The sequence below is a fragment of the Peromyscus californicus genome, unplaced genomic scaffold, assembly GCF_007827085.1.
Source record: "Peromyscus californicus insignis strain IS unplaced genomic scaffold, ASM782708v3 Scaffold_4__1_contigs__length_199733344, whole genome shotgun sequence".
Lineage (NCBI taxonomy): Eukaryota > Metazoa > Chordata > Mammalia > Rodentia > Cricetidae > Peromyscus > Peromyscus californicus.
Window position 1 is genome coordinate 2,791,379 of NW_026294562.1, and position 53,907 is coordinate 2,845,285.

Here is a 53,907-nt window from a genome sequence, read left to right on the forward strand (position 1 = left end):
ATAGAAGAGCAGACAGTGGGTATCTGCAAGACAGCAGAAGTAGACTCATACCCTTGAGTTCTAGCAGAATCACAGATTTGTGTTAAAAAGTATGTGTAACTGGTATTTATATCCTGAATCATTTATCAAGAGACCTAAAAACTGCTCCCAAGAAAAGGTTCAAGATCTCTCAAATGTCTTCTTGCAATATCAAAAATAAATACATGGCATTTCAAAAAGATTTAAAATCTCTTAAGCATTACTGCTGCTACATTATCCCAGCATAGGAGTGTGCTGCCCCTCACCCACAACTGAGTCAGGCAATGAAATGAACAGGCAAGTTGGCTATATCACCAGCATGTGGAGAGGATATGTCTCAGGCCTCACCTGCTCAAACCTGAGAGTGGCAGCTGGGGAACGCCAGGCCAAGACCAGAGGACTTTCCTCAGCCCATGAAACAATGGTAAAATGCATGGTACAAGGCAATTTCCTGACCTCTTCCCATACAGATGGCCTGAGCGCCGGGTGCCCCTCCCATAACTGAATCAGGAAGTGACTTCCTGGTGCCTTAGTAAAGATGGCAGTGAGGTCATATGACCTGTCCCACTTTGACCTTGGCAAAGATGGTGTCTGCCTGACCACATGACAGCCCTTATCAAATATGGCGACTAACCATGTGGTCATGTGAGTAGTTTTTTTTTCCCAAATAAACTGAAAAGTTAAGGAATTTAAAAGTTATTTAAAAGTCAGTCTGAAAGAAATATAGATGGCCATATCAATCATACATTTCCATTCACACATAAGAAATAGACTTTGTGAAAGAAAGATGGAGAAAAGTTTTTTGGGAAACTTCTATGGTTAATGCATTGGAGCTCAGAGGTGGTGCTACAGAAGGGAATGGGAAACAGAGTAGCAGTGCAGGGGACCCCCCCTCAGGCTGCAGCATGGTGTGAGCCACCTTGGTGGGGACAGGGGGCTACGCTCTGCCTGGCTTGACCCAACAGCATGAGTGGTGGTAGCAGCAGCAGCAGAAATACAGTCAAGTGAACAGACATTTCTGCGGCCAGTCCATGGGCTGCTGGAGTGGGAAGGGGCTTGTTTCCGGGCATAGCAATGGCGCCAAGATAGGAGAGGGTAGGTGAATTTTCCACAATGAGGTATTAAGGTCAAGCAGACTGACCTCTAGCATCCCAGAGGGTCAGCGAGGACCAATGATAACGGCGTAAGATAGCCAATGGACCATTGCAAATATGGGCCATGGAATTGAGTGGGCACAAGCTGTCTCCATATGCTGTCACAATGGGACAAGACCTGGGGGGCTTAAAGCCCAAAAGATTCATGGTGCCAGCACCACAACTGAGAGAGACAAGCAAATCCTCAGTTGTGGGAAAATGGCCAAAAGGGAGGCTTACCGAAGGGGGAGAAGCTTACTGATTAAGATGGTGTTGGATGAAGTGAGTATTGAAGGTTCCAGGGCTTCTAGCATGTCTCAGACTGCCAGTAGGCAGGAGGAATGCACCAGGAGGACCTTTGCCGAGTCACTAGCACCAATGTTATGATATATGCATGCGGGGGACCCTGGCTGGCCAGGGTATCCCATGTGTGCAAGGAAACATGTTGGCATGCTGGGCAGCTGCAGTGGTGGGTGGCAGGTGAGACACACCATGCAGGCATGGCGATGGTGGTGGACATTCATTCACAACCCAGGCGCTGCATCTGCTCTGAAAGAGTTTATTGTAATATAGAGATAAAGAGACAGAAAGACAGAAAGAAGAGAGAGGAAGAAACGAGAAGAGAGAAAAAGCAAAGGTGTGCACACCTCATGGTAGGGAAGAAAGAGAGCAGAAGAGAGAGAGGAAGGGGAGAAGTTTTTCCTTAAAATGAGGTTTTTACATCAGGATGCAGGGCAGTGCCAAGGGGCGGGATTTCAAGGGACATGTCAGAATATTAACAGTGGCTTTATTCATAATAGCCAGAAACTGGAAACAACCTAGATGTTTCTCAACTGAAGAATGAACAAAGAAAATGTGGTACATTTATACAAAGAAGAATTACTCAGCTGTTAAAAAAAAATGACATCATGAAATTTGTAGGCAAATGGATGGAACTAGAAAAATTCATCCTGAGTGAGGTAACCTGCACTCAAAAGGACAAATATGGTATGTACTCACTTATAAGTGGACATTAGCTGTTAAGTAAATAATAATCATGCTATAATCCATAGACCTAGAGAAGCTAAGTGACAAGGAGGGCCCAAGGGTTACCCTAGAAAGGGGAAATAAAATAGATTGTTGGGGTGGACTGGGGCCAGGTGGAGATGGGTACAGGAAGGCTCGGGCGGGGGTGGAGGGAGACAGTACTGGGAGAGGTGACTGGAATTGGTGGCATATGGGGGTGATGTTGAAATCTAGAACAGTGTAAACTTCCTGGAATCAATGAGGGTGACCCTAGTAAAGACTCCTAGTAATGGAGGATACATAGCTTGAACTGGCCATCTTCTGTAACCAGGTAAAGTTTCCAGTGGTGGAACTGGGACTCCCACCCAGCCACAAAATCTTTGTCCTACAATCTGTCCTGCCTACAACATGTGATGGGGCATGGTGGCTCAGAGCAAGTGGGAGTGGCCAACCAATGACTGGTCTAATTTGAGGCCTGTGTCTTTAGAACATGCCCATCCTGACACTGCCAGATGGCCAGGAAGCTGGATGGCCCAGAGACTCAGGATAGAACCAAACATGACTGGCAAAGAAAAAAATCAATGAAATGATTCCTAATGATACTCTTCTATACTCGTAGATTGGTGCCTAGCCCAGTTGTCATCAAAGAGGCTTCCTCTGGCAGTTGATGGGAGCAGACACACAGATCCACAGCCAAACCTTAGGTGGGACTTGGGGAACCCTGTGGAAGTGGGGGAGGAAGGCTAGGGCTAGAGTGGTCATGGACACCAGGAGAACATGGCCCACTGAGACAGAAGTGGCGAGTCATGGAGCCCACATGGGTCTGTTTAGCTTGGTGTTTTTGTTTGTTTTTGTGGGACTCCTAACAGTAGGAATGAGAGTGTTTCTGACTGACTCTTTGGCCTGCTCTTGGGACCCTTTTCCTCCTTCTGGGTTACCTCATCCAGTCTTGACATGAGGGTCTATGCCTAGTCTTGTTGCAGCTTGTTAGGCTGTGTTTGGTTGATGTCCCTGGGAGGCCTACTATTTTCTGAAGTGAAACAAAGGAACAGTGGATCTGGGGGGGGGATGGAAGGAGTCAGGGAGGGGAGGATGTGGTGGGGATGTAATATATAAGAGAAAATAAATAAAAATTAAAGAAATCTGGGGCTGGAGAGATGGCTCAGTGGTTAAGAGTATTTGTTACTCCTCCACACCCCACACATATACATATAAACTTTTAAAAATCTAAAAATAAATAAGTAAATAAATAATAAAGCTGAAAATGGTGGTACTCTTGTAATCCCAGCATTAGAGAGCCAGTGACAGGCAGATCCCTGGGGCCTGCTTGACCAGGCAGCCCAACCTTAGGAAAATTCCAGCTCAATGAGAGAGCTTATTCAGAGGGCACCTGAGAAACAACACCATCTGTGAAGGCTGCATGAACATGCACACACACACACAGACACACAGACACACAGACACACACACACACTTAAAAAAGGAAAATAAACACATGTGTTAACTATAACAAAACACATATGTACTCTTGTAGTTGGAAGTTTTTCCTGTCTCCTGGCTGGCCGGGGGTTGGGATAAATCTCTCCCACTCACATCCCCCAGGTAAACACATAGAGGCTTATATTAATTATAATTGCTCGGCCATTAGCTCAGACGTATTACTGACTAGCTCTTACACTTAAATTAACCCATACTTCTTATCTATGTTTACCCACGTGGCTTGGTACCTTTTCTCAGTTCTGCCTTGTCATCTTGCTTCCTCTGTGTCTGGCTGGCAACTCCCAAGTCAGCCTTCCTCGTCCCAGAATTCTTCTTGTCTGCTTGTCCTTCCTATACTTCTTGCCTGGCTACTGGCCAATCTTCATTTTATTTATCAACCAATCAGAGCAACACATATTCACAGCATACAGAATGACATCCCACAGCATACTCCCATGACAATTATTAAAATTTACCTCCCACAAAACTAAAAGCTAGATAATCTCATCAACTAGTTCAATACTATTTTACCTGTTTTCCTAGATGGCTAGTTTAATTTTAATGAATTGAAATTTACTCAGGAAAAGATGGCTTTGGGGTAACATGAGGACAATCAGGCTCTCTCTTTGCACATGAGAGGCAGTACTTGGCATCACAGGTAAGGACTAGCTGCCTTTCCAGACTCATGGAGTACAAATGTGCCTGTTCTCTTTGTGCAATAAATCATTAAATGTATTTTAGCCAAAGTACTTATTTCCTCTGAAGTAATTCATCTTCACATTTTTCTCTACAGGACATGGTACAGAAAAGACCACCCAACCTCACATCCAAAGAGAGTGACGAGAGGAAGAGCAGCTGCCTGGAGATGGAGATCTGGAAGCGCAGGTGGGTCTCTGCCTCTGTCATGCACACTAGGTAGCTGAGAGTCTTCTGAGACAAAACTGTCCTCCTGGGATTTGATTCTCTTTCTGTAAAGTGGAGACACTGAACATTGTGGTGTGAGGTCTTTGTGGCTCTAAAGCGATCTTTACTTTGAATTTAAGGATTGCTTTCATCGATACTTGAGTAAGTTCTCCTGAGGAAAAACAGAGGCTGATCTGACTTCCTGCCTTATGCCTGAAGTACAGTGGTTTCTTGTCAGCTGCACTGAGTCCATGGTGGTCACACCCAGAGAGGAGTACCTCTCTTGCAGCAGGATGTCCTCAACTGACTTTCTGAATGGACACTAAAGTGATGGGAGAACTGGTGTTTCTTGTTGAGTACAGGGAATTATGTCCAGTAAAGCCTGTTGTCTTGGCAGCTGGAAAGAAAGAATGTTCCTCCAAACCATATGGAGAGCCAGGCACTGCTACACATGTACCTCCAGCTCCATCACTGGGGTTACATCCAGGGTTGGAGACAGAGACAGATGGATCTCTGATGGCCAGCCTAGCTGCAGGTTCAGGGAAAGGCTCAGGCGCAGGGAATAAGGTCAAGAGTAATAATGGACAGGACGCTCCTTGTACACATACTTTAGCACACACATGCACATACACCACACACCCCGTGATCTTACAGATCTGTTATTTGAAACAGTGGAACTGATGACACTGTTCTTCCCATTGCAGGAATGAATAATGAAAACAAGAGTTCAGCATCTTCACTCCACATTCAGGGATGGAGCACCTTTCTAGTGCTTGGAGACTCCTAAGGAAGGACCAGTTTGGGGCTACAGCTGCAGCTCTGCAGTTAAGAGCACTTGCTGATCTTACAGAGGGCTTGGGTTCAGCTCCCAGCACCCACATGGTGGTTCACAACAAGTCTTGACTCCAGTCTGTGACTCCAGTTCCAGGGGCTCTGACTCCCTCTTACGGCCTTTGGGCACCAGGCATGCACATGGCACAGACATGCATTCAGGTAAAACACTCATGCACGTTGGAAGGAAGGAAGGAAGAAAGGAAGAAAGGAAGGAAAGGAAGGAAAGGAAGGAAGGAAGGAAGAAAGGAAGGAAGGAAGGAAGGGAAGGAGAAAGGGAGGGAGGGAGGGAGGGAGACTTAAGGAAGAATAAAGGACTCTGTTTAAGAATGAATCTCCTGAGAGGCAGAATGTTCCCAAATTAGAAATCACTAACTGATTCCTTCAATAAAATACTTTAGAACATTATTACAGAGAAACTCTGTTTACCATCAGGCTGGGAGGCGAGGGTTAGCTGTTGACTCACCCTTTTAGGAGACAAGTCTCTGCTGTGGATGATTGATTGATAAATAAAACACCAATTGGCCAGTAGCCAGGCAGGAAGTATAGGTGGGACTAGCAGAGAGGAGAATTGAGAGAACAGGAAGGCGGAGAGGAGGAGACGCCAGCCTGCTGTGCAGGGAGCATCATGTGAAGGCAGCAGGTAAAGCAACAGAACATGTGGCAATATATAGATTAACAGAGTAATAGCTAGACAATGGTAGGCCTGAGCTAATGGCCGAGCAGTTTAAATAATATAAGCATCTGTATGTTTATTTTATAAGTGGGCTATGGGACTGCCAGGGCTTGGTGGGACCCAGAGAGAAAAACTCTAGCTACAAAAGGCGCCCAATGGGTTGGCAAGAGTTTCCACCTAAAACCTGAGAAAAAAGATTCTAAAACAGAGCTAAAAACAGCTTCCTAGTTGTCTCTCTCAAGTTAGTGGCAGCCTGCAGGTTTGAGTCACTATGGCGGGTTCCTGGTGTGTGTGTTTGACCTGCAGTATGGCAGAAGTGAGGCATCTGCAAGTGGCACATTACACTGCTGTGTGGTGGATTTAGTCTTTGCTTCGTTAAAAAAAAAAAAGAGGTTTCTGGGGTACACACTGCTTTGATAGAAGCATAGAACCACTGTTTCTAAGAGTTGATGGCTCCCAGAGCTGGCGGTAAATGTACCACTGCCATGTTGGGAAGCTGAAGTGGGCGGAGCCACCAGCCACAGCGGCCATTTCTGTCTTACAAATGCTGCAGTTTAAAACAATACACTCACAATAAGACAGATTCAGATGGAACAAGACTTTAAATGCTTTACAATGTGTGTAAAAATGTACGTAGGCTTGGAAAGGAAAAAAAAGAAATATATACAATTATATAAAGAAATAGATAGTTTCTAAAAATAAAGTCTTTAAAGAGACAGTAAAGGTAGTATAAAAAATAAGCCACATAAAGATGGATATTACACAGAGAATCTGGATTGTGTTGTCTTTGAGATTCCTTTTTTTTTTTATTTTGCAATACAATTCAGTTCTACATATCAGCCATGGATTCCCTTGTTCTCTCCCCTCCCGTCCCCCTCACTTTCCCCCTAGCCTGCCCCCCATTCCCATCTCCTCCAGGGCAAAACCTTCCCCACAGACTGAGATAGACCTGGTAGACTCAGTCCAGGTAGGTCCAGTCTCCTCCTCCCAGGCCGAGCCAAGCAATCCTGCAAAGGCCCCAGGTTTCAAACAGCCGACTCATGCAATGAGCACAGGACCTGGTCCCACTGCCTGGATGCCTCCCAAACAGATCAGGCCAATCAACTGTCTCACCCACTCAGAGGGCCTGATCCAGTTGGGGGCCCCTCAGCCATTGGTTCATAGTTCATGTGTTTCCATTCATTTGGCTATTTGTCCCTGTGCTTTATCCAACCTTGGTCTCAACAATTCTCGCTCATATAAACCCTCCTCATTCTCACTAATTGGACTCCCAGAGATCCACCCGGGGCCTAGTCATGGATCTCTGAATCCAGATCCCTCAGTAGTTGGATGAGGTTTCTAGCACGACAATTAGGGTGTTTGGTCATCCCATCACCAGAGTAGGTCAGTTCGGGCTGTCTCTCAACCATTGCCAGCAGTCTGTTGTGGGGGTATCTTTGTGGATTTCTGTGGGCCTCTCTAGCACTTTGCTTCTTCCTATTCTCATGTGGTCTTCATTTACCATGGTCTCCTATTCCTTGTTCTCCCTCTCTGTTGTTGATCCAGCTGAGATCTCCCACTCCCCCAAGCTCTCTTGAGATTCTTAACTGCAAAAAAACATTTGATTCTAAAAGCTATTGAGTTAAACAAATATGTATATTTTAAAGGTACCTTGACTTCAAAATTTGGATGTAAGGATATGTTGCTTTGGAAAGGAGGCTCTGCTTTTGTTTCCACAGAAATCCAGAGGCTATAGATTTGTTCCAGATTAAGATACATCAGATTTGACCAGCCAAGACTCCCTGAAAGGTCTCCGATAACACCATGGCCCAGATGATCCAACATCCAGAATGGTTTCAAGGCAACTGGCTCAGAAGATATACCCTCACAAACTACTCCATAATCCTAAAATTTTCTTTGTGTCCCCATAAGATACAGCGCCCCTCTCCAGCAGGAAGTAGTAAGAGAAGCTATGCCCAAATTCCCAAATATACCAAGATGGCTTTAGAGATGGAATTGGCTCACTCCTTCTCTAAACCCAAACATATTGCTAAAAAAAAAAGGTTAAGAAATTCTTTTGTCCCATATCAGAAGAACCCTCTGGTGTGGGACAGAGAAAAACCAATATTTTTATTTAAATCAGGTTGATTATAAATGTGATCTCGCCGGGCGGTGGTGGCGCACACCTTTAATCCCAGCACTCGGGAGGCAGAGCCAGGTGGATCTCTGTGAGTTCGAGGCCAGCCTGGGCTACCAAGTGAGTTCCAGGAAAGGCGCAAAGCTACACAGAGAAACCCTGTCTCGAAAAACCAAAAAAAAAAAAAAAATGTGATCTCTTTCTAAAGAAGAAAAGGGGATATGATATAGATATGATAGGATAAAAGGATAGATTATTGACACTACTTTTAAAGAGCAACTTGTTTAAAATGTTTTGCATTGCTATGGATTTTAGTTTATTGATACAAGTTTAAACTTAATTTTGTTATACTGCATATATATTTCTATTCTCATTTGAGATATTATGTTTATGTAACTCATTTAAATTGTAATGGATAATTGGGAAATACAGATTAATAATTAGTCTTCTATGATAGTCAAACTTATAGTCATGTTGTTTTCTAGGTATATACAGATATAATTCAATTAGGTAGGTAATCTTCAAACACTTCAAAGACTTACAGAATATGACATTTAAAATGTTTTAAAAATTTAGACTTTCTAGACAATGAGACATGTCTGCTCCTGGCAGCATTAATTTACTTCAGAGAGGAGGATGGGCATCGAAGACACTCCATATGGAGTTTATCTTCACCTTGGCAAAAATAGCCATTTGGGAAGAAACTGCTCTTGCCTGGACTGCTTGATCAACTGGACATGCAGGACCCATAGGAAGGTGACCACTGAACTTTGCTTGAGAAAATGGTCCTTTAGGTTCCTGCTTCACAGAAAAGACTGCTAGACATTCTTCAGGACACAGAGAGAAATGACTGAGAGACTCTAGGCCTGTGGGCCTAGATACAGATGCCCCAACTTTACAAAGGAAGATTAGATGACTGTCCAGGCTGCCAGCTGTCTCTGTCTACCCTGCAAGACTCCCAAAAGTTGCTTGCATCCTTCTCCCATTTCTCAGGTAATATTATATCCTTCTGGGGTCTTTGATGTGGTTGAAGACTAGATAGTTATAATTTCCTCAGTTATCATAAAAGATAAGTTAGATATAAAACCTTAGACTCACAAATATAGGATAGACAGGATATCTTCTTTAATATTGTAACTGTAATTCTTGCTTGATAATTGTTTTGTTATATGTAATTTTACTATGTTAAAGTTAAAACCTTCCTTTTTCAAAAAAAAAAAAGTGGGGGGAGTGCTGTGGATATCACTCTGTATAAATAAAACACTGATCGGCCAGTAGCCAGGCAGGAAGTATAGGTGGGACTAGCAGAGAGGAGAATTGAGAGAACAGGAAGGTGGAGAGGAGGAGACACCAGCCTGCCATGCAGGGAGCATCATGTGAAGGCCGCAGGTAAAGCCATGGAACATATGGCGACATATAGATTAATTGAGTATAAGAGTAATAGCTAGACAATGGTAGGCCTGAGCTAATGGCCAAGCAGTTTAAACAATATAAGCGTCTGTATGTTTATTTTATAAGTGGCCTATGGGACTGCCGGGGCTTGGTGGTACCAGGAGAGACAAACTCTAGCTACAAGTCTCCTAGAATTTGTATGACGTATACATAAAGAAATCCAAACCAGATGGAAGGTAAAATTTATGAACCAAGTAGGATGGTAATAAATCCAATGTCATTGGCAAGGAGCAGGAGAGGCTTCATGGCTGTTTGGGGTGATGTAAGGAAGATTTATACATCTGGTCAGAAGCTAAACTCCATGACCTTCAAGATTGTCTCCAGCAAATGCACTGTGGCTTTATTAAGTCCATCAAACCCCATATAAGGATCATTAAAGGCAGGGTTGTTGGGTTTTCTGTTCTACCCACATTTCAGGGAGGTGTTGCCCTGTCCTTCTGAGATGTCTATTTTGTACTGATTCTAGCATCAGTTCTCAGAACATTCTTACTTAATTTACTTACACTCACCTGAGAACCCAATCATTTATAATAAGCCAATTGAGCATATTTAAAATTATTTCCAAAAGGCAGAATGAAACATTTTTTCAATGTAATCATGATTGACTTTTATAAAGAAAAGCATAATTACTGCATATAAGGCAAACTAGAAAGAAATGAACTAATATAATAAACTTACATGTATCTATGATTTTCATTCATTCTTCATACTACTTTAGCTTTGAGATTAATCATTCAGAATCTTATTTCACAGTCACTCAACTTTTATTGACTTCAATATTGACAGACTTGGTACAAGTTATAAAACCTATGTGGCATGATACATAATTAAAACACTTTGTCTCATAACTTATATTCATGCCTGTACATCAGAGGATGCCTGCTTGCCTCTAAGAAGAGTATAAATCCCCATTAACTAGTTTGCTGTGGTCCAGCCTATCAGGGCCATTTGCCACTTTTCCTCACAGAGTAAAGTGCCAGCAGCCTCTGGGCACAGTGTAAAACACTGTCAACTGAGCCTGCTCTATCCTGTGACTTCTCTTCAAGGTAAACTCACATTCAACTAGTCTATTGAGTTAAAAAAAAATTTAATTTGCAAAGACTGTTCAAATAGATAGAAATAAAGGAAAACCAAGCAATACAAACATCTTTCCTTGAAACTACCCACTGGCACTTTGAGTCTCCAGATTTCTCCAGAAGTATTCACCAGTGGCTATGTTCATCCATCTATGTGAGCTTCTGAAGGAATAGTAATTTTATTTCTAAATTATGGTGGTAAGGGAGCCTCTCTCTATTATGGCCATATACTCATGTGTAAATTCAGGTGAATAGTAACAGGTATGGTGTGGCCATTTATCAGTGACTGATCAACACACTTTTTCAGGCTGCCCAAAAGCAATAAGGCCTAACTAGCTGATTCAAACTTACGAGAAGCTGCTATGGGAACTAGAACATAAATATAACAATGTGTAAAGAAAAAAATCACTGCTGAAAAAATAGGATAGTCTGCAGCCTGCTGATTATGGTTATTCCCTTAACCAGATCAACAACATATCAATTCCCTGGTGATCACTGCATCCAACTAAAGACAGGTAGCTGAATGCTAATTATAACCCATTAACAGGAAAACATGATGTATCTATGTTCACAATGACAATATCCTGAGGTCACTGGGTAATTTTCACCCCTCTGGTGGATTCCTACTCTTTGGAGTCCCTGTTTATAAACATGACAACATAGATTATTCTCTTAAGTACAGTCTTTCATAACCATACGGGAGTAGAGCATCACACAGAAGCCTAGGTCAGGATCAAGGTTGTTCATGCAAATGGCCACAGGCTTGGAACAAGTTAGAAAGCCTATGTGGCATGATATATAATTAAAATTCTTTGTTTATAACTTATATTCATCCTTGCACACCAGATGTCTCATCACCTCTAAGAAGAATGTAAACCCACATTAATTAATTTACTGTGGTCCAGCCTATCACTAGTTTCTTTATCTTTACCTCACACAGCCAATGCCATCAGTCCCCAGAAGCTATCTATTCTCATAAATAGAGCAGATTAGATGTTAGTCTAGTCAAGAAGAGAAAAACAACCTAAGCTGTATGTCCTAAAGGATGATATAAACATGTAAGAAGATGCCAGGTAGATATGTTTGAAATTTCAAAATATAAAAACAAAATTAAGAAAAAAATTGTGTTTTTCTTACATTTTGTTGCTGTGATAAACTCTCTCTCTCTGACACACACACACACACACACACACACACACACACACACACAGGGAGAGAGAAAGAGAGAGAGCAAGAGCACACTGCGGTGATGGACTTCCTTCAGCAAGGCTCCACCTCCTGAGTGTTCCCTTGCCTCCCCAGACAGCATCACCAAGTGGGACCAAGTGCTCAAGTACCTGAGCCTTTGGAGGCATTTTTCTTTCAAACCACCACATTTCATTACTGAAGTTTTCTTTCATAATTTGTTGCTACATGGCTTGTAACTGTAAGTTACTGTAAGATACTAAGATATCATTATCAGGCCATAAAAAACGAAACTGTAAGTTCCTCAGCTAAGAGCAATAATCTCTTTCACTCAGTTTCATATGCCAAACTTGACGTCTAAGCACTGGTACTCTGCCTTGAGTTGACTCTCCTTATACAACAGTGAATACCGAGGATGATGTGAACAGAGATGGCATGCCAACACCATTGGCAATTATTCTTTCGGTTCCTGAGAGTTTGCAGTTTAAAAACTCCAATTTGTAGCTCTCCATTTTATCAATATTAAACTAGAAAGGCAAGTGTAGGCAATATTGGTTTACTTTCTACATTGTGTGTGTGTGTGTGTGTGTGTGTGTGTGTGTGTGTGTGTGGTATTCTGTTTCTGACTCCGCTTTGAGGGTGTGGTTCATGCTGTGACTCAAATTTTGAGAGAATGGTTGTAGTATATTGTAGATGTAACCAACTGTCTTATTAATAAAACAAATCCAGAGCCAAGTATTGAGGTGAAGCTGGAAGATCAAAGAGACAGAACAAGCCACAGCTAACCTCACCTGGCCAACTTCTCAGCTGATCTTTTTTCCTCAGATTGGAAGCCTCTGTGTCCTCATATCCGAATGGCTCTCAGCTGAACTGTGCTGCTAGAAGCCTGAATGCTTAACCAGCCAAATGCTTCTAGTTTCTGGTCCTCACGTCTTATATACCTTTCTGCTTTCTACCACCACTTCCTGGGATTAAAGGCTCGCTTTCTGGGATTAAAGGTGTGTGTCACCATGCCTGGCCATTTCCAATGTGGCCTTGAACTCACAGAGATCCAGAGGGATTTCTACCTCTGGAGTGCTGGGATTAAAGGTGTGAGTGCCACCACTTTCTAGCCTCTGTATCTAGTGGCTGTTCTGTCTCTGATCCCAGATAAGTTTATTAGGGTGCACAATATTTTGGGGAACACAATACCACCACAGTATATTCCAAATTAGTTTCTCAAAGACAATTTTACTAAGTTTGAGCAAATCAAATCAAACATGTGTAGCTGTTTAAGAATGTTTTCAAAGCCATCAGCTCTGATATCACCATGTGGCTTTTTCTCCTGAATGACAAACAAACATGTTCAGAAATAGCTCTGAGCACTCCACCATGGTTCCCACGGACTCACAGGCTACCACTCATTTAGGTCATTAAAAGAAGCTCTGGAGCCGGGCGGTGGTGGCGCACGCCTTTAATCCCAGCACTCGGGAGGCAGAGGCAGGCGGATCTCTGTGAGTTCGAGGCCAGCCTGGTCTACAGAGCGAGATCCAGGAAAGGCGCAAAGCTACACAGAGAAACCCTGTCTCGAAAAAAAAACCAAAAAAAAAAAAAAAAAAAGAAGCTCTGGAGTGTCTGGATTTGAGCCAAGGGTTTTATCTGGTTTGTGGTAGCAAATGCTAAACAACTGTGGTAAATTTTAAAATATTTAAAAATTCTTTGGCACAAATAAATTCTTAGCAAATTATACAAGCAGAAAATATAAATTATTTGCTCTTGAAAGATGTTTCTCCATTGCAGGAGGTAAGTCACCCTGACTTATGTTGACAAATTATGTCACATTTTACAAAATGTTCTTTACTGAGTTCCAATCTGGTGTCTTATCTTAAGACATAAAGTTCTTGTCAATATTACCAATTAAACCTCCACAATCAGGTGTATATACCTATACCCTTGTTGTCATCATCTGTAATAGGAATGCTACAACCAATGTATCTGCATTTATAACTTTCCTGGAAGTACTCAGACAGAACTAGATCAACATAATTTCCAGGGAAGATGACATTTACAAATGCACTTTCAGTGTAAGACAAAACTTTCCTGCTTTCTAATATGCTCTTTGATAAACTTCACATCTGTAAAAGCTTTTGGTGTCTGGGCAATCTTTTAACTAAATATATAACCTCCTTTATAATAGCATCATATGTCTTATTCATATTCAAAAATAATTGCTTGTGGAATGTTAATGCTTTCTTCCAGTTTAAATTCTCATCTTCATCTTCTCTATATACTACTCAGAGGTCTGACCTCTTCAATTATACTTCTTTCAATAGTCATCTTTTATTTGCATATTATTTATGAAGAGATATTCTTCATTTTATCAAAGATGATCAAACTTCATTTTCCTATATTCAGTAGCTCAATGGGCATACAGAGGCAGTCATCTACTCACACTAACAGATACTGAAATCAGCCTCAGTGTTAGACAATAAGGAGTAATGGTGCTTATGACTGACAAGCAGATAGACGTCCATCTGTAGAAGTGGCTCTCAATCTGTGTGTCGAATGACTATTGCAGATCGTGGGAGCTGGCCTCCAGGGTAGTGAAAAAGAAGACCTCAGAGTAGCATGGGTTTAGGAAAAAGTGTTACCTGTCTGAGGGCTAGACTATTTCTATGAGGGGTAAATAATAAGGAAACACACACGCTTTCTGATGATAACTTTGTGTTTTACTTCAACTTGAGAAATCCTCTCTCTTAATATCTCTGAAAATCTGTCTCTACATAGTTACAACTCTTTACATATAGCTACATTTTCCACACACACTTACACAGCCCCCTCTTTTCTTTGAAAAATCTCTCTTGCTCTCTCCCTCCTGCCTAACTATTCATGTCATCGCCTCAGCGCCTTCTGCACACACACACACTCACACTCTAACATACACACCCTCACTCACTGCCTGCTCTTTCCACAGTTCCTTCACACAGCTCTTCCTTCATGGCAGCAGCTCTTTCACTCAGCTCTACACAGATGTCTCTCTTCACACTGCTGCTGCCGCCACACAGCCAAACTCTGGACAATTATGTTACATTTTCAGGGCCCTACCCATTCTCAAAACACAAGATAAGTCATGTAGTTTCTCTGAGGCTTGTAATGTCATACTGACCCATGTACCTAGCTCTAAGTTGGTGAGGGGTCCCAGACAGTAAACACTTGGCTGAACCTTGAGCAGTCAGAACACACACAGAAAGAGAACTACCGCAGGGAGGTGTGTCTCAATGTAAACAGCCTGGCCTTGATTTAACAACCAACAACACCTGGGAGTTAGTCTTTGTGTATTTTCTGCAGGGGCAGTTTAGTCTGTTTTGAATTTGTTCTGAGGTCCAAAACTAGCTGTCTGTGTAAAAGGCTGTCTTTGTGACTGAGAATCCTGTCAGTCTGCGTAATGTAAAATATCCTAGTATTATTTCTATACATCAAGATTATACAGCCTAAACAGAAGTCATCTTCCAGAACATCCACAGCTATAATTGTGCCAAATAAGTGTAAAACAAACCACCGAAGGGCTGTGGAAAGAACCCCACAGCTGTTCTTAGGCATAGCGGTGGCACTGAGAAAGCATGGACAGAAAACCACCAGTTATTTACAGTCAATGACCCCACAGCTTTGCCAAATGGGGCCCCAGCAGGGAATCATGTGTCTGGTGAGCCCACCTGTTAAACACTAGTTGTCACTGCTGTGCATTCCCGCAGCTCCCTCATACTCCCCCTTTTCTGTTTAATAAAAAAAGAAGTGTGTAAATCTCTCTTAGGGCAGCAAGGAATGTGGATAATTAAAAGTCTGAAGATGATTAGATGACTGACAAAAAATTATTGTAATGATAAGAATCAATAATCTATATTGACATCTAATCAATAGTTATAATCAATAATCTACAATAAATACCCTATATTTATAACCAATAATCAGTATTTAAAATCAATAATATATATTGATGGGAAACTGAGGACTAGTTAATATGACATGATGTTATTGAGTGTGTCTAAATATTTTGAATCTGAGTATCATAAAAGAATAGCTTTTTCTAAAACACTGACTTTATCTATTGATCTTGGGTCAATTTTGAGTGACCAATTGTAATGAAATATATTTAAATGAAGACTTTACCTGAACAGCAATGTATTTTTGCTGAACCAAGGCTGTGGCTGAAGCGAACAAGTGTCTTTAAACTTGTAATCAAAGCAATTGATGAACCAATTTGGCTATGAGAGGGCAGTAGCAATCTGTCTTAATACATACCAAGATTTCCATAACAGAACAATTGTTAGAAGCATATATCAAGACTGTGTGACAAAATATACATATTAGAATCATGGGCAGAATTTACACAATCAATAATAGAACATGTTTTAAGGACAGTCCAGCCCCTGGACTAGAGAGTTCAGTATAGGAAGAGGGGTAAGTGGCAAAGGGGCATAGAAATCGTTCATGTTTGCTTCATGCTGACATGGGGGCAAAGCTGGGGATCCTGAAGGCTGGAATGCATTGGAGTCCAGGCTCTGTGAGGTGTGCAGGCAGCCTTGGAGCAGTCTATGCTGAAAGGCCAGGAGAGCTGTGGAGCTCCCTGGAGTGTGAGCTGGAGGGTGGGACACAGGACTGCAGGAGATGGTAGCAGAGAAAATGACAGGAAAGTCCATACCCTTTTTAATGATTAGAAATCTAATAGAACACACACACACACACACACACACACACACACACACACACACACACACACACATACACACACGGCAGAACATGAAATTAAGGAATTTTATGGTGATATTTTATTTGTGCTGAAATGTGATTTTATTTGTATGTTAATAAATAAAGTTGCCTGGGGGTCAGAGCTAATAGCAAGCCATTTAGCAGAAGTCTGGCAGTGGTAGCACACGCCCTTAATCCGATCACATGGCAGGCAGAGTCTGTGTGTTCAAGGACATAGCCAGCTTGGTGACACACGCCTTTAATCCAAGTACCAACCATAGAGACCTGGAGGTCTGTATAGACAGGCAGTGACGAAGAAGTCATGTGGTTGGGTTTAGAACCAATGAGAAGGCAGAACAGAAAGTCAATAAAAAGACAGGCACACAGGAAGTAGGTCTCTTTCTGAGGCAAAGGACGACAGCAACAGCAAGAGGTAAGAAAGTGGTCTTAGCTCTTGGCTGCTGCTCGATCTCTGGGCTTTTAACTATGCATTTGGCTCTGTGTTTCTTATTTAATAAGACTGTTCAGAATTACATCAACAGAATTTTAAAGAGGAAACTTTTTTTCTTAGGTGTCCATTTGGAATTTTTAAGTGCAAGGACCTGGAAGATGAGAAAAGGGAGTACCAATATTCAGAGAGAGAGAAAGAAAGAGGTGCCCCTTCAAGGTGGGTGGGAAAACAAATCGCAGCTTGGTAGTACTGTCTTAGCCTGTGGATGTCGGTGAATTCAGATCTCGTGAAGCTTATAAAAACCTTTTTTTTTTTTTTTTGGTTTTTCGAGACAGTGTTTCTCTGTGTAGCTTTGTGCCTTTCCTGGAACTCACTTGGTAGCCCAGGCTGGCCTCGAACTCATAGAGATCCGCCTGGCTCTGCCTCCCAAGTGCTGGGATTAAAGGCGTGCGCCACCACCGCCCGGCATAAAAACAGTCTTAAAGAAGCAAAAATTCCAGATGGTATTTTGTCAGAGTAAAATTATGAAGCTTTGGAATCTCAATATAACAAGAGAATAGGAAGAGAAAGAAATCTGAAACATGTTTTATTCTTTTATACACCTCAAATCAATTTCTTTTATCACTAAAGTGTTTTCACCCTCAGACCTTCATAACTAACTTTTACTTGTCCCAATAACTTGCATTTCACATATTTTAAGTTACTTTTTTCTTCCCAAAACATTCTTTTTATATTCCCATACCTAAAACCTTTATATCTTAGACCTCACTTTACCCATACTCAAACCCTCATGACTTAAACTTTAAACTTCCACATTTTTATATCTCAAACTACTTCCTCAGACCAAAAATAGCACTTACTCAAACCCTCAGACATACTTAAGCCTTTTATTTTTACATCTTAAACTACTTCCTCAAACCAAAAAAATCATTTATTCAAACTTTCATCCTCATATCTCAAGCATTCATATTCTTATAAAAACTTTACATCCTAAAACACCTTCTTTCTATTTAATTCATCAAGGTATCCTCTAGTTGGAATTTGATGCAATGCAAATTATTTTTAGACCTGGTAACTGGAAATATAATCTAAATGATCCCAAAGTGTAATTCAAACAAAGCCCTGACAGTAAGTAAAAGGCATGGCACACTTTTGTCTACAGCAAGAAACTTAAACATAAAAGAAAGAACCCCACAGTTGTTCTTATTAGGGAGGCATAGCAGTGGCACTGAGAAAGCATGGACAGAAAACCACCAGTCATTTACAGTCAATGACCCCACGGCTTTGCCAAGTGGGGCCCCCAGCAGGGAATCATGTGTCTGGTGGGCCAACCTGTTAAACACTAGTGTCACTGCTGTGCATTCCCGCAGCCCCCTGCAAATGGCCCTGTCTTTTTTAAAAATTTTATTTAATTAACATTTTTTATTTATTTTACATAGTGACCACAGTTTCCCCTCCCTCCTCTCTTCCTGTTCCTTCCCCCTGCCTCCCATCTACCCCTCTCCCCATCCATTCCTCCTCTGTCTCCATTCAGAGAGGAGCAGGCCTCCCATGGACTTGAACAAAGCATGGCACATCAAGTTGAGGCAGGACCAAGCTCCTCCCCCTGCATCAAGGCTGGGCATGGTAATCCAGCATGGGGAACAGGTTCCCAAAAGCCAGCTAAGTGCCAGGGACAGGTTCTGATCTCACTGCTAGGAGCCTTACAAACAGACCAAGCTACACAGCTGTCACACACATGCAGAAGGCCTAGGTCGGTCCCATTCAGGCTCCCTAACTGTTGGTCCAGAGTCCATGAGCTCCAGGAGCTCAGGTTAGCTGACTCTGTGGGTTCCCCCATCATGACCTTTGACCCCCCTGACCCTTTCACAGGAGTCGCCTAAGACTGTTGGAAAACACAGATATTTGCATTACAATTCATCACAGTAGCAAAATTACAGTTATGAAGCAGCAATGAAAATAACTTTATGATTGGGGGTCACCACAACATGAGGAACTGTATTAAAGGGTCGTAGCATTAGGAAGATTGAAAATCACTGGCCTATAGGAAATGCTACTGCTACTCCATATGAGAGGTGGCTATGTCAGATGTAGGTCCAATATTGTCAGAAGTGACTTAAAAAAAAAAGCTGAAAAAAAATACTGGCACAAGTCAATAGGTCACAGAGAACAGCTCACAAAGCTAGAGTATCCAAAAGCAGCATTTTTCTGCCTTAAAATGTTTACTGTTTTCATAGGATTTTACTTTTCTGAAGCCACACCAATAACCTCAAGTAGAATGAGGTCCCCCAACCCTCAACCATCTGCCACAGTGTTTCTAGATCCATAGTGAGAACCGCATGCTTCTCTCATTCCATCGGGTTCCACCTACTGGAAAAGATGCCAGGTGCACAGCCCTACACTCATGGCTGTGGAGGCAGTGTCAGGTGATGGAGCAGGACCCTCAGGCCTGGGCTCCTCAGGCTTCTGTGAAGCAGATGGCAGATACACCTGTGGTGGTTGGAATCACCTGGGAGTGAGGCTTCTGGCGGTGTGCTGGGGTAGTTGATCTATACCAGGCTGAGATACAAGGACCTGCCCACTGTGGGCAGAACCATTCCCTGGGCTGAGACTCTACAGAGTATAGAAAGGAGACAGTGAGCTGAACCAAAGCATTCATCATTCTCTGCTTCATGACTGTGGATGCCATGTGGCCTAATTTTCTGCAGCCATGGCTTCTCTATCATGATGGATTGTACCTGAAACCATGAACCAAAGAAATCCTCCTCAAGTTGCCCTTGTCAAAGTATTTTATCACAGCAGCAGAGATGGTAAAACTAACACACACTTCAAAGGATGACAAGATCTACAACTGTTTCTGATCAGTGTTGCTTCCATGCAGGGAGGGTCTACCTCCAAATGATGTGACACAGAGGAAAGACAGCAGAGCCAAAACCAAAGGAAAAGAGTAATTCGTTATGAGACCATTTTAAATGCGGAATCCAGGCACTTATGAAGCCAGGATTGTCCTCAGTTTGAATTCTGTAAACCCGGATTTTCTTTGGTTTAAGATGGCTCTTTCAGTGTGTATGCAGATACTAGTGTTACCCATCAGGTCTATCTTGTTTGACAGATTATGTGTTTCTAAATAATACTGAATTTTTATTCAGTATTATGCAGTCTTAGCCTCCTCTTTCACCTGGATTTCACCTGCCAGATTTGAACATCTTTTTGGTAAAGGACCATGTACTAAGTGTTTTAGACCTCATGGGCCAGGCAGGTTCTCATGCCACTAATCCCACTCTGCCATTACAGCATGGATTCAGACAGACACACAAAATATAAGCAGAGGAGCATGGCCAACATACTATATTCATGTTCCTGAAATTTGAATTTCATATAGTTTTCACATCATGAAATACTCTTTTTAAATTTTAAAGTTAAAAAGCATTCTTAGCTTGTGAGCCACATTTGGAGGGTGAGCTGTGTTTTACTGACCCCACAGTAGATTATCATAAAAGAAAAATTGTGATAGTCTATATTTTATCACAAATGCTGACTGGTGGCAGTGGTAAGAAGTTAACTAGTTAATTGCTATCAGTTGAAACCATGGAGTATTCCACCTCAGAATTATGTTAAAACCTCAGGGCTGCAGAGACGGCTCCGTGAGTAAAGGGCTGCTGTGCAAACACGAGGACCTGAGTTAGGTTCAGTGAGAGACCCTGCCTGAAAAAGTAAGGTGGAGAGAGACTGAGAAGACACTCGACAGTGACATCTACACACACACACACACACACATGCACACACGCGCGCGCGCGCACACACACACACGCGCACACGCACGCACACGCACGCACACACGCGCGCACACGCACGCACACACACGCGCACACACACGCACACATACACACACACACACACACACACACACACGCACACGCACACACACCCTTGACTTGAAACACCTGCTATCAGACTATCAGGTGGCTATCTATGACTTCCTAGAAAATTTACCCTAGTAAATCCAGAAACAGCAAGTGCTCCTTCTGGATGCCCCTCCTATCCCAAAGTGGCCCCCACTTTATGAGATCCTGCTCCTAATATCTATAGTCAATGTAGGCACAATGTAAACAACATGTTTCCTGCTGCAAATCTGTACTCTGAAAGTGGCCTTGGCTCTCAGGCCCCTCGGGCATATTCCCATTGGTGTCAAGCTGGTAGCTGTAAAACTTCCCACTTTGTCCTTTTCTCCTTCGTATCTGTAGTAACTCAACAATGTAGCATGAATCTTAAAAGTTCTTATTAATAAAATCAAACCTGATGCCAGTTATTGGGGTGAACGCTGGTAGATCAGAGAGACAGAACAAGCCACAGCTATCTCACCTTGCCAATTTCTCAGCTGGTCCTGTTTCCTCAGACTGGAAGCCTCTGTGTCCTCATCCCAATGGCTCTCAGCTGAACTGTGCTGCTCGAAGCCTGAATGCTTAACCAGTCAAATACTTAACCAGGCAAATGCTGCTAGTTTCTGGTCCTCACACCTTATAAACCTTTCTGCTTTCTACCACTACTCCCTGGGATTAAAGGCGTGAGTCACCATGCCTGACTGTTTCCAATGCAGCCTTGAACTCACAGAGATCCAGAGGGATTTCTGCCTCTGGAATGCTAGGATTAAAGGCGTGTGCTAACATTTTCTAGCCTAAGTATCTTGTGGCTTTTCTGTTCTCTGACCCCAGATAAGTTTATTAAGGTACACAATATTTTGGGGAACACAATACCACCACACAACAACACTTTTATTTCAGAGAGCACTTGCTCTCAGAAGATTTCATGTAACAATTCTAAGCCCCATGAGGAAAAGCAGGGTCTTGTTTGTGGTGCCAAGGGACAGTTCGTCACCTGCAGCAACTTGTCACTAACTGCAGGATCAGTTACTGAATGGACAACAAGGAACTCAAGGAACACCAAGACTACGGAAAAATACAAGTTCCGCAAAAAAGACCATCATCAGCCATCACTGTCAAGTCTGGTGGAGCCCGAGACAGGGTGGCACCTGTGTCCAGCTCTTGGTGTCTTTGTTGTACCCAGAACTGTCCTGGGAGTTCCTGCCAGCCCATGTTCCTCTTCTCTTTGTGACTTCTGTCCTCAGTTTCACTGGCAGAAACCTGGAGAACAGAGGCTGCACTCACTCCCCAGGGCAGGCCAGCAGCTCCCCAGCCTGCCACTCACCTTCTCCCCAGCCGCCCACTTAACTGCTTGTTTTTGCTTTATCCATACATAACATGGAGAAGCAACATCACATTAAAAAAGTATCCCATGAAACTGTGGCAGACAGAGAACACAACTCTTAAAATTGTATTTGAAATTGAACATTATGAATGAAGACTTCCTTTGTTAAAATAACCAGGATGTAAGACAAATGTGACCCAGTCTGTTTTACAAAATAGACCACACTTGTTTTAAGTGCAGTCAATATAATGGAATTTTTCATTTTAAAATAAAAATGAATCAGCTCAAAAGATTCTAGAATAATTTCCATATTGTTTTTTTCATAAGTGATAACTTCATATTGAACTAATAAACAAAAACAATACATCATTTTAACTGTGTAAAACAAAAGAACTCAGCCAATTTAAACTGAGAAATGTGAACACTTACACTTTCAGGATATTTTACTTTAGAGAAACACGGATTTTTTTTAACATCTTTTAAAGTTATATTTTATTCAAACAGAATCCTTTTATCTTTCACAAACCTAGAGGATAAACAGGGGCCTCTAGTTAAAGCCAGAATGAAAAGAATAAAACAGCACGTTTTATCAAGACCTAACACAGCAATCTGGAGAACAGTACACTCCATAGAAAGTGTCTCATCCAACAATGAACGTGTGTCTCTTGCCACAAAATCAATATGCTTGCTAATGTGTTGCCTAGCGACTGTTGCTAAGCTATTTTACATTTTATTTTTCTTGAAAAAGAATATCATGTCATATAATCTGTGGGCTCACCTTTTCTTACTTTAACTTCTATATATAAAACTAAAAATCTACAAGACATGGCTTTGTTTTAAATTATTATGCATAGAATTGGTTTGAGTTTAAATTGTTTTAAATGCTTACATTATGCTTCAAACTGTAAAGTCTCTCAGTGTGAAGTTTGGGCTTTCTGTCAGTCAGCCAGCTACTCTATCCATTTTCATATGAATGTCTATATATGAACTATTTCTGTAAAAAATGGATTGTGAAATGATAAGCAAAGGTGACTATCCCTTAGGAAACAGGAGGAAAATATTCCATTGTTTAAGAAATATGAAGAGCTGATCATTCCCAATTATCTCTTGCTGGTTATATAAAACCAAGGATGGTCCTAAAATTAAATGTTCTTTCCTATTCTTGCTGGGGCTTGGAGAACAATAGCCAGAAGTGTGGTGCTTCAATATAAGAACTGGGATGCCTGTCTGCCCTCTGTCCCCTCGATTCATTTCCCCCTCCTCCATCTCTCTCCTCCTTTCTCTCCCTCTCTCCCTCCCTCTCTCCCCTTCCCTCTCTGTCTCTGTCTCTCTCCTCCTGAAGACCAGAGTCTCTGGAGGAGACTCTTCTCTCTCAGGATTCGTTCCTAGGGCTCCAAGTATGAAATCTCATGGAGATGGAGGGACTAATGACTAGTAAATAGTCTAACAGTCAGATACCCTGTGCCATGCCTAGAGTCAGGCAGCCCACTCTTAAAGAGCCATGGCTGCCCGAAGAAGTACTCACACTCCCGATTCTTCCTCACAAAGAGGGTATTTAGCCTCAGCCACTGATCCATCTTGGCTTCACTGTTTTATATATAGCTGCTGTGTACGCAGGCATGCTGGCAAACTGGTACACTTCACCTGCTGTTTATCTGCCCATTCCCAGACTCCACCAGCCATAGAAGGATGGAGGAGAGTCTCCATGGCCTCTACACTCTAGAACTCAGTGTTTTCCATGTTGATTTCATGAATCCACAGGGTGTCTTTGTCACCTCTCAGTTCCTCCAGACCATAAACAACATCTCATTAGCCAGATGGGAGGGTAACCCTGAAGGAAAAGATAAGAGGAGGAATGACCACTTTAACTATGGAAAATTAATGAAGTCACCCTCCAGCTGTTACCATCGACCAACACCTGAAATACTGGATTATGTGTATGAAGGACCACAGATAGGGTCAAAGAAATGTGAGATTAGAAACCAATAAAAACGCTTTCATGTCAGGGACTATTTTGATCAAGTGTGTGTGTAGCAGAACACAACTACTCCATGGCTAAGAAGAAAGACCAAGAACGAAGCAGGTCCCACAGTTCCCCAGTGACCCAGACTTCCCACTGGGCTTCACTTTCCAATGGCCCCATCTCCTCTCAATAATGCCTCCCTGATGATCAAACTTTCCCCACGAAGACCTCTGGGACCAATTAAAAGCCAAGATGCAGCACCAATAAAACTTTCCAGCTTGAATTCAGCCAACATAACATCAATAGTCAGTGGAATCACAACCATGCCTCATAGTCATGAAACATACATGTGTATGTATACATATGCTATCATCATTCAATGTTATAGTAGCAGAAAGCTGTTGCCCACCATTAGCAGAACACAGAAAATGCATGCATCACAAACAGGGAAAGCAAACCTGGATCTAGCTGTTGTCATGTGAAGCTTTATCTACAGTTCAGGGACAGTGTCTACATTGTTTTGGGAAGTGCTACTTTGAGAGGTACCTGTCTTTAGGATGAAGACTTAGTGAGACTTAAACATCCGTGGCTGGATGTGAATATCCATTTGGTCTTGGCTATAAAAGTGTCTTACTTATACATGGGCCTCAGGACAGAGGGACATGGTGGTAGCTCTCCATGACCAAGCAGTAGTTGTGCTAGTCCATGGGCATCAGTCAAACTAGATTCTCTCTTTCATGGTCTCCGCACTGACCAGTGTCAGACCCAAGATGGCTAGGGATGGTTCAGAGAAGTACAGCAGCAAACCGACACAAGTAGGGGCAGCTTGGGATGTTATCCTATTAAATAAATCATTTTCATCGTTAATAATCCAGGTGTGCAGCTGGAGAGACGCTCAGTGATTAAAAGCATTATTGCTCTTGCAGAGGACCCAGGTTTGGTTCCTAGCATCCATATCAGACAGCTCACAACCATCAATAACTCTAGCTTCAGGGGGTCAGGAAAATCCAGTGCCTTCTTCTTGCCTCCACAAACACCTGAACTCACGCATAAGTACACACACATACATATAAATAATAAGTTCATAGAAAAGAATCCAACTTAAATAAACTGATAATATGGGCTTAGAAAGTTGTTAACAATTTTCTAAAATGTAATATGAAAAACTCATTAGCATATATTAAGGGGTAGTACATAGAAAACATTCTAATTCTACCTGGATTTAGATACCAAACCTTTTTTTTTTTTCAAAGTAAAAGTGTGTCTCTTGTTATAAAGTGGAAAAGCTGACAATTAATGAACAAAGAAGGCCCCTAGTGTGATTACTCCAATGGGCTGTGCTTCCAAAAGGTCTCCATTTGTGAATTCAACAATGGCCCATGAATGAGAACATGAGCATTTAGTGCTCACAAGCTGCTTGGGTTCAAAATATTATTTCCAATAAATTTGGACTACTGCTGAATTATTTCATGGTCCACTAGAACAATGTTGCTCCACAATACTAAATTCACCAGCACATGGGGGTTCTTGAAATTTCAAGCAGACACTGAATTCTGAGTCTGAGGCAGAACATTACAAACATGCATTCTCTTGCTTCACAGTCAGTTATCAGCTGGTGCAGAGAGAGTAAACAGACGCCACTCCCAAAGGACAGTATTTGTCCACAGAACAGATTCAAAGTCAAACAGCTCTAGAACTTGCTCTATATTACGTCTACAATGCATGTGCATTTTAAGATGCTTTCTGGCCAACTGGAAGGTTATGTACTTTTTTGCCTTGTGCACAGAGAGAAGTAGTGAGCTTTAGTGAGAACAACTGAGCTTGATGGGCAACAGGACTGTGGTTGGATAAACAGGACTAGTCAAAAAGAACTCAGTCTTATTCACTTGGAGTCAGATGTCAGGGTCTTAGAAAGCAAGGTTACAGAGGATAATGATCAGCTGAGGACAATGTTCAGTGCTTCCCCACCCACACACACACACAATAGAAAAGGGACAAGGAAGAGAACCAAGCAATTGAGAACTACAAAAAAAAAATAAAATAAAACAAAAAGATAAGCTGACAGATATCCTCCAGTGTCATGCACACCTTTCTGATTTCCACAATGGCTCACGAGAATGCAATCCAAAGATGTGGAAAATAAAACAATTATCTCCGGCCCTGAGCCACCAAGATAGACTTTTATGGGACAATCATGCTTGTAGTTACTTGCAGCTGGCAGATTGCTGGATAAAATAGCTTCTGAGCTGAGCCCAAGAGAACAAATAGCTTGTTTTGGTTGATACTGGGCAGTCTGTGAAGTCAGAGATTATTTGAGCTACCCACTCAACTGTCTCCAGCATATGCTCAGCCAAGGTCATCACACTGAAGGTCACTGTTAGTGTTCTCAGCACTCCATAGGCTTGCCTGCCATGTCCCATCTTAAGAGTCCTATAAAGACAAGTGGCTATGCTCTGGACTGATCAACTGAAAGTGTTTGCCCCAGCAAACTCAGTGGTACCAAAGCCACTAAGAGCTTAACTGAATATTAGAATTACTGGGGAGTGTGACGGCTTTGGACCAGGTTTTTCTTTTGTTCTGTTTCTGGATTATAATGTGGGTTTGTTGTGTTAAAAACTAACATGAGTGTCTGGTGTACTATACTCATTCTACCCTGAATATCCCTGGATCTTAGAAGGTAAGCAAGGTAGTTCTTGGTTTCTATTTGGGGGAACCTAGCGTCTTGCTGGCCACCTTATAGATGTTTGATCTCATATTCACTCATTATATATTTGTATTGTACACAGTGTACAATAAGAAGAAAAAAGGACATCTAAATTGAAAAAAAAATTATAGATGCTAGTATGTGAAAAATCCTGTAGACTAAATTTAGTAGAACTAAGATGTAAACTCAGCAAGATACACAAACAATATTACAAATTAATTACATTTATACTATAAATAAATAATTACAGAATTAAGTTTAAAGGGATACCAAGTTAAAAGATATAAAATATTTTTAAAATATCTTACATGTATCTTACAAAAATATACAAAAAAGTCTGAATAGAAAAGCCTGAATGCGGGCCGGGCAGTGGTGGCGCACGCCTTTAATCCCAGCACTCAGGAGGCAGAGACAGGCGGATCTCTGTGAATTCGAGGCCAGCCTGGGCTATCAAGTGAGTCCCAGGAAAGGCGCAAAGCTACACAGAGAAACCCTGTCTCGAAAAAAACAAAAAACAGAAAAAAAAAAAACAAAAAAAAGAAAAGCCTGAATGCTACTCGGTCCTAAAGGACATAAGTAAACAGAAAGCTACTGTATTCATTGGTCAAACTAACACCACTGTTTAGGGATCAGTGGTCTCCAGCTTAGTAATGGACTCAGTGAAATCCCTATTAAAATGCTACCAGGTTTTGTAAACAAATGCATGAGTGATTTTAAATTTTAAATGGAACTGCAAAGATCCAGAAAAGCTAAGACTATCCTGATAAATAGGTGGAATTGGTAGAATTCCACTGCCTAATTTCGAGACTTACTACCTAAGTTTTCCATAGTCAGGATAGTGTGATGGGGACTGGAGAGATGGCACAGCAGTTAAGAGCATGTACTGCTCTCACAGAAGATCTGAGTTCAATTCCCAGCACCCACATTGGGCTATTACAACCACCTAGACCTCCAGCTCCAAGGGGATAATGTCCCCAGCCTCCATTGACACCTGCACTCATGTGCACGCGCACACACACATAATTAAAAATAAATCATAAAAGAATAAAGACTTTGTGACCTGACACAAAGATGATATGGAACCAAACAGCAATTGAGAAAGAGACCTAAGCCTTGGTGCTGGAGGATCAGAAACTGCCTGGCAGGGCAGAAGGGGGAATGTGGGCACCAGGAAACTTTCCTATGGTGACGGCTGTTTAAGCACATTGTGGTCAAATGTTTGTATTTGTCAAAACCTACTGAGCACCATTAGGATGGCTGTTTACAGAAACAGAAGATAGCAAGTGTGGCAAAAACGTAAAACTCTGGTAAGAATGTAAAATGGTGCTATTGCTATGGAAATCAGCACAATCTTCATAAAAAAACTAAACACAGAATTATCATCTAATTTGGTATTCACTTACCAAATTACTATTTACCAAATTTCAGCTGCATGACAATGTAAATATACTGTACTTAAAAATGGTTAAAAGGTTCAATTTAAAATCATTTAATTATGCTATTTGCTTCATTTTTGTTAGAATGACCTGTCAATCAGCAGGAGTGGGATATTGCAGTCACCCATGAGTTTATCTTTAGGAGTACTTTTCAATGAAATTGGGTGCACCTGTGTTGGGGGCATATATTTGGAGCATTAATGTCACTTGATGATTGTTCCCTGAATCAGTCTGAAGTAACATCTTTATCTTTTCTCCCTAGTCCCTCTGTGAAGTCTATTTTGTCTGATACTAGAATTTGTGTGCTCCTACATCCATTAGCTTAGAATACCTTTTCCACCCTTTCACCACAAGGTAGCATCTGTCTTTTGTGGTGGGGTTCATGTCTTAAGAGGCCACAAGCAGATGGCTCCTGTCTTAGGATCCATCTATTAGTCTGTGTATTTTGATTGGAAAATTGGTACCATTAATATTCAGGATTTATTATAAAGTTGTGAAATGATTCCTGCCATGTTTTTGAATTTCTAGTGCTGGGTTGGTTTTCTCCTTCCCCGTTTGCTTAGAATTCTATTGTCATGGTTTATTTTTTCATGTGACCTGCCTCATGGATGGATTTTTCTCTCCAGTCTGTAAGGAATCCTTCAAGTACCTTCCATAGAAGTGGTTTAGTTGTTATAAATTCCCTTAGCCTAATAATTTAATTTAATGAAAGCAAAACTACATTATTTCCAACTCCTTCTTCTTCTTCTAATCCCTCCTATGCCCCACTGCCCACAACTCCTCAGATCCATGGCCTTCTTTTCCTTTATTATTATGTCTATATGTGAATGAGTATATAAATACAACCTGCTAAGTCTGTTTAGTGTTGCTTGCATGTACATGATTTCAGGAATGACCACTTGCTATTGCATAACCATTTAGTGGCTCATCCCTAGAGAAGATCAGTTCTCTTTCTATCAAAATTGTTAATTTCCTGTAGTTCTTCATCTAGGTGTGAGGCCCCCTGAGATTTCCCCTATCCAAGCATGTCAACAGGTATTGTCATCGTCCAGGTCTTATTTAGGGAGCCATATTGCTGAGATTTTATGGTTGCTGCTTCCTTGTCATAGTTGCCAAGACCCAAACTCCAGTCCTCTGGAAGAACACAAGCATGTTAAGCTCTGGACCCATCTCTCTGGTTGCTGTGCTTCCGAACTTCTAATGAGCAGTTATACTCCTCTTTGAAATCAACTTTTCTAGTCTCTAGATACAAGCAAGAACATGTAGGATTTATACTTCTGAGTGTGGCTGATTTCACTTGACTTATTAGCCTCTATTTCCATCCATATTGCCATTGCAAAGAGTGTTTCAGTAAACCAAGGAGTGCAGGTGTCTTGTTGCACTTACTTCATTTCCTGTGGATATCTACCTATTTGGTAGAACTGCTGACTCTTGTGGCAATTCCAATCTTAGCATTTGGAGGAACCTCTGCATTGTGCTATGAAGAGGTACATGAATTTGTTCCTGGGTTTAAGAGTTTCCCTTTCCCTTCACATTCACCCCCACTCCAGAGACCTGGAGGTTTCTGCCTTTTTTTCCTGTATTACTCTGACTGGATGAGGTGGTTCCTTCATTCCTCAGGTTACTATTCTTGCTGATCATTTTTCTCATAGACTTGTTGGTCACTTGTGCATCTTCTTTTGACAAATGTCTATGTAAATTATTAGCCTGGCTTCAGATGGATTACTATTATTATTCTGCTGCTGAGTATTGACAAATGCTTATATATTCTGGATATGAACGCCTTGTTGAATGAATAGTTCATGAATGTTTTCTCCCATTATTCTGGTTGTTCACTCTTTATTGTAATAATCCTATTGTCTGCTTTTGTTGTCTGTGATTTGGGGGAATTAAAAGAAATAGCTATCTACAATGATTTATTTTTTCTAGTAGTTTAATGGTTTCATGTCTCACAGCTAGGTTTTTTTTTTAATCCATTTTGAGCCTATTTTTGTATATGATGAGAGCTAGGGATCTCTCTCCTCCTGCTATGGATATCCAGTCTTGCTGAGGCATTTCCCTATTGATTCTGATTATTATTTGTTCCTCAGGAAAAGGATGTCTCAGTTGACCAGTCTGGAGCTGTTATCTTACATCCACATTGTACTGTGCATTTAAGAGTTATACTCTGTATCTGTTTCAGCAAACAATTTGTAAAAATATTATTTTCTTCAAAGACCAACTTGCTAAACTGAGTGAAATGCAGGTAGTTTCTGCCTGATACTGCTGGCTCTGAGAATGTGAAACAGGGTCACAGGTTAAGAAATGGAAAGAGCATCTGGAGGCTGGAAAGGAAAGGAGGAAATGGACTCTCATCCAGAAGGACACATGGGGCAGGGTCCTCTGCTGTTTTTCCCTTTTGGGGAGGAAGTGAGTAGGCTCAGAGTCAATGAGACAGATTCTGGGAGGATGTTGAAACAACAAGTTCAGTTTATTCAGGAAGAGGCAAGCCTTATATACCCTTCACCCTACCCTGGGGGAAGGTCTGATGAACATGCATCTGCTGGTGTGACATGGCTGCCTCTCATTGGTCCAGGCCATCTCCAGATCATGTCTCAGTTGCTATTGCTAAGGCCCTTAGGCAGACCCAGGTTGGCTCTCAGGGAGTATCTCATTACTAGTTTGGGCTGGCTGGTCCTCAAGCCTATTAGGGATGAGTCATCCCACAGACACAGACTTGTCACACTCAATATGAACTATGCAAGATCCATTTCTTTCTTTCTTTTTTGAAACAGTGTATCTCACTACATTGCTCTGGCTGGCCATGAACTCACTGAGATCCACTTGCCTCCCAAGTGCTGGAATTTAAGATGTGTGCCACCATGTCCAGCTGGAGATCCATTTCTTCCCCTTTTAAAGAAGGAGTCTTTCTTATATAGCCCAGGTCTACATACATGCTTCATGAATGCTAAAATTACAGGCTTTGTATCTTCTGACTTCTAGAATTGTAATATGTCCATCTGTCCTCCTTCAAGTCATTAAATCTGTGACAATATGTCACAACAGTAACAGCAAACTAGCAAAATATATTACCTATGCATGTACATAACACACATACACACATGCAAGCTACACACCCCAGGCTTGAAGATGCCACTGTTATCTACAATATCAATAGAGTTCCTAAGTTGTTTTCTCAGAATATATCATGGACAGCTCATAAAACGGATAACAGTTATTCCTCAATTGTCAATGGTTACACAAGGTGCTACCGGTTCTACAATGTGGCCATTTCAGAGTTATTTAAAGCTACAAATGCTATTACATTCTTGTGCACAAACATTCAAACACCATGATGGTGCGTAGCAGTACCTGCTAGGGTACAGATTCTAAATATTAAATGTTGGTAGATAGGGCATGTACTTTTCTGGCACAATGTTTTTACTTAAATTTTTGCCAATTTTTTGGAAAAATTAATAGTTGATTTTACTTGCATTTTAAATTATAAATGAGTTTGAGCATCGTTTTATATGAATATTCGCTCCTATGTCTTTTCTCTTAATTATTAATATCCCTGGATCACTTTGTATTATCTTTTTTTATTAATATTTTACACTCTCTATATTAATGTACTTCACTTATCACTTATTGCAAATATATTTTCTTAACTTTGTGTGTACCTGTTAGATTTCTTTTTTGTATTAAAATCAGATGACTTTTACAGTGTCGGACAGTTTACAGCCCATAATAGAATTCAGTACATGGATCTGCTGCTTTTCAAACTGTCCTCAGATGATTACATGGTTGATGCTATGAGCACTCATCTGTCTACACAACTGCAGTCCTTTAGTAAAGAAAGTGCTTCCCTTTCTATGTGCCTGTGGCTTATAAGAACCAACTTCCACCTATTCCCCTACCCTGGAAAACCACTTCTTACTTTTGTGTGCTGTTAACAAAACACTTAGATCTAACCTTTCTAATGAAGCTGACTTTTAATAAATCTAAAGTAATTCATAGTCAAACATGATGCTAGTTTCCATGAAGAGCAGAAAAGTCTTCAACAGCTCATCCTTGGGAGCAATACACCCTTCATGGAACAAAGGTGTAGCAGATGCTGGTCAGCCTTGTACTCCCATGTTCTACTCCCTTGATGAGAAATAATGTGTACTGGACAAGAGGTGACGGCATCTGCATTGTTAACTTTTGCCACAATGAAAAGCGTTATGTGGCCTGTCTTGCTGGCTTGATCCAACATCAGACTTCATTCAATTATATGTATGTATTTCCATGCCCACTAAAGTGCTGGTAAGTGTGTTGGACACATTTTCCAAAGTTTCACATGCTCCACGTGGACCTGGTTAAAAGGTGACAGAGTCTCCATGAGTAATCAAGAGCTGAAGGCCAGCTAGACTTGGAAATGGAGCCTTTCAAGGGAAAGACCCCAAGTTTTCCTAGATGTCTCCAAATGAGTTCTTACCTATCAATTCTTCCTTTTCCTTGAAGGTCAGTTCCTACTTTTTACTCTACCTCAAGCACTGTCACCTAAAGTTTTAACAAAAGCAGTTTACTCAATTGTTCAGCAACTACTAGCACTTACTACTAAGTTGTTTTTTCCCTCAGACACTTGTTCATCTAACACACTGTTCACAATAATGAAGACAGGGAGAGAATGCCTATCACCAGAGGAACGGATAGGGATATGCAGTATAAACACACAATGGAGCTGTATTCAGTCTTAATGAGGTGTAGGTTGAAGAGTTAGAGGTCACCCTCAGCTACATGTAGCTTTGGGGCCAGCCTGGGTTACCTCTCTCTCCCTCTCTCCCTCTCTGCATTTAACTAATTATTCTTTATCAATAAAAAATAGGAGTCAGATATTGGGGTAAGAACCTGAATGATCCAAGAAGCTGTAGAGAAGCCACCAATGACCTCCTTCAGCTTCCATTCCTTCCTCCAAAAAGAGCTGAGACCCTCTCTTAGCCCTGCCTTACTACTTCCTCAGTCCTCCAAAACCTCTATGGTTAATTTTGGTCAACTACTGGCTAGCTCTGCTCTCTGATTCAAAACAAACTTTATTGTCAGAATGCAATCAAAATATCACACAATATTTCCCCATTTTTGTCTAGATAAAAAGGGAAGGTTTTAATGCGAACATAGTAAAACTATATACAATAAGCACAATTACTATATACAAATATGTATAGGTAGGAATTACATTAACAATGTGCAGCCCATTTGCATTAGGCAAATTCAGAGAAAATACTCCATTATTTATCCTATTTTGGTAAGTCCAAAGTGTTGTACCTAATTCACTTTCTATTCTAACTTGCATCACCAACCGAAAACTATCTTTTTATGTCTCTCAATGTTATACATTTTACACCTCTTTTGTGAGCTTTTTTTTTTCTAAATTTGGTAACAAGGAAAATTATAACTATCTAGTCTTCAACTCTATCAGAGACCCGAGAAGGAAATAATATTAACTGAGTAAACAGGAAGTGAAGAGCAAACAACTTCCAAAACAGAAATGACAGAAACAGATGGCTGCCTGGACAGTCACCCAAGGTTCCTCTGTAATGCTGGGCATCCATCTTCTGTCTACAGGCATAGAATAGTTGACAGACTTATCTGAGAAGCAGAAATTTTGAAGGACTGTCCTGCTTTGTCTTGGCAAAGTTCAGTAGTCACTTTCTTTTGTATCCTGCTTGTCCAATCTGGACAGCATACCCTGCCTTTTCTGATTTGTTTGTATCAGGATAGAATGTAGGGGCTCCAGAAATTGGTGTTCGCTGTACAATGTGAGGAAGGATCCAATCTGTTTTCTTTATAAATTGATGTCTTATAAATTGCTTTGGGAATATTTGTTGTTAATCTCTTCCAAAAAATTACTGTAAGCTCTTTGTGTCAAAGTTCATTTTTTTGTCTCCATAATGGAGAAATTTCACCACTAGTAAAAGGTATCATAATTTCCATTGGGTCTATTCCTATTAATTGACAAAGTCTTAATTTTCCTTTTAGAATCAATTTAGAAACCTTTTTTATATAGGTCTTTAATTTTTACTGTTTATGTGGTAAAAATATCCATTCTAAGAAATTATCCTTTCTCAGCCAGGTGGTGGCAGTGCACGCCTTTAATCCCAGCACTCAGGAGGCAGAGACAGGTGGATCTCTGTGAGTTTGAGGCTAGCCTGGGCTACAGAGTGAGTTCCAGGAAAGGCGCAACATTACACAGAAAAACCCTGTCTTGAAAAACAAAAACAAAAACAAAAAAACAAACAACAACAAAAAAAGAAATTATCTTTTCTCTGTATTATAATTTCAGTAGGAGAATGTATAGAAGGTAAAATAACCAGAATATAATCAAACTGTGGATCCACACGATCCACATTTGCATCCTGTAATTTCTTTTCTACCAAAGTCAATTCTCTCTTAGCCACAGTTGATAATTTTTTGGACTATTTGAGTCCTTATCACCTTGTAAGATTTGAAATAAATTATTCAGTTCTTGAGCTGTCAACTCAATTGTGGGCCACAGGAAGCTAATATTGCTCAGCAATTTTTGAAAATCATTGATTCATAATTGATATCTTCTGATTTGTACTTTATGTGGTTGAAGTTTTTGTAAACCTATATCCCAGGCAATTTATAGAATCTCCTCTTTGTATATTTTTAGGAGCAATTTATAAGCCCCAACAATGAATTTTATTTTTTTACTTCTTTAAACATTTTCTCTAAGGTATCTGCATCTGAATCAGTTATCTATATAAGATATCTATATAATGGTTAAGTTATAGACTGAGGAAACTTATTATGAATTATTTCAATGGCTGTTGTATAAAATATTGATACAGGGTGGAGTTGTTTAATATCTCTGTGGAAGAACTTTAAACTGATATCTTTTAACTGGGTGGGAACTATAGTAAGTAGATATTGTAAAGGCAATTTTTTTTCTATCCTGTTCTTGCAAAGGTATTGTAAAAAAGTAGTCTTTTAAATCAATCATTATAATAGACCATTGTTTACGTAATAGAGAAGGCAGGGGAAGTCCAGGCTGTAAAGAGTCCATTGGATGCATCACCTTATTAACAGCTTTTAGATCAGTTACCATTCTCCATTTTCCAGATTCCTTTTTAATAACAAATACAGGAGAATTCCAAGGACTGGTTGATTCCTCAATGTGTTGAGCATTTAGCTGCTCCTGGACCAGCTGTTCTAGGACCTGTAATTTTTCTGATGTCAAAGGCCACTGTTCCACCCAGACAGGTTTGTCAGTCAGCCATTTTAAAGGTCGGGCTGTTGATACCTTTGAAAGATCAGCAGTTGTTGTGCCTGTTTATGCACAACTTGAATGCTTGGTGACTGTTCTTTATAACACCTTTTAATATTTTTCCAGAAACACATGTTAGTTTATGGTTTGTTTCTGAGATTGGAAGAATGTTAATCTGGGTATTCCACTGCTGTAACAAATCACATCCCCATAAATTCATTGCTGTTAGCCACAATACAGCTTTAATTTTCCTCTCTGTCCTTCTGGCCCTATACATTCGACCCATCTTGTGCTTTGTTTTATTTGAGATAAAGTTCCAGTCCCTAAAAGCTGAACATTTACCTCTTGAAGAGGCCAATTTGGATACCAAGATTTTGGTGCAATTATTGTTATATTTGCCTCTATATCTATCAAACCCTCAATTATAATGCCATTTATTCATATTTTTAACTTTGGTCTTTGATCATTTATAGAAGTTTGTCAAAATATTTGTTTCATGGTTTCTTCTGAAAATTTTATTTTATCTTTTAAAGCTGTTCTGCCATCTAGAGCACTATGGTTTTCCACAACAGGTATTAGGTCTTTCAATTCCTCTGTGGAGTTTCCCCAATGTTGATAGGAAATGACTGAACCAAATTTGATATGGGGGCCTGGGAGAGGTCCCTTATGGCATTTCCTGATGGCAAAGGATAATCTTGCCTGTCCCATGTTGATCTGCATTCATAGGTACAATGTCAGCCTTTTCCACATCTTTTGTATATTCCAGAAGGGAGGGTCCTTCTGTTTGGATTCTCTCCAGAAAAAAAAAAAAAAAACCTCTGTTCCTAGGAATGCCTTGCCTACAATCCCTTTTCAGATGACCTGGTTTGTCACAATTAAAACATCTAACCTTTTGATTTTTCTTAAAATTTTTAGAAGTCACTTCTATCCAAGTATCATCATAAGCCACACACCTAGTGACTCAAAGCAAGAGTCAGCAATCAATGATCTTGTTTCATTTGTAAAGAATGTCGTTACCAGGCACATCTTTGATCCCAGCACTCAGGATGCAGAGGCAGGCAGATCTTTGTGAGTTTGAGCCACCCAGGGCTACATAATGAGACTCATCTTGAAAAAGAAAAAAAATTTCAAAAGCTTGTTATCATAACCACAGTATTTTCTGACAAACAACAACCAAAATATGATTAAATAACTAAGCATATATTATCAGGATTATGTGTCAGCTATTATGTATACTGTCCTTAGAATCTATATAACCCAACAAAATGGATATTGTGTTATTCTTTTGTTACCATTAGAAAATGAACTCACAGGAGTTACAGACCAAGGCCAGCAGAACAGGACTCAAGGTTGCCTCATTGGACTGCTACAAGATCAATCTGAATTAGATAAAGTGAAGGCCAACGAATATATTGACTATGAACTCAAAGCCCAAGCTGATTTTGTAATGTAATATATCTTTTTTGATTTTGTTTTTTTATGGATTGTACCACTTAGTAACTCATACAGCATCTATCAGAAAATCTTCAACAAATACTTATTAATTACTATGAGAATACATTTAAAGGTCCATGAATCTGTGTAAGAAAAAGTTTATTGAAGACTATTATAGATACAAGTAGTGAGTCATCAGATGGATTTCTGGTTAAGGGGATTTACATGACAGAAAATCTTGCAGGCACAGAGACCTCACATAACCTTCCTACATCTTCTAAAATAGAAGCAGTCAACAGGTTGGTTTCCCAAAGATCTGGGTCCTTGTCTTAGGTTCATGACTTGGCATCCCTCTCTGGTGAAATGTCGGCTCTTTAAGTCACACCTTTCTTCCCCCAGCTGGCCTTGGCCAGTGTTTTATCACAGCAGCAGAAAGCAAACGAAGCTAGCAGGTATCCTCTCATGATCGACAGATGCCAGCTTGGTCCCACCTCCTGAAGGTTTTCCACGACCTCCAAAGTATCACCACTCACTGGGGAGCACAGACAAGAGTGCTGTACGAATCCTAACCGGTCTTAATAAAACCCGGAGCCAGACATCAGAGAAGCAGAGCTAGCCATCTCTTAACTCACCAACTCCTCAGCCTGCCAGAGACTGAAAATACCTGAGTTCCATTCTCTGCCCAGCCACATCACTTCCAGGGAGGAGGGGGAATGCCCCACTCACAGTGCTGGTCTGGGGCTAAACTTGCAGCGGAACTGAGACCAGATTAGCTTCTTTTTAGGAAAGGAACTCTGTAGGTTTTTTCCGGTTTTATGGAACTCTGCAGGAGGTAACCTGCAGCTACAAGCGCCCGCCAGCTGGGGAGGAAGCTGAGGTCAGGAGCCACCCAGGCCTTTGGAATTTGCCCCACGTGAGCTCCAGATATTGGTGAAATTATTAAGGCACTCCATATAGTTAAAAGGGAGATTTATTTAGTGGCGTAACTTACAAATGAAGGGATAGGTAGGTTACAGGGTCTGGGAAAGACACAGCACAGTCTGGCGGTGTTCTCTGGAGAACTCTGTTCGGTCTACCTCCAGCGTCCAGGGTCCAGGAATCAAGAGAGATGGTGCATCTGGATCTCAGGTCTTCAAGGTCCTCTCTTGTAGGCGTGACTGTTACGAAGCCTCAATGGGGCTTGGAACTTCCAGATCAAGGTTGGAATGGCTACCCACTACATCCTGTCTCAACTTTCCTAGTGCTGGGATTAAAGGTATGTGATCCCAAGTGCTGGAGTTAAAGGTGTGTGCCACCACTGCCTGGGTGTTTCTTTTATAGACTGGATTAATCTCCTGTAGCCCAGCATGGCCTTGAACTCACAGAGTTCCAGAGAGATTTCTGCCTCTGCCTCTGGACTGCTAGGATTAAAGGTGTGTACCACCACTGCCTGACCTCTATGGCTAAATCTGGGCTAGCTCTGTCCTCTGATCTTCAAGCAAGCTTTTATTTCTTAGATTAAAAGCAATATATCACTACACAGGAGCAAGTGAGGGACATTTCCACCCTAACCTAATTGACAAGGTCAGCACTGTCAAGATCCAGTCACCTCAACAGGGACATTCCAGAGCCATGACAAACCCTAAGTAGAGTGACATTATTTGATAAATCAACAATTTATGAATAAATCTTTGAGAACTAATAAGAAATACTGAATAAAAGGATATTGTTGACTCAAAGTGTGAGAAAGTTATTAATTAGGCTGTTTTCAAGTTAGCGAAAGTGGAAATAGTATAAAGTAATAAATAAAATTAGTATCAGACATTAAAAATTATGTAACTTGAGAAATTATAAATTACATAGAGATACAAAATTTATATTGGGAAAATGGTAGACAGAAGGAAAGAAGGAAGAAAAGGAGGGTTTTTGTTTCTTTGCTTGTGGTTTTTTGTTTTTTGTTTTTTTTTTTTGTTTTTCGAGACAGGGTTTCTCTGTGTAGCTTTGCGCCTTTCCTGGGACTCACTTGGTAGCCCAGGCTGACCTTGAACTCACAGAGATCCGCCTGTCTCTGCCTCCCGAGTGCTGGGATTAAAGGCGTGCGCCACCACCTCCCACGCGCGCGTTTTTTTTACTATGAAGCCCTGGCTGACCTTGACCTCCTGCTCTTCCAGCCACCACCCCCAGAAAGCCAGGATTACAAGCACAAGTCATCATGCCCTCGCCCAAACTTGAACACCAAAACCAATTCTATAGATTTTGTTGAATCATCTTGCTTAATGTGGTACTACAGAAATCCAGCAGATGGCACTCATATATTTTTCTAAATATGGTGCTAACTTAGAATTGCTTAAACTGTATTTCAGATCAGAAACACTGAACCAACCCACAGAAGCAAACACATTTTGAAATTTCCTATTATCACAGAGAAACAATGCTTTTAAGGGACTCAAGTGCACATTCATAGCTTGCAAGCAGCTTACAATGTTCCCTTTCTATTCAAACAGCTGGTGGGAAGCAGGCATGCATAACCATTATCTGTCAATCAACAGCTTGATAATGGAAAGCTGTGACCACTGAGAGGCTTACAAACTTTCTATGATGGGATGTGGGATCATTAATTTCTTCTAGTTTATTTTATAGACTGTTCTACACAGATAGGTTCCAGAATTAGCAAGGATTATCACTACCTTTTTTTTTTAATGAAGTAAACAGTCCAGAAATAGTAAGAAATAAGAAGATAGGATAATTTGACCAAGAAAACCAGCAATGAATGAATTCAGCGTAACTAAAGAATCTATTTATATTTAACTCATTAATATATATGGATGGAATAAAAAAAACTAATTCAAATCATATTTCAACACACATTTAATTGAATACTCCCTATATGCCAGACAGACACTGCTCTGTGTCTTGAGAAAAAAGTGGTATGCAAGACAATGGCCCTCATAAAACTCAGGGTTTAGTGATAATTACAGAAAAGAAAAATGAGAAAGACATTAAGATTGGACACAAGGTATGATAGTTAAATGAAGGTGTTAACACTTCTGAGAAACTACTAAAGGGGACCTTTATTCTAGCACATGGTTTCTGGGGTTCATGACTGGCTCCATTACTTTGGTCAAGTCTGAGATAAGGCTGAACATCAAGGCAGAAGCAGTGAGACAAGAGACAGCAACAAAATTTGAACTTCAAAATTTGAACCAGGGTTCCCCAGCAAGGCCTCATGACCTACAGTCCACCATCTTCCAAGCACAGGCACAAGAGCCTATGGGGGCATTTCATGACCAACCATAGCAAACATACAACAATCTAAGACTGCCTACAGGAAGGCGTCTATAGCACGAATTACTAAACAGTTTTAGGATTAAAAAACCTGGAGCCAGATATTGGGGTGAAAGCTGAAAGATCAGAGAAACAGAACAAGCCAGCCATATTCTTACCTCTACGAAATCCTCAGCCTCAAGAGAGTGAGTTCCTGTTTCCTCATGCTTTATTTACCTTTCTCTGCCCAGACATCACTTCCTGGGATTAAAGGTATGTTTGTTTCCCAATAATGGGGCTAAAGGTGTGTGCCACCACTGTCTGGCTCTTTTTCCAGTGTGGCCTTGAACTCACAGAATCCAGACGGATCTCTGCCTCCCGAGTGATAGGATTAACAGTGTGTGTGTCACTGTCTGGCCTCTATGTCTAATCTAGTGGCTGGCTCTGTTCTCTGATCCCCAGACAAGTTTATTAGGGTACACAATATCTCACCACAGGCGTCTCTGAGGAGTGATAGTTCATCTGACGTTGACTGACAGAAGCAGGCGCCAAACAGGGATCAGAGTGGGAGAAGCACTCCATACCCAAAACAGCCTATGAGATGCTCCTAAGGCAGAGCAGGCTGGCCCAGTTTGGAGAATACAGAGCAAGCCCATGTAGCTGAAGAGGAGTATGCAAGGAGGGGAGGGATGTGGGAGCTCACAAAGGTCTTCTAGTTAGATCTGAGCTTGCTTTACACAGTAGGGCTGCATTAGGGGAAAGGCTGGACCACGTGCAAGGTCACCAGGTGCTTGGGATGGTCTGCACTTGCTGTGCTGGGGGAGGTCTTTTGCCTCACCTCTTGGCATTCCTTTAAAAAGCCCTTTAGTAGAAACAGAAGGGGCTGGTGGGTTGAGACCCAGGCCCTCCTGAGCCTATCCTGTGTTTTCTGTCTCTCTCCTCTATACTTCTATCTACAAATTCCTCATTTCTCCCTGCTCAAGAGTACCCTGGGGGAATAAGAGGGAGCTGGTCTCCCACAGAGGGACAGGATGGGAGCCAGGAAAGGTAGCAGATGTTAAGAACAGAAAGGAAGAAGAGCATTGAAAGACCCCACTTATAGCAAGCTTTTACTTAGCCTAAGAAACACCATTCTGCAAGGCAAGTACCAGGAAAACAGAAAGTTCATGACTGTGGCTGGCCACCTGGCCTTGGGAGAAAAACCGTTGAGTCAAAATAAGACATCTGTGGTTAGCTACCTGACCTTGGGGAGTAAACAGTTGGGCTGGGAAAACACCCACAAGGCCAAGTCAGCCACATACATCAAATTTCCGAGAAGTTTAAGAGTTCACCCTGACCTCAATTGAATCCACCAATGGGAACCCTGTAACTATGCCTCTCGCTTCTGTAACCGCGCTTCTGCTCCTGGAAACCTATAAAAAGTCCCCCTTACCCTAGGAGGGCGCGCAAGTCTTCCGAGAGACTTTGTCGCCCCAGGTACCTGTGTAATAAACCCTCTTGCTGTTTGCATCTGATCTGTGGTTTTGGCGTGTTCCTTGGGGTTGGGGTCTCTCCTGAGGGAAGATCTCCTTCGGGGGTCTTTCATTGGAGGTTTCACCGAGATTAGAGACCCCTCCCTGGGACCACCGACCCACCGTCAGGAGGTAAGCCGGCCTCAGTTTATGTCATCCCTGTCCTAAGTGAGTATTGTTTGTCTGTCTGTGCGCATCTGGTGATCTGTCTGTAGCGGTGGGGGCTGAAGGAGCTGACGAGCTCGGACTTCGCCCACCGTAACCCTGGAAGACGTTCCACGGGTGTCTGAAGTCCCCTCAGGGGCACGGTTTTTCGGGGCCACTCACGTATCCGAGGGATACGTGGTGTTGGTCGGAGACGAGGAGTCAGGACCCTCACAGCAGTCTCCCTCTGAGTTTTTGCTTTCGGTTTGGAACCGAAGCCGCGCAGCGCGTGTTAGTCTTATTTCTGTTTGTCTGTTGTTCTTCATTTTCTGTTTAACCGTTCTCCTCCTAGAAACAGCCATGGGACAGACTGTCACCACCCCCTTGAGCCTCACGCTCGACCACTGGTCAGACGTGAAGGCACGAGCCAACAACGAGGGAGTTGTAATCAAAAAAAATAAATGGATCACCCTTTGCGAGGCTGAATGGGTCATGATGGATGTGGGATGGCCTCGCGAGGGAACTTTTAACCTCAGTCTTATTTCATAGGTGGAGGGAAAAGTTTTTGCTCCGAGCCCCCATGGCCACCCGGATCAGGTCCCATACATCGCCATATGGAGACTATTGGCAACCGAACCTCCCCCATGGGTTAGGCCGTTCCTCTCCCCTCCAGTGCCCCAGGCTTCCTCCCCCACGGCACTGCCACCCCCCCTCGCCCTTCCTACCTCCTCCCTTTATCCTGTTCTCCCACGAAAGGATCCCCCTAAGACCCCTGTCCTTCCCCCGGACCCCAATTCACCTCTTATTGACCTCCTGACAGAGGATCCACCTCCATACCCAGGGAATCGGAGACTAGAGGGACCGGCGGCTTCCGCAGCGGCCTCCGCGGCGGCCCCCGCGGTGGCTTCCGTGGCGGCCTCAGAACCACTGGTGGCCTCCTCCCCGGAGCGGGAGGATGAGACGCCGGCTTCCTCGTCCTCGCCAGCCTCCTCCCCACTTGCTGATGAGGCTCCAGCTCCCTCCCCAATTGCCGGTCGCCTCTGAGGAAGGTGCGACGAACCAGCCAAGGAATCCAAGGCCTTCCCCCTCCGGGAGGGCCCCAATCACCAGCTCCAATACTGGCCATTTTCGGCCTCTGACCTTTACAACTGGAAGCAGCATAATCCTCCTTTCTCCAAGGACCCTGTTGCCTTGACTAACCTGATTGAGTCCATTTTAGTGACCCACCGGCCTACGTGGGACGATTGTCAGCAGCTGTTGCAGACCCTCCTGACAGTGGAGGAAAAGCAGCGAGTCTTCTTGGAGGCTCGGAAGCAGGTTCCTGGAGAAGATGAAAGACCCACCCAATTGCCTAATGCCATTGATGCAGCTTTTCCCCTCACCCGCCCGGACTGGGACTTCATGACCCCAGAAGGTAGGGAGCACCTACGTCTCTATCGCCAGCTGCTCTTAGCGGGTCTCCGGGGGGCTGCTAGACGCCCTACCAATTTGGCTCAGGTTAAAAATGTGATCCAGGGAAAGGACGAGACACCGGCAGCATTCTTAGAAAGACTCAGGGAGGCCTATAGGATGTACACCCCATATGATCCGGAAGATCCAGGACAGGCGCCGGGCGTCATTTTGTCTTTTATCTATCAGTCAAGTTCAGATATAAGGGCCAAGTTACAGAGACTAGAGGGATTGCAGTCATGCAGTTTGTCAGATTTATTAAAAGAGGCAAAAAAAGTGTTTAATAAAAGAGAAACTCCCGAAGAGCGGGAAGAGAGAATGTGGCAGAAACAGAAAGGGACAAGAAACGTCATAGAGAAATAAGTAAAGTCCTGGCCGCTGTAGTGTCTCAGGGACAGGGCAGAGAGAGAGTTAGGACGGGAGATCAAAAAAGGATACCGCTTGATAAAGACCAGTGTGCTTACTGCAAAGAGAGAGGACATTTGGGCTCATGATTGCCCAAGGAAACCTCAAGGGCCTTGGAGAACTAAGTCAAGGGCCACGGATCTCCTCAATCTGGAGGATTAGGGAAGTCAAGGCCAGGAGCACCTCCCCCCCCCCCCCCGAGCCTAGGATAACTCTCAAGATTGGGGGGCAGCCAGTGACCTTCCTAGTGGACACCGGGGCCCAACATTCAGTCCTGACTCAGACCGGAGGCTCTCTCAGTGACCGCACAGCTCTGGTCCAGGGGGCCACGGGGAGCAGGAGATATCGATGGACAACTGAAAGGAAGGTCCAGCTGGCGTCTGGACAGGTAACCCACTCTTTTTTGCATATACCCGATTGCCCTCACCCATTATTGGGCCGAGACCTGTTGACTAAGCTCAAGGCTCAGATTTATTTTGATGATAAGGGAACGACCGTTACGGGACCCAAAGGAACCCCCCTACAAGTCCTAGCCCTAAAATTGAAAGAGAAATATCGTCTGTTTGAATCAGAGCCCTCTAAGGGGCCACCACAAGAGATGCAGGACTGGTTGAGAGAATTCCCCTTGACCTGGGCCGAGACTGGCGGCTTGGGGCTGGCTTACGACCAGCCCCCACTTGTTATTCAGTTAAAAGCCTCTGCCACTCCTGTCTCAATCAAACAGTATCCCATGTCCCGGGAAGCCCACGAGGGCATTAAACCACACATCCGGAGGCTCCTGGACCAGGGGGTACTTGTGCCATGTCGATCCCCCTGGAATACCCCCCTCCTGCCTGTAAAAAAGCCTGGGACAGGGGATTACAGACCGGTTCAAGACTTGAGGGAGGTTAATAAACGGGTTGAAGATATACACCCCACGGTGCCAAACCCTTACAACCTCCTCAGCACTCTCCCACCAGCACACTTTTGGTATACGATACTGGACTTAAAGGATGCCTTCTTCTGTCTGAGACTGCATCCCCAGAGCCAACTGCTGTTTGCTTTTGAATGGAGAGACCCAGAGATGGGGCTTTCAGGACAACTGACCTGGACTCGGCTCCCCCAGGGGTTTAAAAACATCCCGACCCTCTTTGATGAAGCCCTACACTCAGACCTGGCCGAATTCCGGGTCGAACACCCGGCCTTAATCCTGCTTCAATATGTAGATGACCTCCTCCTAGCGGCCAGAACCCAGGCTGAATGTTTAAGAGGCACTCGGGCCCTTTTGGCTAAATTGGGACAGAAGGGCTATCGGGCTTCTGCTAAGAAGGCCCAGATTTGCCAAAGCAAGGTCATTTACCTGGGATACACCCTGGAGGGAGGACAGAGATGGCTCACGGAGGCAAGGAAGGAGGCCATAATCTCCATACCCCCTCCCAGGAACCCCCGCCAGGTGCGGGAGTTCCTGGGTACAGCCGGCTACTGCCATCTCTGGATCCCGGGTTTTGCTGAAATGGCTGCCCCTCTGTATCCTCTCACCAAGCCCGGGGTCCTGTTCCACTGGGGAGAGGAACAACAGCAGGCCTTTCAACGAATTAAGAGAACTTTACTCGAGTCACCAGCCCTTGGCCTACCAGATCTAACTAAGCCCTTTGAACTGTTCGTGGACGAGAACTCAGGCTTTACAAAAGGAGTGCTGGTACAGAGACTGGGGCCATGGAAGAGACCTGTAGCCTATCTATCCAAGAAACTAGACCCGGTAGCTGCAGGTTGGCCCCCTTGCCTGCGCATGGTAGCCGCTATTGCTGTCTTGCTCAAGGACGCAGGGAAACTGACTTTGGGACAGCCATTAACTGTGTTATCCTCCCATGCGGTGGAAGCTCTGGTCCGACAGCCCCCAGATAAATGGCTCTCAAATTCCAGGATGACCCACTACCAGGCTCTATTATTAGATACAGACCGAGTGGTGTTCGGACCAGTTGTCTCCCTCAATCCTGCGACCCTGATGTCCTTGCCAGACCCATCCGAGGAGCACAACTGCCTCCAGATTCTGGCAGAGGCCCATGGTACCCGCTCCGACCTCACAGATCAGCCGCTGTCGAACCCAGATTTTATCTGGTTCACGGATGGGAGCAGCTTCCTCCAAGAGGGGGAACGAAGGGCTGGAGCAGCCGTCACCACCGAATCAGAGGTAATCTGGGCCTCGCCACTGCCGCCCGGAACATCGGCCCAAAAGGCAGAGCTGGTTGCACTGACCCAGGCCCTCCGGATGGCAGAAGGTAAGAGACTCACAGTCTATACCGATAGCAGATATGCCTTCGCCACCGCCCATGTTCATGGAAAAATATACAAAAGAAGAGGCCTCCTGACCTCAGAGGGCAAAAAAATTAAAAATAAAAAAAAATTTTAGACCTCTTAAAGGCATTGTTCCTCCCACACCAGCTCAGCATTATACATTGTCCCGGGCACCAAAAGGATGACTCTGTTATAGCCCGGGGAAATCGGCTAGCTGATCTGACGGCCTGGACAGTCGCCTTACAAACCCCCAGGGGTGACCAGCTGCTGGTCTTGCAGGACCAACAGCCAAGCAGGGATCCCATGCCATACAGCCCGGAGGACCAGGAACTAGCAAAGAAAATGGGGGCGGAATGGAGCCCCGAGCGACAAGCTTATATCATGGATGACAAATTAGTCATGCCAATATCCCATACCAAATACTTGCTCAAGTTCCTTCATGCGCTAACCCATCTAAGCAAAAATAAGATGAGAGCCCTTCTGGCTGATGAGGCTTCGGACACTATATTACTAAATTAGGAACAGGTCCTTCAACAGGTGACTTCCAGCTGCCCAGCGTGTGCTCAAGTTAATCCAGGAAGAGTCCATCTGAATGGAGGGAGCCGTCTGAGAGGCCACCGCCCTGGAGTCCATTGGAAAATTGACTTTACTGAGGTAAAACCCGGACTATATGGATACAGATACCTTCTGGTTTTTTTAGACACCTTTTCAGGATGGACAGAGGCCTTCCCTACCAAGAAGGAGACCGCTAACGTGGTAACCAAGAAACTCCTGGATGACATATTTCCCAGGTATGGGATGCCCCAGATATTGGGGTCAGACAATGGGCCCGCTTTCGTCTCCCAGGTAAGTCAGAAGGTGGCCAGGCTATTGGGGATCAATTGGAAACTCCATTGTGCATACCTCCCCCAGAGCTCAGGACAGGTAGAACGCATGAATAAAACCATTAAGGAGACTTTAACCAAATTAACGCTTGCAACTGGCACTAGGGACTGGGTGCTCCTACTCCCACTAGCCCTCTACCGAGCCCGGAATACTCCTGGACCTCATGGCCTAACCCCATTTGAGATTCTATATGGGGCTCCCCCACCAATTGTAAATTTCCTCCACCCTGATATCTCCTCTTTTGCCACTAGCCCAACCCTGGAGGCGCACCTCCAAGCCCTCCAATTGGTACAGAAGACGGTGTGGAAACCCCTGGCTGATGCCTACCGGGAGCAACTGAACCGCCCAGTGGTGCCTCACCCATTCGAGATTGGGGACTCTGTCTGGGTTCGACACCATCAATCCAAGAACCTAGAGCCGAGATGAAAGGGACCGTACACCGTCTTGTTAACAACTCCCACCGCACTCAAGGTTGACGGGATAGCGACTTGGGTCCACGCGTCACATGTGAAAGCTGCCAAGGAACCCAACGAAGCAGAGAACACCGAGACATCTACATGGAAGGTTCAACGCTCTCCAAACCCACTAAAGATAAGACTCACCCGTGGGGCCCCCTGATTACCATATGGGCCCTATTGGGACTGGGGTTAACAGCCCCAAGGAATAGTCCACACCAGATGTTTAACATAACTTGGAGGGTTACAAATCTTATGACAGGGAGGATAGTAAACACTACCTCCCAATTGGGTACATTAACTGATGCTTTTCCATCTTTGTATTTTGACCTATATGATTTAGTTGGGGAATCCTAGAACCCTTCGGATCATGAACCCTTCCCCGGATATGGCTGCCACCATTCGGGGGGGCGACTTGGGACTAAAAATAAGGACTTCTATGTCTGCCCCGGACAGAACACACAAAAAAGATGTGGGGGACCGGGGGATGGATATTGCGCCCAATGGGGATGCGAAACCACGGGGCAGGCCTACTGGAATCCCTCTTCAACCTGGGACCTAATTACCCTTAAACGGGGGATCACGCCTGGATATAATAGAAAAGGGCCCTGGACCTGTGGGGGTAAGGCTTGCGGTCCCTGCTATGACTCCACTACCGGACTCCAGGGCTCCACCCCAGGAGGCAGATGCAACCCCTTAAAAATTAGACTTTACCGCCCAGGGGAGGGGGGCTTCGTGGGATGGTCCAAAGTCATGGGGGCTGCGCTTATATCGCTCTGGATATGACCCTGTCACTATGTTTTCACTATCCCGACAGGTGATGGAAATAGGTCCCCAAATATCAATAGGACCAAACCCAGTCCTGCCAGAACAGAGATCCCCCTCCCTACCAGTGCAGGTCCTGCCTCCGCCAGTGCCCCAGGCCACCTCCTTTAATAATACTTCCACCACCACCATCTCCGAGTCAACCACATCCCTACCCACCAGGGCACCCCCTAGACCGGGAACTGGGGATAGATTACTCAATCTGATAAAAGGTGCTTTCCTGGCCTTAAACTTTACCAACCCAGATAAGACCCGACAATGCTGGCTATGTTTAATTTCTACTCCTCCTTATTATGAAGGGGTAGCAATAACTGGCAATTATACTAACCAGACTTCTCCTCCTGCGAGCTGCCTCTCTGCCCCCCAGCACAAGCTGACTCTCTCTGAAGTTTCCGGACAAGGATTTTGTATAGGGAACGTTCCCTCTTCCCATCGAAGTCTTTGCAATTCTACTCAGACCCTCCCATCAGGAACTTATTATCTTGCAGCCCCTAATGGGACATATTGGGCATGTAGCACGGGACTCACTCCCTGCGTTTCTGCCACGGTGCTGAACCAGACCTCTGATTATTGTGTGTTGATAGAATTATGGCAAAAGGTTACTTATCACGAGCCCGAATATATTTATAACCACTTTAAAATGAGAGACACCTGATTTAAAAGAGAGCCTGTTTCCCTAACTTTAGCCCTGTTGTTAGGAGGGATCACCATGGGGGGAATCGCTGCGGGGGTAGGTACGGGGACTGCAGCCCTCATGGAGACCAGTCAATTTAGACAACTTCAAGCAGCCATGCATACTGATATCCAGGCCCTAGAGGAATCTATAAGTGCCCTAGAAAAATCCCTTACATCTCTATCTGAGGTTGTTCTACAGAACAGGAGAGGGTTAGACATCCTCTTCCTACAAGAAGGTGGCCTATGTGCGGCCCTTAAAGAAGAATGCTGCTTCTATGCAGATCATACTGGAGTTGTCAGGGATAACATGGCTAAATTGAGAGATTAAAACAGAGACAGCAACTATTCGAGTCGCAACAGGGGTGGTTTGAGGGATGGTTCCAAAGGTCACCCTGGTTCACCACCCTTGTCTCCACCATTATGGGCCCCCTAATTATCCTCCTGCTCATTTTAATGTTTGGGCCATGCATCTTCAATAGATTGATCCAATTCATCAAAGACAGGGTTTCTGTTGTCCAGACTTTGGTCCTGACCCAACAATATCAGAGGCTAAGACAGACAGAGATGGAGATGACCCCCTATTCTCCATCCTAAAATAAAAGATTCCATTTTGGGCGCATAAGAAAATGGGGGAATGAAAGACCCCACTTATAGCAAGCTTTTACTTAGCCTAAGAAACGCCATTCTGCAAGGCAAGTACCAGGAAAACAGAAAGTTCATGACTGTGGCTGGCCACCTGGCCTTGGGAGAAAAACCGTTGAGTCAAAATAAGACATCTGTGGTTAGCTACCTGACCTTGGGGAGTAAACAGTTGGGCTGGGAAAACACCCACAAGGCCAAGTCAGCCACATACATCAAATTTCCGAGAAGTTTAAGAGTTCACCCTGACCTCAATTGAATCCACCAATGGGAACCCTGTAACTATGCCTCTCGCTTCTGTAACCGCGCTTCTGCTCCTGGAAACCTATAAAAAGTCCCCCTTACCCTAGGAGGGCGCGCAAGTCTTCCGAGAGACTTTGTCGCCCCAGGTACCTGTGTAATAAACCCTCTTGCTGTTTGCATCTGATCTGTGGTTTTGGCGTGTTCCTTGGGGTTGGGGTCTCTCCTGAGGGAAGATCTCCTCCGGGGGTCTTTCAGCATAAGTGGAGAGGATGGAAATGAGCAGGAATGCTAACTGTAAGCCAACTGATTCTAGCTAGTACTTTGTATATCAATGACCATAAGACAATACTAAACTACACATGTCTATAAAGTCTAGCTGTGGTAGTATTGTGTTCCCCAAAATATTGTGTACCTTAATAAACTTATCTGGGGTCAGAGAACAGACAGCCACTAGATACAGAGGCTAGAAAATGGTGGCATTCACGCCTTTAATCCTAGCATTCCAGAGACAGAAATCTCTCTGGATCTCTGTGAATTCAAGGCCACATTGGAAATAGCCAGGCATGGTGACACAAGCCTTTAATCCCAGGGAGTGGTGGTAGAAGGCAGAAAGGTAGATAAGGCATGAGGACCAGAAACTAGAAGCATTTGGCTGGTTAAGCTTTCAGGCTTCTAGCAGCAGTTCAGCTGAGAGCCATTCAGATATGAGGACACAGAGGCTTCCAGTCTGAAAAAACAGGACCAGCTGAGGAATTGGCAAGGTGAGATAGCTGTGGCTTGTTCTGGTACTCTGACCTTCCAGCATTTACCCCAATAACTGGCCTCGGGTTTGATTTTATTAATAAGAACTTTTAAGATTCATGCTACATCTGGCGCCCAACGTTCGTGGTACGAATTCACAAAAAAGCTGCTTGTCTGTGGTCTTGTGGGCCCCAGCTCAGGCCCAAGCTACACTCGGTCGGTAGGAGGATCCCGAGTTTGAGGCTGGCCTAGGAGGCTTGGGAGAAGCTTCGGCCCGGGGCCGAACGACAAAAAGCAGTGGGACCACGGAGGCAGTGGCTACTGCTCCACATTGCTGGCTACTTCTCATCGTGTTGGTGACTGCGGTAATGCTGCTACCTGGGACAAAGGGTTTACTGCTGCTGGTTCAGAGAAGAATTGCCAGGACCATCGTGTTACAAGAAAGCATCGGCAAAGGTCAGTTTGGAAAAGTTTGGCAAGACAAATGGTGGGGAGAAATTGCTGTGAAGATTTTCTGTTCTAGGGAAGAATGTTCATGGTTCTGAGAGACAGACATTTATCAGACTGTGATTACTCCAAACCACAGAGGAGGCACCAAAAAAAAAAAAAAAAAAAAAAAAAGTCTGCAGGGAACCATGACCACGCCTAACAGTGACTTTGAAATCTTCCAAAAAAAAATGACAGGACTCCACAATGATGATTCCACATGGACTATGGTAAAGCCATTGGGCTGATTAACACCACGGAAAGATCTGCTTTGGACTACAAACTGGTCAGGACAATTTCGAGATGACTAGCTGAGATGATCCAGCCTGACAGACTACTCGAGCAAGGACTTATGACAAGTCCTGAACTTTCCTTTTATGCAGAGACTGGACAAATGATACAGGACTTGACAATTAACCTAAATTTTTTCTTTTCAAGATTCCCTAAAGATATCTTCACCCCTAGAAAGCAAAAAGAAAAAGAGAATAAGATATGAGATAGATTATTGAATCTACTCTGGGAAAAAAGATAAAGAAATAATAGGATAAATAGGTAGATCACTGAATCTACACTGAAGAAAAAGGGGAAGATATAAAAATGACAAAAGGTAGACTACTGAATGTATTATGAAAAGAAAAAAGAGAGAATATGGATATGATAAGATAAAAAGGGAGATTATGGAATCTACTTTTAAAAAGGAACTACTTGTTTTAAATAAGATAAGTAATGAAAATTTTTTTGGTCTGAGTTTATCAGATGTTACTGGACTGGACATTGTTAATATATATAATGGAGTTTTTATCTGAATCTGTCAATTGTTAATGGAGTAGACATCATTAATGTAATTTTTGGCTGTATATATTGTATATACTTATTGGATAGTTTTTCTTGTATTGGTTATAAGCCTTTTTTAATTTTAGACAAAAAGAGAGGAAATGTGGTGGTATTTTGTGTTCCCCAAAATATTGTGTACCTTAATAAACTTATCTGGGGTCAGAGAACAGACAGCCACTAGATACAGAGGCTAGAAAATGGTGGCATTCACGCCTTTAATCCTAGCATTCCAGAGACAGAAATCTCTCTGGATCTCTGTGAATTCAAGGCCACATTGGAAATAGCCAGGCATGGTGACACAAGCCTTTAATCCCAGGGAGTGGTGGTAGAAGGCAGAAAGGTAGATAAGGCATGAGGACCAGAAACTAGAAGCATTTGGCTGGTTAAGCTTTCAGGCTTCTAGCAGCAGTTCAGCTGAGAGCCATTCAGATATGAGGACACAGAGGCTTCCAGTCTGAGGAAACAAGACCAACTGAGGAATTGGCAAGGTGAGATAGCTGTGGCTTGTTCTGGTACTCTGACCTTCCAGCATTTACCCCAATAACTGGCCTCGGGTTTGATTTTATTAATAAGAACTTTTAAGATTCATGCTACATCTAGCAAAGAAAGATGGACAGGTATTGTTTTCCAGAGATTCCCAGAGGGTCAGTTTCCAGTAAGGATTCAAACCTGTTGTGTTCTGAGGGCCCTTTCTCATCAAGGACTCTAAGAAGACATTCTGAGTTAACTGAAACTCCCATTTACTGATTGTGACTAATTCTGTGATTTCTGGTGTTCAGGGGCTGATTTAAATAATTTTCAAATTTCTCTGATAATAGCTGTTGTGTATATTTTCAACTTCAAGCAAATTTTCAAAACCAATATTCTCTAAGGTATGTTATCACTGGAGTCAGAACAATTAAAGTGTAAATAAAGAGCCAACCACAGCTCTTCGTGACCTTACACAAATCAGACCACCAATCCAAACCTCAACTCTGTCTGCAAGCCTGCCATACATGCTTGTATCCACTATGGCTCTCGACAGTGAGCTCTGATTCCACTGGGTAAAGATGTTCTTGTGAACAAAATCTCGGTGTTCTACAAACTTTGGTTGGCACTGGATTTAGAACTTCGATGACACTGACCCTGTGTGACACCCCCACCCACTCCCACCCCATGTCATTCACGCTACAGGGGCTTCTTATCCAACACCCACAAAAACTGTTCCAACGACAATGTAATGGTGGCTTCTGTAATCACAAAGCTGTATCCAGAAACAGTTACTAGTACTATATTTGCATATATTAAATGGAGATTAAGAGGGTTTTATTTTAACAAGATTTTATTTACCAACTAATTAGGATAGCCCTTTATTACAAGTATCAAAATAATGAACTTAGAACTATTAGAGGCGTGGAGCTCTTCTGGTTGTGAGGAGAAAAACAAAAACATCTCTTCTTGCTCCACGGTCTCAGAACAGATCCCTGTGTCAGTCATTGTTATTAATTTCACATTTCACTTGCTCTTTATTTTCCTAGACATCTGAATTCCAGTGCTGTTGATTTTATAAAGGCTTTTTAAAGATAAATTGACTATGTATCAGAAGCAGTTGTTTAAACAAGCATTCAATTCCGACACTTTGCTCCCATACTTTGTAGGGCAGCAGCTGGGACAGCCCTCCACTTCCAGGCAGCCTTTCTTTGTGATGCTTTCTTCTTCCTCCTATCCAAGTGAGCGTGCTCTTGTGACACACGATCTGCACAATTGTTCCTCATGGTTAATGAATGTGAGCCTCCCCCAAGGAACAATAGTAAACCCTGCTTCTCCTGTACTGGGGGGTTCTTAATAAGTTTCCTTCACCAATTACTAGTCAGTGTCGTGACTGTACTATTTATTTCGCATCTTAGTAAATTAAATAAGAAAATAAAGCTTAATTCCTAGTATGATTATTTGACTTAGATGAAGAAAAAACAAAACAAAAAACAAAACCATTTAACTTTAAAATACAATGTTCACAGAGAACAAAGTCACCTGACTATGCATTCCTACCTCAAGCATTCTCAAAGATAACTCTGCTACCA

General features: G+C 42.8%; 1 protein-coding gene across 1 annotated transcript; it reads left to right on the top strand.

Moving 5' to 3' along the window:
* Nucleotides 1-42,091: 42,091 nt before the first annotated feature.
* Nucleotides 42,092-47,567, top strand: LOC128094748 (uncharacterized). Its single transcript, XM_052713264.1, is given in 6 exon segments — nucleotides 42,092-42,775; nucleotides 42,866-43,704; nucleotides 43,707-43,867; nucleotides 43,869-43,915; nucleotides 43,947-46,165; nucleotides 46,168-47,567. Coding segments are annotated over 6 exon segments (5,145 nt in total). The 5' UTR covers nucleotides 42,092-42,296.
* The last annotated feature ends 6,340 nt before the right edge of the window (nucleotides 47,568-53,907 follow it).